The 72,089-nt window shown below is 46.3% G+C and overlaps 1 protein-coding gene across 1 annotated transcript; it reads left to right on the top strand.

The window, feature by feature from the left end:
• The first annotated feature begins 20,384 nt into the window (after positions 1–20,384).
• LOC125946843 (uncharacterized) lies at positions 20,385–63,018 on the top strand. Its single transcript, XM_049670949.1, has 4 exons — positions 20,385–20,400; positions 22,354–22,463; positions 57,956–58,179; positions 62,844–63,018. Exons 1-4 carry the CDS (start codon positions 20,385–20,387, stop codon positions 63,016–63,018), a joined length of 525 nt encoding a protein of 174 aa, XP_049526906.1.
• The last annotated feature ends 9,071 nt before the right edge of the window (positions 63,019–72,089 follow it).

The raw sequence follows: 72,089 nt of genomic DNA, 5'->3' as shown, positions 1-72,089 counted from the left end.
CGAAAGCACATCAGGTTTGCCATGCTGATACCAATTGCTCGATGGCTAAAATCGTTTACCCGCTTGACTGGGCTGAGCGCCTGCTAAACACATCAGTGTGCATGAGCTATGCGAGCAACGCAGTAAGATGTAAATTAAAATCTAGCATATTTACGCAGCAGCGCTTCTGCTAAGAAAATGCAAATTTGTATAGGACATGGTGCAGCACTGTAATGTATACACGCAAAGGGGGGGGGGGGGGGAGCAGGCGACAATTCTGGCTGGGCGGCCGCCCCCCATGCCCCCCCCCCCCCCGCCCCTGGTGCTGCCCCTGGTGTGCGTCATATATTTATTTCTGTCGTCCTTGTCAGTAACCCGATACGTAATTGGTACTTCTGGCACAACAACGTCGCAACGTACCCAAATAGCGAGCTTTGGCAAGTTTAGTCAACGACGCTTAAACATCTCACACGTTACGTCACAGAACACGTGTTCAGTGCAAGTGTTATCAAATAAACGTTAATTGTAAAAACATGGCGACAAATAAACAAGACCGTCAACCTTTATGGGGTGTAATCATAAGCCACGCGTAGAAGATTTACCTATTTCGTTCATTGACAGTGATAATGACGTATTAGTAATCTATATCAATGTGAGCGCTGTAAATAATAAGGCGGGTGTGAACAACGGAGAACTGACCCGCCTGTGTAAGTGGAGCTGTTTCCCGAAAAAAAAAACGGAGAAAAACGTTGTTGTACGGTTGCCCTTCGCGTATGTGTCCTGTTGTTCCTCTGTGTGTGTGTACTAGTTGCGCTGCACTGAACCTTTTGTAATCACATACCGACGTGCCCAAATCAAAACCTTGTTCCTAACACCATGGAAAGCGCATGTAATGACTATGAGAACTGAAAATACTTAAAGAAACTGCAGCACGAAACATAATTTCAGAGCCTGTTGCAATGCGCGTTTATTATTATAATTTTTTCTCGAAAGCAGGTGCTTCGTCTGGAGGATCAGATGGACTTGTACCCGGATCTTCAGAGCAGTGTGCATCACGGTCCAATGGTCACGTTACACCGTCGCGATCTCGTGCTTCGATTCGCCAAACCTCTCCAAAGGTGCCGCATGAACTTTTTTATTCTCTCTGGTATGATCCAAATGAGATTCTTATGGCACCAAATAGCCAAATGTGAGGTGTGTGTGATACTGCTTGCTTTAGCACTTTACTGGTAAAGTTGGCTGTTACCAACGAGAGTGGAACACCAACAAATCTAGAACCGTGCTATAAGATAAGAAAAAAAAGTCATGGTCATGATTTATTATGTCCGCTAAGGCGAGTACATGCTGCCAACTGCGGAAAACTGGTAAAACTGTGTAATCACGCGTCCTGCCGTCTTTGGTCATGCAATATGAAACTCATGAGCGAGACTCTGAGAAAGCCTTTCTTACACAAATATTTTGCGACACTAGATCCGCAAACAGTCGCTGATTGATCCGAAATTACCCTTACGCGCGCAAAAAAAAAAAGAGTGACAAGCGCTCCTCTCGTTAGTTTGCATCACAGTAACACAAATACTTGCGATCACTCGCAAAGATAGAAGTTACTGATATTTCCCAGTACTTCCAATTTCTGTGCTCAGTTTTACGAAGGTTGTGATTCCGGAGCAGCATTGTTTTGGCTTGGTGTGTCACCGTACGTACTTGTATTGACCGCAATCATTTGACCCCAATTGCTTGTATTATGAACGGCACTGCAAATCTCGACCCAGATAACAAAGGAAGGCTCTTGGCGAAACGGCTTCGCGTGCTGCTAGTGCTTGGGCACGGACCGCTCACTAAAGCCAACGACACCATTAGAGAGAGGGAGAGAGAATAAACATCTTTATTATGAGAACGTAGCTTTGGACAGGCGTCCTCATTCCAGAATGCCTTGAGCTCGGGTCGCGTCCTGGGCCCTCGCGATCAGCCATTGCTGATCCTCGAGGTCGCAGCTGGTCAAGGCTATCTCCCAAAGCTCGTTGGAGTGATAATGGTTCAGAGGATTTAGTGGTGCCTTAGGGACCCGGGTTCGCCGCAGAAGCGGCATTGCGGAGAGAATCGTGTAGTGGCTGAGGTGATTTCTGGTTGGGTGGGGGAATGTTTTGAGTTGTAGTGCTCGCCAGAATCTCTCCTGCTCGCTAGGTAGGGAATCTTGTAATGGAGGGTATGTCCGGTGGGTTAGCTTGTAATGTCGTATGATGTCTTGGTACGACACTATATACGGTGCACGCGCTCGGACTCAGATTCGTCGGTGTCGGCTCGGCGGGTCAAATCTCAAGCCACGAGTTTGGTGATCTCGTTACCAGGAATGCTGTGGTTAGCTGGAGCCCAGATGATCATGACTAATCTCGTTGGCAGCTATTTATTGGGGATTCTGATCGTGTTGGTATGAATTCTGCAGCTAGCGAAGCTGCGACACGCCTGTTGAGAGTCCATCACTATGACATCAACCTCTGTTTGGGATAGCGCGAGGGCTATGGCCGCTTCCTCAGCTTGGAGGGGATTGTTTCGGGGGAATGAAATGCTGCTCCGATGTTCTTTGCTCACTATTATGGTGGCTGTTATGGGGTATGCCTACAGGCATGGGGTATGCTTACAGTCTGAGACGGCGGGTCGCTGAGCGGGGCAGAGAGCCCCAGGCGTAAGAAGATGTACCTCGCCGTTTCCGTGACCGCCAACCTTGTTCACTTGCTGGGTATATGTGCCTCGATCAGCTCCTCGGCCGTATTGTGCACTCCTAGTCGTAGTAGGCGTGCTGTGGACGTACTTATCTGCAGACCCCCATCGACTACTTATATGCCTTTCTGATCACTGCGTCGATTTTCTTGAATTCTGTCGCGTTAACTATAGTGCGTATGGGATAGCGTAAGTTATTCGAGACACAAAGAAGGCTTGGACAGACCGAAGCGTGGCCGCCTCCCTCATGCCTCTTGTCTTGGCTGCTATTCGCCAGATCATGTGGGTAATTTGGGCTGTGGTATTCCAAGCTTGTTTAATAATATTGTGTTGGTGCGATCCGACTGGAAAACCCTTCTCAGTGCCTTCACGCTCTGAGACGGAACTATATGGTGTGTCCCTCCAGCTGTATGTAGATATTGGGCGAGTTGGGTGCATGCTTCTTTCGCGGTGAGATCAGTATAGCAGCTCCGACTTTTGGAGGGCACAGCTGAGGTCGAATGACTTAGCATAATCGCTCACCACGTCTGCCACTACTTGCAAGCGGCTCTCCATGGCCACGATTGACACTGTGGACGACCAGATGGTAATGTCGTCCACGTATAGGCCATCTCGGATCCCCAGAATGTTATTGAGGAGCGGCGGAAGACCTGTTAGGGCAATATTGAACAGAAGGGATACCACTGCGCACTGTGGTGTGCCACGCCTGCCTTGTAGGAAGGGGTTTGTAGCTTGGTCCCCGACCTTTAAGACGGCTTTTCTATCTGAGAGGAACTCTTTGATGTATTAATACGCCCTGACCCCACAGCCCAGTGTGTTTATCCTCTTTAAGATTCCTGTATGCTTGACGTGAGCGAACACCCCTTTAGGATTCAAGGCAAGGATAGCGGTGGGCGAGTTGCGTGTCCCTGGTACAATCGCCTCCTCTTTCAGCTGAAGTTGGATACCCTGTGTTGAGAGGTGGGGACGTAATCCTATCATCGTTGTTGGAAGTTTCCCCGAATCCTCTGGGAATGGTTATAACTGGTTGAGAACGATGTGCTCTAGGAGCTTCCCCACACACAGTGAAGGAGGCGGGCCGTAAGTTCTCATTGGCTGGTGGCTTGCCTGGCTTCGGTATGAGACTGACCTCCGCCGTTTTCCAGTCCTCGGGAAGGCTTCCTTCCCTCCATACTTTATTCAGATAAGCGGTAAGGTCTAATAGCGAGGGGTTGTCAAGATTGACAAGTGCCCTATTGGTGATTTGGTTCTTTCTCGGGGTTGTATGGCGTCTGAAGCCCAGTATTGCCGCTGTTACTTCATGTAAATGAATGTCCTTATCTAGGAGCTCGTTTGGGCTGCCGGTGTAGGGTGTCAGAGGCTCAGATGGCTGTGTGGGGAAGTACCAGCCTTTGGGTGTCAAAAGGAGGTCATCTTTGTTTCCTGGGAATTGGTGGATTACTCGGGACATGATGTGGTGGGATTCCGTTTTGCTGCTAACCTGGTTGATTAGGTACCTCAACAACTTCAACGTCTTGAAAGTACTCAGCATTCCTCTCAAGCTGCTGCAGAGGGATAGCCAATTTTCTCTGCATTGCGTGGCGGCGTATTCCACAGCCTCTTGTGTGAGTAGGGCGATTCTTCTTTTGAGCTTGCAATTTAGTCGGGGCCTTCTCCAACGCTTCAGCAGGATACGCCAGGCTTCCCACATAAGGAGCAAGCGAGCGTCGTTGCACGGAGTGGTGGTGGATGTTTCGAGTATTTTGGTCTATGCCTTCACATCCATTCTTGAGCAACGCACACACCGACGAAACACAAGGAAGAAGACAGGACAAGCGCTGGTCTAACAACTGAAAGTTTTTATTTGAAGAAAAAGATTATATAGCCAGTAATCATGAAAACCATGTCATAATACACTTAGGAGCGATCAATGAATGACCCAGTCCTGAATGGACTGATGCTGTTGGCTGTGTTCATTCCTAGGGCCTTCGTGCTCTTATCTCCCGCAGCTTGGTCCAATCCGTGAGGCGAGCAGTGCCTACCCTGGCTTTGTATTCGAGCCCATGGAGAGCGGGCGGTCGCTGCCTAGGTACTCCTTCAGAGTGGTCCAGATCGGTGACTAGTGTGAGGTCCATGTCCTCAATAAGTTTCTGAAACAGGTTTCCCCTTACGTTGGTATCCGTGTAACCCAAGAGGGGGTGGGCTGCGTTGAAGTCACCCTATTAGTAGCGGATTGTTGCCTGCTGAGTGCATGGCTTATTGCAAAACCGGTTTGAAGACCATTTGCAGGCTTTTAGGCCGGCAGTAGATGTTTAGCTAGAACATGGGGCACTTCTTTTTTCGAGCAGAATGGCAAGTGGTTCGGATTGTTTGAGATAGTGTCGGAGCACCACTAGCTTCTTACTGACCCAAGTGTGAAGGCTGTCGCCCGTATCGGTGCCTTACTTGACGTATCCGGGTAGGCGGTGGCTGAGTGTTCGTCTCTTGCAGTGCGATGAATTCAGGTGGTCTTGTAGATGTAGAGATGTATTGTGTCAGTGATGCGTACTTGTTCGTGTAGCCCTGGCAATTTCACTGCCACACCGTGGTATCGCCTGGGCGGCCCCCACGCTTACTACATAGATGTTGAGTCGGAGCCATCTTGATTGTTAAGAGGGGGTGATGCTTGCATCGGGTGGGGGTCTGGTGAGTCTGGTAAGTCTGGTGGGGTCTGGTAAGTTGTTTTCTTGGGGCGCCGGTATTGCCGAGTTTCTAGTGCTAGTATGCGTTCCTCTAGTCTCGTGATGCGTTCGGCCATCTGAAGTTTAGTTGCGAATTGTTGTTGTAGCACTGACTGTTGTATAGCTGCGCGTTGTTGCATAGTAGCTTGTAGGGATGTTTGAAGACTCCGAATGGCCCTTGCTACTATCTCCTCTACCTTCTGGATAGTGGCGTATTGGACGGGTATGACTCCTTGCGGTGTGGTGGGCTGCGTGGTTGCTTGTTGTGCTGTGAGATTTGGAGTGACTGTGTGCGGTGGCTGCTCTTCCCGTTTCCGCTTCTCCGTGTAGGGGCAGCTATATTTCATCCTAACAAATCATCTTTAAGTGCTAAGAACTTTGTGCGTACGGTAGTGATTACTGCTTTGAGTGTTGCGTCCTCTTCAGTGAGACACTGAATGTGTGCTTGTGCCAACTCTGTGTCAACAGGGGGGGGGGGGGGGGGCGAGCTTTGGGAAAGACAACCTGTGCCCAGCTCACCTGCTGCTGTTTCACCTGCACTGCTCCCTTGCATGCCCTTTTGGCACTTGTGGAACGACCTCGATTCGAGGTTCTGCCACGGAATGGCGTCCGTCGTCACGATGAGCTCCTGTGCCTGGAACCAGAACCGGGCCTGGAAATACTACTCGCTGGGACAGCTCCGCGCCGTTTCGGGGATTGCGACTGGCGGATGCTGAGAGCTCACCACATCTTCTCGGGGACGAGGAACTAGCTCTCCTCAGGGCCTGCTGCGCTTTCCGGCGGTTGACGGGTGGCAGGAATCCATTAGGGAAGGGTTTGGCTGCCGTCCGGTGATTCCCGCCGCACAAAGAGAGCACCGCGGGTGGCACTCGTGCTGCTTCGCTGTTAGCGAAGTGCCGCAGTTGGGTGTGGCAGGAGGCTGTGGGCAGGCGTCCTCTCTGAGGCCTGTCACGTTGCAGGTTTGTGAGTGGGGCACGGTCCTCTTGAAGAGGTAGCACCGCAGAAGAAGCCGGAAATTTGATGTTGTATGGTACTGTTTTCCTCAGGAATGGGATCACCGTGGTTGGTGTGTTTACCGGTATTCGACATGTTAGCGCCTCGTATCCGGGAGATTCGAGGCATTTAAGTGCCATTTCGGGCGCGGTGTCGTGGTCGATGAAGTATGTCCCCACTTTACACGAGTTATCGGGGAATATTCTATATGATGGAATATCATATGTTGTTGCACCACTTGTAATTTTCTGCACCTTGCTAAGTGCTGATGCCGCAGCTTCAGAGGCAGTGCTCAGAACTAGGATGTTTCGGTCTTCGTCTATACGTACTTTGAATCCGGTGGAGCCAACTTGTAACTTTGCCTCATTGGTGATGCCGTCATCTAACTTCCCTGGGCTCACCTTATTGAGTTGCAAGCCGTTCTGTGGATGAACCGCCAACTTGTAATCGTCGGCAGGTAGTGGGGGTTGTCGGGCTTGCGCATCGCCGGTCGGCTTTGCTGGAGAGCGGGCTTAAACTATTAAAATTAAATTATGGGGTTATACATGTGAAATCCCGATCTGATTTTCAGGCACGCCGTAGTGGGAAACTCTGGAATAATTCGGGCCACCTGAGGTTCTTAAACGTGCACCTAAATCTAAGTACACGGGTGTTTTCGCATTTCGCCCCCATCGAAATGCGGCTGCCATGACCAGGATTTGATCCGGCAACATCGTGCTTAGTAGCCCAACACCATAGTCACTAACCAAACACGGCGCGTAGCGGGCTTTGGTGGCGTTCGGGATAGATGCGGCGGGGTCGAGCGTGGCTGCAGCTGGTGACGGCGGCCACGGTTCGTTACAGTGATCCAAGGCTCATTGTCTTCTTCGTTCTCCTCAGCAGCCAGAGGGAATCCTGGCGATTCGGTAATTTCCATGTCCTCGTCCTCTGAGGCCCCGGTGGACGATAGGTGGGCTTCGTTCGCGGCGGCATTGAGCAGCGCGTTCGCCATCTGCAACGGCACAGCCGCCGGAGCCCTTGCTAGACGTCGCCGCTAGCGTGGTGGGTTTAACGGGGCGTCCCCACTGCGAAACTCGATTTGATTTGATTTGCTTTATTTGTCTTCCCAAGAAAGAAAGGATCAGTCACAAAAAGCTACTGCAATGAGTATCTTGACGGGGTGACAGCCCCCTTAGAATGACAGCAACGGACAGTGTGTAGGACAAAAAAATAGAAGAAATGAATAAGATAGGAGAAAATGAAAAACAATATATACACAGGAATAATTATACATGTTGGTAGAAGATTGTTAAACATTAAGATAACAGGAACCTGATGTAAACAGTTTAGCTACATTAAACAAATTATGAAATAAGGCCACATAGAGAAAAAACGGGAACATTGGAAGGATTGGTGCAAATACACAGTCGAATTAAATTATGTTATAGAAAATTTACAAGAACAAGTCACGAAGCTCTTGCCATGTTATGTTTGCAATTTCAACACCATTTTTTTTTTGTAACCAGTTCAACAGTGCAGGCAGCTGGTATCGAAGCATCTGTTTACCATAGTTAGTACAATTTCGTGCTACCTCCCACTGTTCCGGATTACGTGTGTTATATGCAACTGCATTGATTTTAAGATTGGCTATGTTTGGCAAAGCGTTGTCTTGTTTTCTTGTACATAATTTTTAATGGCGGAAAAGCCTGTATTCGTAAAGTGATGGAACCTTTACTATGCGTAATTTCGCAAACAATTCCGCTGTATGGGACAAGTAGGGCATCTTACAAGTTAATCTAACAATTCGCTTTTGCAGTAAAAACAATTTCATAATATTAGCATTTGTGGTTGTGCCCCACACAAGGGCAGCATAGTTCAGAGTGGAAGAGAATAACGCGTTATAAAGTAGATTTGTGTTAACCGGAAACACTGCACAATTTCGCTGCAGGAATCCAACAGTACGTGAAAGTTTTTAAACCAGGAAATCAACGTGTGCATCCCATGACATGGTGGCAGAAAAATAGACGCCTACAGTTTTGAAGGACTGAACGTATTCAAGCAATATATCATTAATAAATAGCGGATGCATGGGGCACACCTTATGACGCGGATGAAACATCAAAGCTTTCGTTTTTACAACATTTAAACCAAGGTGGTTTTGTAGGAACCATTCGTGAATTGATTCAAGAGCCATGTTTGCATTATTTACTAAACCAACAGCGGAGCGACCAGAGAAGAAAATGCTCGTGTCGTCAGCGTAGATAGCGTACTTTACCGTCTCATCAACGCTGACGATGTCGTTGCTGTATAAAAGAAATGAAAATGGGCCCAGGATGCTGCCTTGCGTTACGCCTAAATTAATCTGTCTTGAGGAAGATGCGTTCCCGTTAATTTCTACATATTGTGAGCGGTGTCGTGGATACGGTGATATTAAGGAGTGTGCCCTAATGTCTCCATAAAATGCAAACTATAGCACTTACACCCACAAGTTCGGTGTCGACGTGCTCTGGGCGACTTCAGACTAACGATGGTTACGTTGAATATGGTGGCTGAGGCGATTTCGCCGAAAATCTGGCTTCTGTGCGTAGCAGATGTGGAGCGCATCGGACCCGTCGCCGCACTTCCTCGTCTTTCGCCACCATTAGAGCCAATCAGAAAACTTACTCACGTAGGAGGTTCGAGCCTCACTACTGGCAGCTAAACATTTAAAAAGTGAACTATTGAAGCGTGTTCTGCAAGGGCCTCATAAGATACAGCGCTGGAAATGCTAAGCATGTCTACGCAGCGCCATTGCTACCACCGACCTGCGTAGAGTGCGCTCAGCTTGCTAATTGGCCGTACAGTTAGACTCAGGATCTGTTATCTTTTCTTTAGTAAAGCGAAGCTTTCTTTGCGCACCCTCCCGGACTTTCCTGACCGTGGCTACTAAGTGCTGCTGTTGTCTTGCCGAATAGGTCACACTCAGTGTACTGAAGGCACTAGCCGCAGTGGTGGTGAAGGTGGAAGAAGAAGAAGACAAGCAGCGCTTGCTCGCCCGCTTGGCTATAGCTCCCATTGACTTGTTTAGTTCTACCGCTGAAACGCTTGATCGAGTGCTGCTAGGCAAACACCCCATTGCATCTGGTGAAGGTGCTGGGTTTCTCTTCCACACCCTGGAACTTCGCAGTCGGACGCTACCACCTGCTCCTGAGATGAATGGTCCAGGACCGTACCAGGCTGCTGCTGCCTTACCCACGGCCATCGTCTGCCCTGGCGTCATCCGGCAGCGCGATCCTGCTATATATAGCGGAACTGACGACCTCGACGTCGAGGACTGGCTCACCGAATACGACGGTGTAAGCGCCTAAATAAGTGGGGTGTCCGTGCCAAGCTCACTAATGTAATCTTTTATATGACGGACGTGGCGAACCTATTGTTCCGAAATCATGAATCCAGTTTTACCAGTTGGTCGACTTTCACGAGTACTTTGACTGAGGTCTTCGGCCGCCCCGCCCTTCGCCACCTTCGTGCTGAGCAGCGCTTGCGTGGTCGAGCTCAACGCAAGGACGAGAGCTTTACCAGCTACATTGAAGACGTGCTCTCGCTTTGCAAGCGCGTCAACTCTTCCATGGACGAAGGTGACAAGATCAAGCACGTCATGAAAGTCATCGATGACCGCGCCTTCCAGATGCTCGTCGCCAAGAGTCCCCAGATGGTTGCCAAGGTAATTCAGCTTTGTCAGCAGTGCGCCCAGCTGTGCAAGCAGCGTGCCTCAACACGTTGTGCTGCTCAGCAGGATACCGCGGATCTCGCTCCCTTGGATTTCAGCCGCGACGTTCTTCCGACAGGAAGTCTCACGTTAACTCTCTCTGGCGACTAGCACACCTGAGTCGGTGACATCCTTGGCTCCTTCGCTTCGTCAAGTGCTTCAAACGCAAGTTGCCGAGGCGCTGCCATCTGCCCCTCCTCTGCAGCCCGTTGTTGGACCGCTGACTTATGCTAACGCTTTTGCCCGGCCATATGTTCCTCCGGCTCCTGACGCTTACCGGCCCACCGGAACTTTCCATGTGCCGCCACCACCTTCACGTGCGGTTCCCGTCTCTTACTCGGCCGCTGGAGCCCCTGTCGTCAACCCGTGGCGCACACCTGATAGCCGGGCAATATGCTATTCATGTGGTTTCCCGGGCCAAGTAGCACGATTCTGCCACCTTCACAACTTCCGTTTTCCTGACAAGCTACATGCCTGCTCGACTTCCGCGTCATGACTCGTCTAATCTTCCTCCGAACTCACCTTCTAGTCGCCGCCCCTTCGATTCACGCCGGTTGTCCTCCCCACGTCGCCGCTCCATTTCCCTCATGGTTCGTCCACTCAGCCCAGCTCGAGAGGAAGACTAACAGTTGCAGTTCGAGAGGCATGAACTGCGTTTTCGTCGAACATTTCGAGGCCTCATTTTTTTCCGGCGAACGAAATTGATCTGTCCGTAGACGGCCTCACTGTACATGCACTTATTGACACCGGAGCCGCCGTTTCTATTTTTAGTGAAAAGCTTTGCAGCAATTTGAACAAAGCTACCGCTCCACACACCTCTATTGCTGCGTACGTCAACCTCGCATCGCATTCAGCCTTCAGCATCATGCACAGCCCGGGTCGTCATTGAAAGCGTTATGTATGTTGTCGAATTTGTCGTCCTATCCCGTTCCTCGCACCACGTCATTCTTGGATGGCATTTCTTATCTGTAAATCCAGATCTTGTCGACTGTGGTAGTGCAGAACTTACGTTATCCGTGCCGTGCTTTGACCCTGACGACCACCAGACTACTAAAGTTGTTGCCACCTCTCAAGTCGACATCGCACCTTTCTCTGCCGCTCTGGTCCCTGTGTCGTGTGACTCTGCCCCGAACTCATCTGTTTTGTTTACGCCGTCGGCCCCTTGTGCGAATCGTCGGAACCTTCTGCTTCCTTTTGCTGTCGTCACTTTTTGCAGCGGTTCTGCTGCCCTTTACGTGTGCAATCCCTCCGCTTGCCCTTCATCTATACTGCGCGGCGAGTGCCTGTGAAGGTCTGAATATTTCGACTGCGTTCTCCCAGCTACCATGTTTGACGTTACGGCATCACTTCCGCTTTCTCCCGTCACTCCTCCCGACGTGACCGATACCCCTGTGGACGTCTTCGCTCGTGCCGTCGACTCAGCACTCACACCTGTCCAGCACACAGATCCAAACTCCTCCAGCGTTTTCGTGCCTGATTCGACATTGGCCAACCGTCCTTGGGTCGAGCGTCAGCAGTCGTTCACCGTATCGACAACGGTTAACAAACCCCTTTCCGCCAGCGTCCGTATCGTGTGTCGGTCACTGAACGCCGGATCATCGACCAGCAGGTTGAAGACATGCTGCAACGTGGCATCATCCAGCCCTCTAACAGTCCCTGGGCATCTCCGATTGTCATCGTTAAAAAAAAAAGACGGCTCCATAAAGTTCTGCGTCGACTATCGCTGCCTTAACCGCATAACGCGCAAAGATGTTTATCCTCTGCCGTGCATCGACAATGCCTTGGACAGCCTACAGGGAGCGAAATTCTTTTCCTCGCTGGATCTGCGCTCCAGGTACTGGCAAGTGCCGATGGCAGAAGCCGATCGCCAAAAGACAGCCTTTGTAACGCCTGATTGCCTATATGAATTCACCGTCATGCCCTTCAGCCTCTGCAACGCGCCTGCCACTTTCGAACGAATGAATGATGCCATTCCTCGAGGCCTGAAGTGGAACACGTGCTTTTGTTACTTAGATGACATTGCGGTTTTTTTTCTACCGACTTTGCGTCACACTTCAGCCGCCTCGTGCAAGTCCTTGCGTGCCTGACCGCTGCAGGACTGCAACTCAATTTGAAGAAGTGCCACTTCGGCGCTCGCAAGCTTCCTATTCTCGGTCGTGTGGTCTCCAAAGAGGGTATCCTCCCGGACCCTATGAAACTTAGTGCCGTATCCGCCTTCCCCAAACAAACTACCCAAAAGAGCTTCCCAGATTTCTTCATCGGCTTATGTTCGTATTTCCGTCGCTTCGTCCATAATTTTGCCTCCATAATAGCCTCCTTGACCGAGCTTCTTACCAGCCGTTCTGACCTATCGGACTGGTCTCCGGCGTGTGACGACGCATTTCAAGTACTGCGCCGCCTTCTCACTTCGCCTCCAGTACTGCGCCACTTCGATCACTCTGCTCCAACTGAGATACACACGGACGCTAGTGGTGTCGGGCTAGGCGCTGTTCTTGCACAACGCAAGCATGGATTCGACGAGTACGTCGTAGGGTATGCCAGCCGCATCCTTACCAAAGCTGAGGCAGACTACTCCGTTACTGAAATGGAATGTCTGGCCATTATTTGGGCTATCGGAAAATTTCGTCCTTAAGTGTATGGGCGCCCATTTGACATCATGACTGACTATCATGCCCTATGCTGGTTATCTTCACTAAAAGATCCAACTGATCGGCTCGCTCGTTGGGCATTACGCCTACAAGAATAGGACATTCGCGTTGTTAACCGCTCAGGCCGAAAGCATTCCGATGCAGACACTCTTTCCCGGTCTCCCCTGTCATCTGATCCCGTCTGTTCGTCCATTTCCGCCTGCGGTGCTTTCTCCCTGAACATTTCCGACCAACATTTCTGCCATCAGAGCAGCGCAAGGACTCATGGATCTGTTCGCTTCTAGACTTCCTGTCTAGCCGGTCACCAGCTCCGATCTCTTGGACGCTCCGTCGCCAAGCCACGCACTTCATAATTCGGGATTATCCGCTGTATCGCCGCAACAACTCCAGCAGCCAAAAGTATTTTTTTTGTTATTCGCCGACACCTCCGCTCCTACATCTGCACCACTTTCTACGATGACCTACAATGCCGACACGCTGGGGTATTAAAGACAAACTCGCGCCTCCAGGTTCGGTACTACTGGCGCGCTGTGTACCGTTTCGTTCGCTAGTATGTCTGGTCATGTCCCCTGTGCCAATGACGCAAGACGCCACCTAAACATGGCGCGACCCCCTTGCAACCTTTACCGTGCCCCACTCGAGCATTCGACCATGTCCGCATTGACCTATATGGTCCGCTTCCCAGCACTCCCAGCGGCAACCACTGGGTTATTGTTGCTATTGACCACCTTACGTGGTACGCGGAAACTTCAGCCCTGTCATCTGCCACAGCAAAAAACGTTGCCAGTTTTATCCTTAAGAACCTGATAATATGGCATGGAGCGCCGCGAGAATTACTGAGCGACCGCGGTCGCGTTTTCGTTGCTAAAGGAGTGACGCATCATTCACCGCGCTACCATGGCATATCATCCCCAAACTTATGGGATGACAGAGCGTTTCAATCACACCCTTGGCGACATGTTGGAAATGTATGTTTCATCTGACCACTCGAATTAGGATTGGATTGTGCCTTTCGTAACATACGCATACAATACTGCCACGCAAAGCACTACTACCTTTCTTTCTCACTTACGGACACGAACCTTCATGCCCTATGGACACGATTCTACCCTACCGACCGGATGCTTCGGAGTCGACTACTGTTTCCTGAGCGATTGCATACGCCGAAGAATGTCGCCAGCTCGCTCGTTTGTTCACATCCTAGGACCAGTTGCGCCAAAAGCATCGCCACGACGCATACACTACGGCTACATGCTTTGCTCCCGGCTCGCTGGTCTGGTTCTGGGTGCCGTCTACTCCTCCGGGCCTTTCCTCCAAGCTGAATTCCAAGTACCACGGTCCCTATTGGGTACTGCAACAAACATCCGCGGTCAACTACCTCATCGAGTCAATGGACGCGTCTTCCGACCAGCGTCGTCGCGGCCAGGAAATTGACCACGTCTCCCAGCTCAAGCAGTGCCACGACCCCCCTGTGTTCTCCTGCCCCTAGGTGGCCAGGATGGCTCCTGTTTCGGTGGGGAGTGATTGTACTGAAGGCACTGGCCACGGTGGTGGTGAAGGTGGAAGAAGAAGAAGACAAGCAGCGCTTGCTCGCCCGCTTCGCCATATCTCCTATTGACTTGTTTAGTTCTACCGCTGAAACGCTAGATCGAGTGCTGCTAGGCAAACACACCCATTGCAAGAGAATAAATTACGTGCCCACTGGCGGGATAGAACCTTGATCCCTAAGAGCAGCAGTTCAATTCTCTGACCAATTCGCCACAATCGCACATATACTTCTATTGTAACAACGCCCACGAGCTCTTTCAAATGATCGCCGCGTGTGTCCGCATTGCGTAGCACGGGTGCGTGAGATCACATGCGCTCTCGCCAGTTTCCTTTACGCTACGCGCACAGGAATGAAATGGGAATATTTATAGCATTTTATTCATCGGTTTACGAAAGCTTCGCTTCACATACATTCGAAGATGTGCATTGGACCAGCATAATTGCTTTTCTTTTTTGGTGCGAGTTGGAACCACAGGGTCATTGCCCTTCTGACCTGAGTACGACCCCTTGTGACTGAACGACAGTAACATAGGAGAAAACAGGTTCTTATTTCCGAAGTTTGAAAGTTACGCAGCATTGCTGGAGAGAAAAAGGATAGCGGTACAACGACAAGGCGGCAGATCCCACCCGAATTGAAAACCATTCGAAATACAAGTGAGAGACCTATAACCAAGCGTAAATGAACATTTCCGCCACTTGAGACGCCAACTTTATTTGTGGTCACTTTCTGTCCTAGTGTGTCATCGCATTTGAAATAGATGGCACCGACTGTAAACATCTTTCAGACTGCCGACCACGCTGACGTGGAATTGTGGAAATGGGAAAGTGCTTGGTGGCAGACGCTAATAAGATAGTAGAGTGACTGTCAGCAACTTACCTCCAAAGCGCTAACGCAGTTTGTAGCCAGCTACCGCCAGCACCTACATAGAAAAAAATAATTCAAGTTTTCTTATACGTTGAATCATCATAATCATCATCATCATCAGCCTTTATTTATGTCCACTGCGGGACGTAGCCTCTCCCTGTGATCTCCATTACCCTTGTCTTGCGCTTAACGGATTCTAATTTGGCGACCGCAAATTTCCTAACTTCATCACCCCACCTAGTTTTCTGCCGCCCTCGACTGCGCTTCCCATCTCCTGGTATCCATTCTGTAACTCTAATGGTCCACCGACGGTTCTCCTGGTATCCATCCTACGCATTACATGGTCTGCCCAGCTCCATTTTTGTCTCTTAATGTCAATTATACCTGTGTCACACGTACACACTTGGAAGGCCTTCCAGTCGACGGCCTTCAAAATGTCACAACTCTATCGACTCAAAGGAGTTGTGGTGCTGCTACACGGCCCTTTTGAAAGACCGTTGAGTGGTTCAAGCGTTTTCCGCAAAAGTTGTGTGGCGCTGCGGATCTTTATTTTCGTTTTCTTGTCACCGAAAGTTACATAATGTTAAGGCCTCTTAAAAGCACAAAAATTCTTTTATTTTTGCTTAATGATTTTAATAATTGTTCATACATTGTTATACATATATGTTTAGTTTTTAAGTTGTTAAGTAGCGAAACTGTGGCAACGTTTGCGCCGCTCGATGCGGCTGCCCTTGCTCAAAGGCCATCGGGGTTTCGACAGAGTTCTAGGGTGCCCCATTGACTCGATAGACTGTTAACTCGGTGGCCTTCGAAACCGCCCTTGTAGCAGCTCGAACTTGACCTTTGAGTCCACGGACTATCGGTTGGAAGGCCCTCCAAACGCCCGTGTGACACAGGTATTAGAATATCGGCTATCCCCGTTGGCTCTTCGATCCACACCGCTCTCTTCCTGTGTCTTAACTGTGGCCTACCATTTTCCGTTCCATCGCTCTTTGTGCGGTCCTTAACTTGTTCTTGAGCTTCTTTGTTACCTTCCAAGCTTCTGCCCGATATGTTAGCACCGGTAGGATGCAATGATTGTGCACTTTTTTTTTCAACGACAGTGGTAAGCTCCCAGTCAGGATTTGTCAATGCCTGCCGTATGCACTCTAACCCAATTTTATTCTTCTGTGAATTTTCTTTTCATGATCAGGGTCCCCTGTGAGTAATTGACCTAGACCCTTAATTCTTGTTTCCTTGCCAGGCTATTGAAGATTATCTTTGTCTTCTGCATATTAATCGTCAACACTACTCCTACACTTTCTCGGTTGAGGTCCTCAATCATTTGTTGTAATTCGTCGCCATTGTTGCTGAATATGACAATGTCATCTGCAAACCAAAGGTTGCTGAGATATTCGCCGTTGGTCCTCACTCCTAAGCCTTCCCAGTCAAAGAGCTTGAATACCTCTTCTAAGCATGCAGTGAATAGCGTTGAAGAGATTGTGTCTCCTTGCCTGACCCCTTCCTTGGTAGGTAACTTTCTACTTTTCTTGTGTAGAACCAAGGTAGCTGTGAAATTTGTAAATATTTGCCAAGATATTCCCGTATGCCTCATGTACTGCCTTGATTACGCAATGCCTCTATGACTGCTGGTATCTATACTGAATCAAATCCCTTTTCATAATCTATGAAAGGTATATAGAGAGGCTGATTGTACTCCACAGATTTTTCGACTACCTGATTGATGACATGAACTTGATCCATCGTGGAAAGCCCTTCCTGAAGCCAGTCTGTTCTCTTGGTTGACTGATGTCAAGCGTGGCCCTGATTCTGGTGGAAATTACCTTGGTGAATATTTTATATAATACTGAAAGCAAGCTAATGGGTCTATAATTCTTCAATTCTTTAACGTCTCCCTTCTTATGGATTAGTATAATTTTGGCGTTCTTCCAGCTCTCTGGTACACTTGAAGTCGTGAGGCATTGCGTCTAAAGGGCCTCAAGCTTTCAAGCATGATATCTGCTCCATCTTTGATTAAATCGACTGTTATTGCATTGTCGGTCTTTATACGTTGCATAAAGACAGACAAATACCTTTCTATTTTATTCAGCCACATTAGCCAAGTACATGTGCTCATTTTCGACAGGCTTCTTCACGGCTGCAGCGAAGGTGCAGCCCAAAAACAAATAGCCACGCAATTCAAGCGCTGTATATTAAGCGCCAAGCATACTACCTTGAACACTTTCCTTGACTCCAGTGCCGTGAAACCTAATCCTCTGCTCAGCACTCACCCGGTTTGCTCGGAAAACACACCCAGGGTTCGGAAAATACCTTGCTGATGTTAATTGCAGATGCACGGGTGTACGCACAAAAACAGACTGGGTATTTTTTAATGGTAACTTCTGCAACAAAGTCTAAAAATTCAGCTTTTGGAACGAGCAGTGGAAGATTGTCGCTTGAGTGTGGTGAGCTTGTAGGGCCGGATGGTAATTCCTTTCGCAACTATTTTGTGCGTGAACAGGTGGCAATTGTAGCAGCCAACCCATCGGAAACGTCACCGAGTCAACTGCGGAAGTCCTCGTCGCAGCGTTCAGTGCAGAGTCAGAAGAGCCGCAGCTCTCTGACAAACCACCTGATGTGCCGGTACTGCTTCAGGGACGACCACCCCGAAGAGATGGTGGCGCCATGTCGCTGCATAAAGAGGAGTGAGTACGTGTGCCTCGATGTGGTATGTTAGCGCTGCACTGCGAGGTGGACCCCGGTATAAATAGTTTACGCCTCACTTGTGGAACTGGTGTAGTAGCCTGTAACTCAAGAACGGCTTCTTGAAAGCGCAAGCGGATCGCCAATGGAACAGCTTGGCTTTCATTATAGCCGCTTTCCGAAGGCATTATCTCAGTGCACTGCACGGTACCCTTAGTAATCACGCCGCACTGTACCAACCTTTGCGTAGAGTTTAGAATTTCTGTTCTCATGTTTCACTTATCCCTGGCACTGGATTCGCAAGTGGAGCTGGAGGATAAGTGTTGAGGTACCAGCTGCTTCTGCTCCCTCAATTCTGCCCGGCTACCACCCATGCGCATTCAGGCCTGTATGACGTGGTGTCGCCCAAGTCAGCCTTGTCCCCCTCCGGCTGCCCTTACGATTATCACTTCCGAAGCTTTTGAAAAGATGATGCCAAGCGAGCTTTGCTTCTCCTGTTAAAATAAAATATTCTAAAGGCGTTACGCGCAGCCACGATAAAAGGCGTACTATACGGAGCGTTTGATGTGCGTCGTTTCAGCGTCAGAGACTCTCGGTACCAGAGTGTATGAGCAGGATATCAGAAAGAGGGGATAATGACGGACTGAATCTGCAGCTTCGCCTAAGAATCCCCAAAGACAATGCCACTGATAAGAACACGTGGAGGTTACACGACAACCAATTTACTGCCACTTTGAAAATTAGAGCATTCACATGCGGACATTTATGAACACAGATGAAAGCACGAAACAGGCAGCATATACCATACCACTGCACCGTCAGTAGAACTACTGGGGACAGAAAAAACAAAGATATAATTGAATGTGTGAATAGATCATTTTCGGCGAATCAACAGCAGTGAGAGCTTCTGTAGCTGAAGTCGTAAAGAAATCAAGGCTTTGTATAAAAATTATTTAGACTGCAAGAATGAAGAGGTGGCTGAGTACAAAGGCAAAAATAAAACAGGCCCATGGTTCATTAGAGCGCAGAAAATAGCGCTCTGAAAGGCGACATTTCAAATACCAGGCAGAAAAAGTGTTGAGTCATGCAGCACAGCAGGAAAGTCAATGACAACGCAAAGGATCAAAGAAGTGTGGATAATCGCTGCATGCTCTAAGATACAAAAGATGAATAAAAAAGGAGTGAAAGAAATAATACATGTCCTTGGCAAACATTTATGTCAGCCTTGTGCAAATAATGACAGAGACCATGGCCTATTTAAAATAAGGTTGCTTGACAAAGACCTAGCACGGCTTGAGTGCGAAGCTCGTGGTGTTGAGAAGCTGCATCATTTATATGGGAATGTTCGTTCTACCCCAAACGATACGTTGACGACAAAACAGGACAGCCACTGAATGTTAGATTAAATGAATAACTATTGACAAGCGGACAAAAAACTTCCTAAAGCACTCGCGCAGAATCGTAACCTGCAAGGTCAAAGTTTTGGAGTACTTAAACTTCACGTTCTACACACACCCTTTCTTTCGCCCAGAGACGAGAATATTGAGTCATATCTTGTCAAATCTCATCCACAAGCTCAATACACTCCAATCTACAGCTATAAACGCTTAAAAGGGAGGAGTTGAGTCCACTTGTTATGCCAATAGCACAAATATTACTTGTAGCTCTTAACTTTTGGCCATCTTACACCTGGTTTGACTAGAGCTGATCATATCCCCTGCCTCGATTTATTAAATTGATTATGTTATTTTTCTTCCCAGAATTTACTTTATTTCCTTTTGTTTGTTATTTCACACTTTGCTTTGCTAATTTATTATCATGCCCAGTTATATCTTATTGCTCGGCATTCATATATTTATTACTTAGTCAGCCTCTTTTCTCTCTACTCCAGCTTTCCAAATATGTATGTTTAGTCTTTAGTTTCATTTGCGTTTGAATTTATTCACAAAGAAACAAAAGTTACAAGATGTGTGTCTACAGACGAGGGTTCCAGAGTAGTAACGAAGAAAGCTGTGTTAGAAATTAAAACCTCGGTTAGAACTTACAACAATATGTAAAATTTGTAAAGGTCAGCAGCACAGCAGCAGAATGAACTAATAAAATAAAGAACACAAAAAAAGCAAATGGTGAAAAAATCAGGACACAAGCTTATACTTCAATCAACACTAAATATAACAAACACTGGGAGTGGCAGAAAACATACTACTTCTGGAAGCAGATAAAGAAGCAAAAAAGAACAAAGAAAAAACAAACAAAAGTACTGTTGGCACAGTGCATAAAATTGCGAAAGAAAAGAGGAAACGCAATGAAACAATAATCACATGTTTACGAAACACGTCTCGATACAACTCAGTTTCTTTTAATCCCTACTTCTTGGAAGAAACAACAGCAGTACCTGTAGTTATACCTGTTCCCCCTCTATCAGAACTAAACCGCCCGCCCCGGCAATTTTTCTTTTGCCGTTTTTTTATTTTAACTGTCCGACTTGCACCGACTGTATGCACCAGCTATTCTCCTCCTCCCACCCCATGCAGGGGGCAGAGAGTGAGCTATGCGTACGCGTACATAAAAACGCCGCTACGGAAAGCAGTTATTACTAGCCTCGCGAATATAAGTTTCACTGTCAAAAAGTTGGCGCCAACTGCATTCCCTGTTCGACGACTGTTAATTTCTTCTAGCCTCCATCTTCCTTTGAACTTTTGCCATTGTTTCATTCCGAAGTAGTCGTTTCATTGCGCCTCAGCAGCGGTTGTGGTACTTTTTATGTGTACATAGATAAGCCATTCTGTTATGTAGCAAAACTACTGCAAATAAAAAAAAAGATTTCCACACGTTGTGCCCTAGGTTTGCGATATTGAGCTGGTGTTATTTGTTGAGAAGCTGTGGAAATAGAGCTGCTGAATGTTGTAGCCAAGTACCTTCGTGAAATCAACAAATATAAAATTGGTAGGAGCCAGAGGAGGTGTGGCGCACTGTAGGCAGCAATCGCGTAATAATAACTAATAAATCGGGTTCGAATTCGCTGTAGTAGCATTGGTTTTACACGCCATAGAAAGGCAGAAAAAATAGCAGGTGAATTTCCGTTCCAACAGGGCACCCCGCAGCAGCCGCTCCTTACTGCAAAGTCCCCATATCCGTGTTGTTGTATAGCCGCATTCTACGCTGATTGGAATTCAAACTTGATTGCATCGGTGAGGATAAGGCTGTCTTTTTTATTTTAACGGAGAAATAAATCAACCTAAACTGCCCCTCATCAAGAGGTACGGCTATAGAGTGTGCGACTGACCAGTTTCTGCGCTATCCTGTTTCCAGATTGTGAAAAAAAAAACTGTGCAACAATATTACAGGCGCTCACCTTGAGCCTCCGATGACTGGGTTACAGATGTCACTGGCAAAGAATGATCTCGATGTATTTAGAGAGAAGTTTAATCTTCTCCTTCTCTACGAAGTTCAAGGACATTGAAGCCGACAATCGTCAAAAGTAGATCTCGCCGACATAGCAGAGTGCATGCAACGACATATCGCAGCAAAAAGAAAACAGGACGGCATGGAACATCTTATATGCTTTTAATACCACATGCCGAGATGATTAAACATCTTTCATACTTCTAGAAAGCATATTTTACGATGTGAATGAAAATAGTGAATGAATCAAAACTTCTTCAAAGGTCCTAAAAGTTCTTCTTGCCTCAAAACCTTTAAGGAGGTCTTCCGCTGCAGTTAAACAGTGGCATTCAGTAGATGAATATTCCCTTTGAAGCTGAATTTCGTGCCATCTCTTGTGTTCTTGGCTGTTTCCGCCGGCCTTTTATGTTTCGATGGTTTCTGTATCCGTCACCACGATATATGCCTCACCTCTAAAGAAAAAAAAGATGAGTCTTGCAAGAATTTGTGAATTATGTGCTAATTGGTAAAGAAGGACGCAGCGCAATTTTGCGCGAATAATATAAATATTTTTATATCGTTGATGGTCCTAAACAGGCAAGACAGCGTTCCTAGAACCGAGTATTTCCAGTAGTTCGGTGACAAATAGCATTTACTTGAGATCATTGCTTCTACTATGTGGAACAGACTTGAACCCTGTAGCTAATTTAGTAGCTTTTGATGGTATCCTTGTTTACTTTGATTTTAATATAATATTGATGTTGTTTCAACAATGTAACTTCAGAGGGAAGTAATGCTAGTAATGCGGCGTATCTATCACAGGCAAATCCGAAGTTTTCACTAGGCTCGTTATACAATACTCAAAATCTTTGAAGATTTTGGAAAAGAAAAATCTTTCAAGATTTTAGAAAAAGGGAAATATATCCTCGTATAGCTCGATTAATTATGTGGCTTGGCCTACTTATTCACTTAGAGTTCATTTAGAACATTAGAGTGCAAAAATACCGCACAAAGAAAGATGTTTTGAACATTGTTTCCCGTGAAACAGTGTAATACGTGCTTGCACGCTAAAAATTTAGTAGTGGGTGCACCCAGCGCGTGCTTCGGTTGCAGGCACGGTGCGTTGGACGCATGTTCGCTGCCTCGAGGAGTACATGAACCGCGTCCACAGCAACAGATGCAATATCTGCAAGAAGCGCATGGCTGCCATCATTCGACAGAAGGTGAGTGATTGAGACCGCAGGGGCTAAGTGTTCGTTCGACGAAAGATTTAAAACCGAGTTACATTGTTGAATGCAACAGTCTTATAAATATAAATTCGAGCTTACCGAATGTATTCCGACCAGAGCATGGCAAGAACCCTGTGCTGGCAAAGACGCATACGATAAAACCTAAGGAACATAATTGAACTGATCAGTCCTAATCACTTATATATGGTCCCCCCATTTACCAACACTCTAAGAACAGAACCTTAAACTGCAATACAGCAGCCATTTCAACATTTATTACGTATATGCTGTCGCAAAAAAGTAAGGTTCACTTGGCCATTGTGAATGATAGGCCCTTACTTCTTTTGCAATAGGGCTTGCATGACATGCAAATAGGTGAAAAAAAAAACTTAAATGTCAGTGTAAGATGAAGCAGTAATGCAGCACCATTGATGTTCTGCATTATTAGTCAAGCATCTCCAGTCATGCAGGCATTCAATATATGTAAATTATGGCGTGCCCATTGGAAGTAGGCCAACTCAGCTTCACTATACGTACACCGAATATTTGCGAAAAGACGAAACTTCCGGCATTTAGCATCTCGCTACGCTCGCCGCTGAAACCGAGGTGGCGACGAGAATTCTGAGCGCGCGGCTTATCGGAGTATCGAGGGCCCTGACAACGGGTGCCCATCTACGCTTTGGGCAAGTGCTGCAAATCGCAGAAACAGCCAAACAGTACGCCCAACCAGCACTTCCCTTTGTAACCCGCTCCCCAAAACCGTTGACGGCGGTGGCGCGACGCCAATTTTTCACTGCTGATGCAATGCACCCCAATGGCCTACATAAGAGAGCATTTTACGGTCATTTCGCAGAATTTATGGTAAGGCGCGTTCAAAAATACGAAATGCTAATACTGTAATACGGCGTCCTCGCCATTCTATTTCGAAGGGCCTGAAGCGGTGACGCTGGGGTTGCGACTGCTGCCGAGCCACTCCGCGGCGCCCCCTTCAAGCTGTTCGCGTGAGCGTAAAAAATAAATAAGATAAAGAGGGAGGGGGTAGGCAATACTTCAGCACGCGGTCTGCTGGCTGCGGCCGGCATTCCAAGCGAGTGCCTTTAGCGGTGGCAGATACAGCCACGTGCACACTCCACGCCAGACACTTACGTACAGATAGATGCTGTTCTGAGAAAGTCTGCAACGCAGTCTCATACATGGTTGCGCATGCGTTCGCCGAGATACGCGGAATTGTTGACATTTTCCTAGTTGCGGAGGGGGAGAGGTTGGCTTATGTGAGAAAATTGCAAAACTTCTACGCAACATCTCGACTCGCACTTTAGAAGACTATTATACGGCGACAAAAGGGTTTCCCCTTTCAAACTTAGAAGTGAGGAAGTAAAGTAACGCAGCAGAATATTCGCGTGAATGATGTCACTTCCAGAGCAGTGGGATGTTCAAAGGATGTTTAGCATGCGACACTTGGGCTTTGTGGTTTCTTTTGAAAAAGTTGAACCTGTATTTATATAAGTAGAAATGAAGGATACAGGAACAAGCAATGTTCTTCTTGATTTCAACGTACGCGTATTTGCATGGTTTGATATGCCTTGATGACTTGCTAAAGAGAAAAAGTCCATATTTCTGAAAGAAAAAAAAAGAATAACGAATTCGAAATGCACTTCGGGCTCACAATTTCGAAGATAAAGTAAAATTTAAGGTTCACGAACAAATGTATAAATCAATTCTGGGGTTTTACGTGCCAAACCCACGATCTGATTATGAGGCACGCTGTAGTAGGAGATTCCAGATTAATTTTCACCACCAGGGAAACTTTAATGTTTCCCCAATGCACAGGATACGGGCCTTCTGCATTTCGCCCCCATCGAAATGCGGCCGCCGCGGCCGCGATTTGATCCCGCGACCTCGTGCTTAGCAGCGCAACACCATAGCCGCTACTATAAACAGGAGCATACTTCACGTCACACTCTGTTCTGCAACGAAGATATGAAAACGAATTCAGCTGGACAATTGGCTCACATCTGAGCGTGTTGTGAGACTAATTGTCCGAGCTCGTTGCATAAGCCTCAGAGCTTCAGGCACGAAGGTGAGAGTGATGCAGTAGGCACGAAGGTGAGAGTGTTGCCGAGAATGGGAGTGTTGCAGTAGGAAAAAAAAATGTGAAAGTGGATTCTTGCGATTCACCAAAATCAACATCAATTAACTAGAGAACGTATTTTTAAACTTGTGAGAAGGATTCGGCACACACATCACTCAGTACGCCATTTACGTTTTGAGTGCACTGCAAATGAAAATTGGCGAAGTAACTTTTTTTGACTGAGTGAGAGCTTCTTGGGCGAGTTAGCGCCAGCCATTTGAGGTGCTGTGGCGCAAGGTAAAAAAAAAAAACGTATGGAAGAAAGAAGCAGGCAGAAAGAGCACCAACTTACACAAACTCGCAGCAAAATTTATTTCAGGAGATAACACCCGTCAGTATACGTACGAGCTCAGAGATGCACATAACATCACCGCAAGCGCGGCGCGCGCAGGCAAACTATCAAAGCGCAGTATTTAAAAAAAACCATATTCACTTTTGTGAAAAGTGGTATGAGCAACACTTACGCAAAAACCACGTTTTTTTTTTCTTTATGTAACAGGCTTCCAGCAACTCTCGGGCCAATACATCCCGGCTTCTTCCTAGAAAGCGCGTAACCCCAAACTGCGGTTCGCAGCCACACAAGGCACAGTGGATGGGCAGGTGTGATCCCGCTCCATTCCTCATTGATAAAATACGTATGTTCCATTATGCGGTCGTTAACACAGCGCCCGGTTGGGCCAATGTGCACTGCTCAGGAATGGAACAGCGATACTCGAAGAGCGTGGCTGCTGCAACTTCTTGCGCCACCTCTGGGCGCTGCGGACGCCGAGCTGACGCATTTTTTGTGTCACATAAAATCGAGAATCTTTGAGATGCATTGTGACTGCATTAGGCCTCTCAGTGATCAGCCAGCGCTGACCGGTAGCACCTCTAAACTGAGCGCTCTATACACTTCACCGCAGCTCACATGAGCCTCGTAGATAACGCCCACGATGCAATGCCGAAGTGGCCTCACGATTCTTTTCGCACGGAAGCTTATCATTTCGAGAATAAATGCGGTCACAAAGCCTCGGCAGCTTATTCGGTTTAAAAAAAGAAAAAAAAAACCCACACAGATATATCGTGCTTGTTTGCAACCTTTTTCAGGTTGTGGGCAGTCTTCTGCCATGTACAGGCAGGGACAAAATAATACGGTATCAGCCAGTGCGGGGCAAACCTCATTCTTGCACTCTTTAACGAAGCAAGTGCCTTCTGTTGAGACATGGCATTACGCATGCCTGACCTTTAATGCCCGTGTACCTGCCCCTATGCCCATTTCTTCCCAGCGTGCTGTCGAATCGCAATGCTTGCAGAAGATTACGCTAGGAGGAGCACTGTCCATTTCGGCCGGTGGGGTGTGCAGTGCATTGTCACAGGTCATAACGGCCAAAAATAGACACCACTCTCCTAGCGTAATCTTCTGCAATAATCGGGATTCCCATATCACGCTGGCAGGAAGAGTGGGTGTTGTGGCAGGCACACAAGCATTGAAGGGTGCTCACGCACAATGCCATTCTCGACAGAAGACGCTAGCTTCGTTAAAGAATCAATATTATTCTGTCCCCGCCTGTACAGCACTACCTCTGGTTTCCCTTTCAATGCGGAGCATTTCTTTGCCTAGTTGGAGCCGAGGTCAAATTCGAGGCCGCCCAAGTTCACAGAATTGGTTGCTAATGCGTGCGCAGGCCCCAAGCGCTAACTCGCTGGCCTCTGTTGGCTCGGCGCCTACCTGCTCCACGCGCATCTACATTCTCCCGCCATAGTACGCCGCTACTGGCTTGACGCCACAAATAGACGTGGCTTAGTAGCGCTAGATGGTGCGCTAGGTGGTGTTGGCCAGATACAGCAATTGGCCTTCGAAAGTCAAGCGTAAGAGGAGCGTGAGAATGCAAAATGCTTTGCAGAGACTATAGCGATATGCGATAAGTACCGAAGCGTTGAGGCAGGAGGCGAAGCGGCGCGGCGCACGAGATATGCGCGGCCGTGGAGCATGAACAAGATGTGGCGCGCGGCCGAAGAACAGCGGCACGCTAAGCGAACGGCCGCTGAACAGGCCCCGCCGAGACCAAGCGGGGCCGATTGGAGGCCCTGCACTTGCGGGGCGCAGACACGTAGTTTCAAAAGTTCCCATCGATTCCGATGGTACGTCGTCAGGCTGTCGCGGCCCGCGCATGTGGCGGTCCTCGAACGAGCGGGTCCCCAACAGGGCGTGAGTTAGTCCGGGCTTCGCGCCACGTGCAGGGAATATGTTTCTCATTGACTTAATCACAAAGCATGGTTTCCGCCGTAATTTTCAGCCTTCTTAGCAAGCATTCAGACACACTAATTAAAACCGAAGGAGGGAAACCGGCTGCAATCAGTCGTGAGATGTGTAAATGAAAACTATCATCCTCTTTCTGTTCCCACGGCCTCAGTAGACTAGACTGAAGACACAGCGTCACTATGGTTCTTTGCATTGAGCATCGTCGAAAGGAAGCAAATCCTTACGGGCACAGGAGCTATATACCCAGCACGTAAGTGGAACATTTAGTGTCAAGTTTATATCTAAAAACTGCAAATTATTAGCTCATAGGTGAATGTTAGACCTTTTTCATGCTGTCCGAACAAGTATAAAACCAAATCCACATCGTCAAAGTAAGTCTCGGGATTAGAACGGTTTAAAAGCCGAGGAAAAATGTCAACGTATCCGAAGACTCTCAGGAGCTTCGTCCAAGTCAAGTGCAATAGCAAGAATTTCTTCAATACATGAACGAAACATGTTGGATAAAAACAGGAGTGACTAATGACCTGGTGCCGATCCCCTTTCGCTGGACAAATACCTAGTTCCTAAAAGAAAAGCTTATTACTGCTTAGGTAAAATTTAAGCAAGGACATAAAATTGTCAATGAACAGGCCACCCGAGGAACTTATAAAATCGGTGTCACCATTATTTTCAATAGAATCTCTGACGCAGGGCAAAAGATCATCTTCTAACTCGCTGTTGTATATGTCTGGTGGCAAAATTTAGCGTAGAAGAATGTCTGTAAATATCTCCGTCAAGAACCGGTGGGCGAATGGTTTCGACGACAGCTGACCAGCAGAATAAGACATTTTGTTAGAGCTCAATTTCGGCATCTTTTCATAACAATTGAATCGTTTTGTCACTCGTTAGTCCATCGAGAGGCTACGCACAGTGATTTATGCTACTCATTCCTGCCATTCCTACAATATTGAAATATAAGTGGCATCGCACGCTACTAATGGTGAAGCAGAAAGTTTGCTGGATATGCTGGCTACAGCGTTCTCTGCGTTTTGTGTAATTTTTGCATTTCCTGCCGTTAAAATCAAGATACCTTTAGCGAAGCCGCCATTGTATGGTACTGGAAAAATGTTTTGCACAATAGTTTCGGAATTCGCTGTTTTATTTTGGCCCGCCGTGGTGGCGTAGTCGCTTTGGCGTTTCGCTGCTACGCACGAAGGCGCGGGAACAAATCGCTGCCGCCGCGGCCGTATTTTGATGGGGACGAAATTCAAGAACGCCCGTGCATTGGGTGGACGTTATATAACCCCAGGTGACCAAATTAATCCGGCGTCCCCCTCTACGGTGTGCCTCATAACCATATCGTTGTTTAGGCGCGTAAAGCCCGAATATTTAGCTGAATTTCGTTTTGTACTGTGCTTCGGGATGTTCAGAAATGTCAGCCATGTGAATACGACCCGTAATATTGACACGCGTAGATTGTTAATCTTTTTCGCGTAACTGCTTTCTATCGGCTACCACAGTTGTAATGTTATCACTCAGCGCAAGGCCCACCTACATATATCAGAACTTCCTCGGATGTGGTTGCCGATTCTGTATAGCGAGATGATTTTGTGCGAGCGCGAAACGAATAGTGGTGTACTTTATCGAACGAGCACCAGTGATGGCACTGGAATGCGCGATGAGTCATGTACAGCGACGCACTTGACCCGTGAATTAAAAAAAAACAGTTTTTGTTGCAGTTAATAATTGGTGCGCCAAAGTTCACGGAGATTCAGAAGCAGCCATAGTTGCCTAATCTGCGAGACTGCATATTCAGCACTTTATTTTCACGTTCATTCTTGTGACTGTACACTCCTTTGTTTTACGAGATCCATGTCTAATAAATTGAATAGGAAATTATTATGATCATTAGAAATTTTTTATTTGGGGGGGGGGGGGGTTGGGGCAGTTAACTCTCGCTTATAGCAGGCTCTTCGGCGAAGCACTTTGTTTTTCTCCAACGTTTCCGGAGAAGTGCTGACAGTGTATCACTGTAGGGAAATTCATCCCCTCGGCACGTGCTGCGCAAATCCAGGTCAAGCTTGAAAGATGGCAATACAGGGAACCCAGGAAGGCTTTTTCTAAATAATAAAGAGAACGACGAGACAGAACATTATCTTTACTAGGGGAGGCAAGCGTTCTTCGCGGCTTAGAATCCAGGACAGGTCATGATCGTATGACGAGCCTGTGCCGCAAGATTTCAATATATAAAAACATGGTAGATATTAGTGGGCTTTAGTCATGCGGCGTTTCGGGTAATACGGTAATCCTCTACCTTTGTACCTGCAGCGTTTATTCGGGCGGAAAGATATACCGTTCGGTCTGGCGCTTTTCCGTGTGGTAATTATGGCATCGAATGATGAAACTCGATTAAATTCACGTGACGATCAAAGTTCGTCTGTGCGCGTGTGTGCGTGTTTGTGCGTGTGCGCGTGCTTGCGTCTCTGAAGTTTGATACTGTAGCGAAAGTTTACAGCTACAGTAACCGGGACAGCACAGCCTCTGTCCCGTTGCATGTGCGACGTCCACGTTTGCCAGCGCCAGAAAACTGCTTTGCCAGCACTCGTGCGTGAGGTTCTTGGTAAGAATAGCTTCCAATACAGACACATTCGCGGTTCTTGGAACAAATAAATTTATATCGGCACTTTGTATAAGTATATTGCACTGCTGAGCAGGCTCTGTGAATATATCACCCCAGTCGTTAGGGCTGCGTAGGAAATGAAACGTCACTCCAAAGGACAATATAGGCCAACCATGCTTCACCTCTCGTCCGAAGTGATGCACCAAGCTCAAGCTTGTGAATGGTTGCGCTACTGTCCCCGAGCGCGTCCCCACCCAGTATCTGCAAACCATGCGCACTTTGTCATTTTCAGATGTCGGGCACTATTGCCTCATGATGACCGATCGGAGGAGTCAGCGCGAATATGCGTCGCGTCCCTACCATTTTCTTTCACCCGCATGCTAGACTTTGTCTTCTGGCTTTGCTATCATGGTGGAAAGCTTTAGCACGTGTAGGTGCCTATAGATGATGTAAGTGTGTTTGTCATGTTAGTATACAATAATGTTACCTTTGATTTAAAGAAAAAGATATGAAGTGCCATTGGCAACCAGGGACATTAACGACGTAGGAAGAGGGAGAAATATCCAGATTCATCAAAAGCGCGCACACAGATGGTCATATACATAACATAAACACATGCTCGTGCCCGTATGCAGTGAAACTGTCTTCACACTCTCCGTGGTTCGAAGCTTTGGACAATTTAACAGCAGCTGCATTGCTTCACCGTTGCAATTTGCAATGAAATAAACTAAGATGCCTTCCTAGTCTATATTTTTTATTTTTTATTCTATTTATTACGTACTGCAGTCCGAAGACCAAGCAGGAGCGGCAAAAAAGGGAACACAGTGAAAGAAATGAACAAGTTGTACAACAGTTTATAATAAACATTGCTATACTTGAAGACAAGCATAAACTAACAAAGATGATTAAATATACATGTGTAGAAAATTTTGCATAAATATGTATTAACAGTTTTATGTACACAAGGGTAGAGCAAACACATCAAAATTTATACACAATCAGTTTAAACACAATCAACAGTTTTATGCACAAAAGGGTAAAGCAAATACAACTTAGATAATGCGTTGACATAATGTAGTATGGCAATAGCAACAATGTAGTTTAGACGAAAAGATGCATGTGTTTTTCGAGGTCAGGAGCGCCGCGTTCTGGAAAAACATTTGAAGGCAGTGCCTTCCATTCGTAATGGTTCGCGGAAAAAACGAGTGTTTGAAAAGGTTAGTATGTGCAAAGTTACGGTGTCAGATCGTGATTGTGACAATGTCTGGTTTGCCGGGAAGAAGAGGGGGAAATGAATTGACCGGGATCGATACTAAACTGCCGATTTCGAAGCAGAACAAGAAAATTGAGCTTCGCAATAGCTATGCGTTGTTTCAAGAGTGGAATGTTGTTAGTAGCCATCAGTGATGAAGGTGAATCAAGATTGTGGTAGGCGTTATAGACGAATCTTACTGCTCTCTTTTGGACCATTTCTAGTTTATTAACATCCTTTTTAAAATATGGTTCCCAAGCCACGCATGCGTACTCTAGACGGGGTCGAATGAAAGTATTATATGCGAGAAGTTTGATCTGGGATCGCGCGTTTTTAGTTTATGTCTAAGAAATTTTAGTTTTCTTGAAGCGGAGGAACAAACGTCGTCAATATGGCTACCCCATGATAGGCGATTTGTAATCTTGACCACCAAGTATTTAAAATTACTGACTTCGATCAGGGGGTCATTATTTAAGGTGTACCTAGAAGAAAAAAGGCTAATTTTATTCGAGATTCGCATAAAGACTGATTTGTTAATGTTTAACTCTATCGACCATGTGTTGCACCAATCGGAAAGAGAATTCAGGTTGTTCTGCGTGCACTTTTGGGCCTTTTCACTTTTAATTGACTTATAAAGAATGCCGTCGTGTGCAAAAGGTTTTAAGTTTATGGAGGAAGTGTCAACTGATGAAACGATGTCATTGATGAAGATAAGAAACAAGGCAGGGCCAAGGACACTACCCTGGGGAACTCCCGAGGTTAGAGGCAGAACCTCAGAGCTGCAGCTCTCGACCTGGACAAACTGTTTCCGGTTGGAGAGGTAAGAACGAATCCATATAATTAATTTAATCGGTAGGCCAATGTTAGAAAGTTTCTTCTTGTTCTTTCTCGGGTTTTACATGCCAAGACCATGTCTGATTATGAGGCACGCCGTAGCGGAGGGCTCCGGATTCATTTGGCCACCTGGGGTTCTTTAACGTGCACTACAATGCAAGCACACGGGCGTTTTTGCATTTCGCCTCCATCGAATGCGGCCGCCGCAGCCGGGATTCGATCCCGCGACCTCGTGCTCAGCAGCGCAACGCCTTAGCTAACTGAGCCACCACGGCGGGTGTTCCATGAGTAGTTTACCGTGACAGACACAGTCGAAGGCTTTTCTAAAATCTAATAAGATAGCGTCTATTTGGTCGCCCTTATGAAGTGCTATTGAGAAGTCATGAATAGTGGTGACAGGTTGGGTGGTAGTCGAGTATATCGGTATAGTCGGTATATCTGCTATAACATTAAGTTACGTGTTCACCTCCACAGCTAAAGCTGGATAAAATATGTCAATTTATAAATATTGAAAAAAGACGACATATCTCATTATTTCAAACAGATTAGGGTATTTGATTGATCAAATGGAAGGAGGATGAGATGAATATGCAAGTACAGAGCAATCTGCATCATTTTGAAGCATGGACATGGCTAGGAGGCGCATCGATTAGTTGCTAATATGGAGAAGAAAAAATATTGGGGGTTTAACGTCCCGAATCGGCAAAGGGGGTCGTATGCTGAACGGCTTTGAATGAATTTTTACCACATGGTTAACATGCGCCTAAATTATACGTATGTGAGTGCTTTTATATTTTCCACCATCGAAATTCCGCCGCGGCTGCCGGGAATCACGCCCGTGACTGCTTGTTCAGCAGCAGAACGCCATAGTAATTGAGTAACCGCGATGAGTCTACCTTAACAAAATGACAGTGCAGGAGCAGAACTTGACATTGTGCACTATTAAAACAATATTATTCGTGCGCGTACAGCATGAATAAATAAGAATTGTTTCAGTAGTGTTAGGAATACGAGGCAGCGCTTGTCATTTCTGTGTAGGGACACTACAAAAAAAATTAGTTCAGTTGTATTAGTAACTTATCTTACTACAACACTAGAAAAGCCCCTCTTACCATAAGAGTAGGCCTAACAAGTAAAAAATAGACGCAAATTAAAGACAGGTGGCGACGCCATCTTGAAGTTTGCGCACTAACGCGCCATGACGTCATGGATTTCGACGTTGTCTGACAGGGCCTTGTTAACTTTTTATCGTAAAGATGGACTACATTGCATCTTAAGAAGCCAAAGACTGAACTCAGCAAGTTTCGAGAAATTTTGCTGGGCCACACAGGAGGCTCAGGTGGAGGAAGCACTTCGAAATCCTTCACGTCACAATGACGTAGTGGCAGTGGAGTTTCGGTGCGAAATTCAAGAAATAGAAGTTTGGCCTTTATTTTCTCTTCTATACGTATTCAGCCTCTTACCCCGAAATTAAGGAAAGTACAGTTTTGTAAATAATATTTCATTAGTCAAAACTCATTTAGTTCCCTTTACTCATTAATGTCCCTTTAAGCTGTATTAACCTGACGGGATGGATAGCTAATAAGTCCGCGGAAGACCATGACGTGGCCGAGCTGGAACGAATCACGTCACTAGCATCTCGTCCGCGGCATCCTTGTGGGCAGCGTGATTCAGTTGCACTGAGTCCCGTCATGCTCATCCGCACGGATTGAATCCAGCTTATAGGGACATATTCCACGCGGCAAACGCCAGACTCAGATTGATCAGCCCATGCTGAATGTCGTTTAGCAAATAGAAACAAAAGAAAACCATTGACGCATTTCTACAAAAAATTTATTTCATTTCGCTGCTGCTCACCAGAGGAATTAAAAGTTTGGTGACAAAATATCATTTATAGAAACTTCAGTGGTGACAATAAGCGATAAATAAATACACTTGCAACCAATGATATGGTACAGTCTCACAAACTTACAATTTGAAAGTTGCTTAGCAATCTGTTTGAAATATATCGAGCTTCTGTTCTAACAGAAACTATACTGAAGTACACAACTAACCCCACTGTGCTGCGATCTGTACGAAGGAACTGGATACACGGCGTGCAATTGTTAGACCAGAATGGTTACTATACATAGGCCAGAACTGCTTTTTCAGCGTGATAGCATCGCACGATTGCTGCAAAAGTGTCGAGGTGGTGCCGCATGCGGTTTCTGAATGGTGCGAGCAAGCGCATCGAATTTGTTACCGAAGGATTTGTTACGTGTTTGACGTGTCTTAACCATGGCAAGAGGTGCGTCCCGTATATACAGGACCTTCAAAGTTAAACTATCAGTAATTTTAATAAAATGCGACGCTAGCTACGCAAATGCTGCTTGCACAGGTGGTTTGTGCGCTTTGGCAGACGCGATTTTCGCGAACGACTCACTAAATACACAAAGAACGACTAGTTTACTTCACTTTCTCAATTTCGGAATTACTGCATGTTTATATTACATAAGACAATCGCACTTGAAGGAAACTACATTTTGTGTGATACTTCTAGAGAGCTCTGTTCCGAGATATTCAACATTACGTTTTGTAAGATATTTACTTATGTTCGCCGCCACGAATAATGTGTTTAGCAAATTCAATTATCTCCACTGCACCCCCCCCCCCCCCCCAAAAAAAAAAAAATTGCATCGTCGTTGTTAGAACCCGCGGTATAACATCATAACACAGTGCACCATTTATGATCTGTTTCAAAAGGCATACGCGAAATTCTGCCTTTTTTGACGTTGAAAAAATTACGAGCGGTTCCTTATGCTACAACTAAGACAACTTGGACGCGAAAGCCCGAGCGCCGCTAACTCAATGACACAACCACCACTTTTTTTTTGCTGAGTCATCATTACTCTGAAACCACAATTTACAGACATTTTAGCAAGTCATCATGTTTTTTTGGGGGGGAGTCACCTTCCTATGATTCACCAAACTCGAACCGTGACTCGGCATTTTTGCTGAGTCATTCTCACTTGGACCCTCAAATCTCACATATATGTTTTTGCAAGTCACTCCCCCACTCCATAACCACTCGTTCACTCTTAATTCACACGTGACTCACTCTTTATTCACCCTGCTTGGTTCACCTTCATTCACTCTATCCCCCCCCCCCATCTCGGTTTTACTTCCATTACATTGGTTTGCTCAATTGCTCCAAATTTCAAATTTTCATCGCTCTTGATTCACCATAACACCACTTGATTCACCTTTATTCATTTTTAATTCACTGTTATTTACTCTTCATTATCTTAGCTCACTCTATCTCATCATTACCTTTCGTTTGACTCCTATCCCCCTACTAAACCCCTTTAATTTACCATCAATTCACTCTTAATTCACCATCAGTTCAGTCTAAATTCACCTCATTTACCTTTCTATATACCCATTATCACTTCAGTTCACTTGCTTAATCATTCTTCTACACTTAATCGCGGTTTTGTGCGCATTATCGCCTCTTATTGTAAGAGGACCACTTCGTGTCGACGACGCGGTTTTGAAACGACCTTGAAACGAAGACCTCATCATGAGACATATGAGGCTTTCACCTTAATAATATGGTGCACTGTCCCATGAATACACCTGCCATGAAAACTGCGCCTAAAGAAGCAGTAACGAGTTATAGGTTGCCATGTCCTCAGCAGAAGCTTTCTCCAAAGCAAAACGACAATATGGTTAGGAATTTCTTAGTCGTTGATATGCGCAGTATCTGCCGTGGTGCTTCATTGGTTATGGCGCTCTGCTCCTGAACGCGAGGTCTGGCATTCAATTGCCAGCCGCGGCGGCAGTATTTCCACGGAGGCGCAATGCAAAAACTCTTGTTTACCTAAATTTAGGTGCACGTCAAAGAACACCACGTTGACAAAATTAACCGGAAGCCCGCCACTATGTCTTCTCTCATGGCTACAGTGTCGCCAAGGGTAGCGATGTGAGCTTGTTGGTGTATTTTGACGGAAGGAAGTTAAACGCAAAGATACACGAAGACAAAAGAAGGCAGAGTGTACATGCATGGGCTACGATCAACAATGACCTTTAGTTTGTTCACCGGGCCGAGCTAAAGTCCCTTCCGCACACCACTACGCAGATTGCGTGACCCACCTTACATAAAAGAAGCATAGAATGAAACCAGACAGAGCAACCAAAGGAACTCAGAAGAGACGAGAACCGTCACGACATGCGAAGAAAATGCAATTTTTTTGCAAAAGTTGTGGGGAAGCTTTACTGATGCAAGCGTCAGCGAAATCATCAATTTGCTTCACTTCAGTAATTAGGCGAGTGATTTCACACTTTCTGGCAGCCTAGCACAAGCTCAACCTCCCCATTTTGTTCCCTTAGTCGTTAATTTATATTACGACCTAGCTGTTTGACGATTGTAATATCGGCCGCAAGACAAAAACAGAATGGGCTAGATTACACACGTTCTTCACTGAACGAATATTTTCCTGTGCTTTCTCTGCTTTCTATTGTAGAATCTGTTTTTTGTTTTGCAGAAGTTACCCAGTTTACTGAGTGCTGAGAGAGAGAAGTGACTTTATTTGCACCCGTCAAATAGATGACGGGGTAGAGGCTTCGGCCTAAACCCACACTCATCCTCCCTAACCGTCGGCCGGGATTCGATCCTTGGGACGCGGGGGCGGTCAGGGTGAGACCGATGACTTGTCGTTGAGCATTTTCTTCTTCGTTGAGTAGCAAGGACTCCCAGGATTCTCTACATCTATTTCAAAAGCTAGGACAGGTCCATACCATGTGGACTAAGTCCGCTGTACCATCATAATGCCTGCACCGAGGGCTATACACCGAGGGATGCCATTTGCTCAACCGTTGTGGGTTCGGAAATACCCCCGTTTGCAGCTTCCTCCACATAACTTCCTCGCTTTTAGTAAGGTTCTTATCCGCTCTTGGGTAAGTCTTACGCCCCAGCTTATAATGGTTGAGAATTTCCTAAAAAGTGTTCAGTTCGTCACCGGTCTGTAGGGGTTCTTCGCTTGGGGAGTTGTCGAGACAGCGCTGGGATCCTGGAAAGTGAGACCTCTGGCCAGCGCGTGTGCCTTCTCGTTCCCTCGCAAACCCTGATGAGCCGGTGTCCAGATTAGCGAGACCTAGAGCACTGCACGGGCTCGGGCTTACCCGAAAGCCCGGGCCGGGCCGGGTAGAGCAGTTTTTTCACGGGCTCGGGCCAGGCTCGGGCACGGCATGTGCTTTTTTAACCCGGGCCCGGGCCGGGCTCGGGCTTTCTGGTGGTGTGCATGTAACGTGCCGCTAGTTATCCTCGCCCGTCTCAACTCTGAAAAATATGTATTTTTCGGTCTCGGGCCGAGTTCGGGCCGATTTCGAGTCGGGCTCGGGCCGGGCTCGGGCCTAAGGTAAAGGGGTGGTGGGCCGGGCGGGGCGGGTAACGTAGATTATTTCCGGGCCCGGACCGAACCGGGGTCTCACCATAAAAGTTTTGATCGGGCTCGGGAGGGCAGCCCAACGTAAAAACGGGCCCGGGCCGGGCCCGGGCTGAAAAAATCGGCCCGTGCAGGGCTCTAGCGAGACTTGCTCCGCCGGGGGCTGGCCGACGGCTAATATGTGTACAGCTACGGCTGAGATCCTGCTGGCATCAAAATTTCTGGTTGCAGATTTCTAATCACTAACAATAACTCTCACATTCTTTTGAGTCAGAACCAGCGCAATGGCGACGTCTTCCGCCTCCGTTGCTCCTAAATGTCTCACACTGCAGCACGAGGCAGGGCCTCCGTTATTGCGTGTAATTACGGCTGCGTATACCTTGCCTTGCTTGTATTCGGCCGCGTCCGTGTATATCACATCCTGCCTGCCTTCCAGCCTTTTCTGCAGCGCCTCAGATCTGTCCCTTCGCCTGCCCTCGTGATGCACCGGGTGCATATTCTTGGGCAACGGGAGTATTCTCAGCCTGTCCCTGACTCGCGGTGGGACTTTGCCTGTCTTCTTGGAACATGCCTGGGGCTCGAACCCCAGCCGCTCCAGGATCTTTCTACCAGCCTGACTGCGCAGCAGTCTCTGATATTGCGATACTGTCGCCGCTTCAATGAGCTCGTCTAAGGTGTTGGACACCCCTAAATTCCTCGTACGTTCCTATATCCCGCGACTGTGACACCTGGTGGATGTGGGGAATCACCGCTACATTCTTCTTTTCAAAAGTGGGGCGCTGTTAAACACACCATGTATAACATGTATCGCCGGAGTAACCCATTGGAATCAGAACTCATCACGTGAGTTCCATAGTTCCAAGCCCAATAAATGTGGACAGGGCTTCATGAGCGCGTTGTCAAAGCTCAGCTTTTGTTTATGCGCCCCTCTCAACTAGCTTTGAATAGCCGGAATTAAAGTAGAGAAGTGCTTTCTTCGCCCTGGGTTCATAAAAGCAACACGTAATGTGTTCCCTGAACAAAAATTTCACATTAAGAAATCTAATGATAATACATACTGGCATCCCAACTGTAACTAAAAGCGAACAAAGACAATTCCGTATAATCGATACAGCATACAACATCATCACACCTCACATTGGGAACATGGTACAGTTCATGAATTAAAACAATAAGGTTGTCTACATAGCTGACAATTTTTATACAGTTATCTTGTTTCTCTAAGCAGTGGTACTATCGTCGGTCAATCTTAGCCAAAAAGCAGTCGCTTAAAATCGGGACCAGGCAGCAGCCGTTGTACACACCTTTGTTTGCAAAAGAAGGAATGTTCTTTCTTTAAATAAACGCCGAGAATAAGTAAAAATTAAGCCATTCTAGAAGAACATTCAGCAGAGACACCCGCTTCACTGAAAAACTTAAACCAGGCCCAAATACATCTATACAGCGGCTTGCTTTTTAAATGCGCAAGCATTTCTGTGCCGACCGATCGAGGAAACCTTCCGTGAGTCCATCCGTCACGTAAGACGATCGCTTTCAAAATAGGGCCCGCAGCAGCGAGCGAATTGGCCTTCGTGCTGCCTCTCGCTTCAACGCAAACTAAGTGGCATCCCCATCGCAGATCGCTTTCCAGATAGGGCCCACGCGTCTCGCTTCAACGGGAACTAAGCGGCGAGAACACAGCGCACACAAAGCTATCAGCACTCGCCGCACTTTGTCCCCATCTCAGGTCGCTTTCAAGACAGGGCCTGCGCAGCCGCGCCATACGCAGCCGCCGCCGGAGTATGGTTGATCACGGTTGGCAATGGTTCAACGCGGATGGATACGGCTTATAATGATCGGAACGTCATCAGCGCACCTGGCGCCGTCACTTGCCGTAGTTTGCTTGCGTCATCAATTCTCCTTGCGCCGCTCTACGCAGCAGCTCCTGTCGCCACAGCGCGGTCGTTTATACTCGTCGGATCAACTTTCATAACATCGATAATGACACCGAGCTGCGTGGAGATGAGCAAGTGGCACAATGCTTACATATACTTAGACAACTCCCAGAAGAGTTCTGTGTGAATTTTTTATTGCTGCCTTGAGTCGGTGGGCAATGATGTGGGCAAGTCAGTAATTGAGTACGTAGTGTTGATTCTTTTAAACGCCAAACCTTCACGCGGATGCGCCTTCGCTTCGTATTCTTTTTCTCGTTTTGCGCGACAACATTGAAACGCCGAAGAAATAACTGGGTAAAATGTAGCTAATTGGAAATTGTTGAATATGGTGATTTTGAATGTGTTGCATAATTTAACGGTTAAGGAAACATAGTGGAAAGGTTAAGAAAACGCCACCCAAGGGGTTTCTTGCTAAATGCTGCTAGAGATGTGGGCTTTTCCGATTAAACAGTTATAGAGGGCAGAAACAAGCGAAAATTCCTTTGTATAATGATAGTAGCTGAGCAAACTAACCATTTATAGGTTACGCTTGCATCAGTAAACCTTCCATAACTTGGACCGACAAAGACTCGCATATACTGCGTATGGCATGACGGTATTGAGTTCCTTTGGGTGTTCTGTGTAGTTTCTTTAATGTTTCTTTTTTCTTTTTTTGTATGGAAAGGTAGCTCACGCAACCTGTGGCCTGGTGTGCTGAGGCCACTTTAGTTCGGCTCGTTTGAGAAAATTAAGATCAGTATTGATAGGGGCGGCTGTGTATACACTGTGCCTTCTTTTGTCTTCGTCTTTTTTTGCGCTTAACTCCCTGTACTCAGTGCTGCTTTGGGACGCTAAACTCCATGAACTAATTAAAGAGTTACTTTAAAAACTTCCCTTTGTTTCTGAACACCGAGCGTGAGTACAAGTTCTTTCTAAGCGTGGTAAACAGGTGTTTTTTATGCACACTATATCGACCTGAAGATGCAAGCAGCAGCCAGTCCTCTCCCAATGTATTGATTTGAAGTGGGTCTGGGAGCTTTTCAGTTAAAAATAAATTCACGACGAAGAAAGCAGAGATTGGAAAAAGGGTTATCGCGGCGATAAGACGAAGGCACTTCTGCGTCATAGGCACATAAAGAGAAGAAGGTATTCGTTGTCCAGACGTCAAAACCACTGTCGCATCAAAGCGCATGACGACCATCAACACTTGGCCTCGAGTACGTCATTGCCCTGACCACATTCCTAAGATGGCGGCTTCTGTCAATGACCAATGGCCGATGCGCGTCCAGAATGCTTCCATCAACAACCGTACTGGGTCGTATGAGGACAAGCACGCAGCCCGCATTCTATATTGTTCTAGTATGTTTGTTTCTGGCAAAGCAGTCCTGTCGCAATCCATACTCTTCGGTGATGCAGTTTCCTTCCTTTAATATTTATTATACATGTTTTCAAAATTATCTGCATGCGTTTTTGTCTTGCAGGTGAGTTCCAACAGCTGTATTCATTAAATGTAGTTTTCATTGTACACTGCAACTGTTAGTGTACAGTTCTAAGATATCAGCATAATTGATGATATCTTCGAACAAATGAAGCCGAAATGTTATAACTCTATTTATTGCATAGGTCAATGCCTCCCTGAGAGGTGCTCACTGTGTGTTTTATTCATAGATCACTGATACATCTCTAACCGTTGTGTCGAAAGCGTTATTCAGGTCAAGTGATTTGTCTTCCGTCAATCTTACGAGCTTTTCTTTGTCTTTTGAAATGCGAGATATCTCCTAAACAAGGCAATCGTGTTTCTCTTCTATGAAATATCCGCATGGTGTCATGGAAAAACAACACAAAAAACGTAGTATCGTTGACCGGAATAAGGGCGGTAAGAAATTATGCGGACAGGACAGAAGCTCACTTATAGCTGAAGTTTAATAAATAGTTTCCAAGGAAGCAGAGGGGGCGCGCATGCGCATCAGAATGTAGATACAAGGATGATACATATTCACCTGCAGAAGTCCCCCACTCCCCTACCCCCCCCCCCCCAAAAAAAAAAAAACACCGCCTACAGCGATAATTTCTTTATCCATTAGCGCTACTGACGGGACACTAACACACGTGGCTGATTGTGCGCATATCTGGCCAGCCTCAATAATTTCCGTCACCAGTCTGTCATTAGACTTGCTCACAATCGTGCATTGTTAAAGAGCAGGGTGCATCCGCAATATTTGATGTGCGCAGTTAGGTGCATACCACCCGCTACAGCCTCCAAAGAGGATGATCGCTCCCTGAGTCGGTCTTTTATACATCGGTCCGTTTGGACAATGTAAATTTTACGGCAACTTAGCGGAATCAACGCAAGGAGGAGGAGGAGAGAAAGAGAGAAGGCAGGGATGTTAACACAACACACAAAACAGAAAAAATATTGTTTGCTGATGTGGAGACATGTAGTGGGATTATAGGCACCAGCAATAAAGCAAAGGGCCTGTATATGAGATATTACTACATTTCGCCTTTCTGACTTTGAGACTTATAAGCAAATGCCACGAAACACTTAGAATCTTCAGCAGAGTAAAGGAGTCTATACATTTTTCTGGAAGCAACGTTATCAAACATAATATCCTTATAAAACTGTCAGGATATACATAATACAGCAGTTTCGTATGGTTGCAATACCAGTTGTTGCATAAAATTCAGATAATCGTTGCCTCTATGACCATGTGCTCAGTGCCACGCTTCACTCTTTCGACGTTTTTTTTCTCAGATTGCATTCGAGCAGGTGTTTCTGATGATAGATTTTGTTAGAGATGGTTGCAAAAAAAAAAAGAAATGTGAGGACACCTAAGCACTTCTTGTGAGTTGTGAATGCGAAAACATTAAGGTCCAATTGAACGCCTCTGAGCGGTCCTTCGAGTTATGAACTCCTCGTGGGAAAGCGAGTGTGTTGAGACGCTTGGCAAACGCCTCCTAGATAGCACAAGGCTAGTGCTTTTCGGTACGTGACGGCATGCTACCTTGCCCCACTACCATAGAATCTAATGGGGACGGTCCTTAGTAAGCCGCGGTTATTTTGACGTCACCGCTTTCGTCACGCCGGGCTTGGCAATAGAAATTTCTGTCCAAGTAGCATTATAGTCAAAAAGCAGAGTGCACAGGCCTGACATCTAGGAGGTACTGGTTCAGCCCAGTGGGTAAGGCACTTGGCTTCTGAGCATGTGGTCGAAGGTTCGAAATTCGCGGCCGACAACGTTTAGCTTTCGAATTTATTGTATTTTTTATACATTAATTTCTTTGTAGCGATTACCGAGGCGAAGTTAGAACGCAGGTGAGAGCTTGCGTTCTAACTTCCGAGAGCGAGGGTGACGTGTGTCACGGCGATGCCCTCACGCAACACCTGGCGCGGCAGCAGGTGTTTCCTTTACCACGCTCTGTGCCGTCGAGGCGCGCACGTGACGTGGCGTCGCAGTCATTGGGAATTTAGGTACCGTTTCGCTGCTCCAGACGACAGACGCCGGCTTTTTCGCTCAATAGACCACTTGATGCTTTCGCATAAAGAATGAAGAAAAAAAGCCGCTGGTACTGACTGTTGATAACTGAAGAAGTACAGTTCTTTTGTCTGGGAGATGTAAGACTATAATAAGAAGAGAGATAAGACAAGAAGAAGAGAGAAAAACATATAAAGAAAGCTGACTTTCACGGTGACCCTTCATAACGCATGTCGACGCACGTAGTAGTTCATTAAGTGTGCCTAAGGGTAGTGTCCTGGCCCCAATTTTATTTCTTATTTTTATGAATGATCTACCCGCATCTAATAAGACTAACATTACGCTTTTTGCTGACGACTGCATAGTATACAAAGAAATTAACTGTCCCAATGACCACCTAAACCTCGAAAACGACCTAAAATCATTATCGCAATGGTGCATGGAATGGCAAATGACATTTAATATAGATACATCAGGTTTGCTTAGAATTAGCAGGAAAAACATTATATCAGACTTTTTTTACACACTCGGCAACACCCAACAAACCCCAGTTAAAGAACACAAGTATCTCGGACTAATCATATCAGTTGACCTAAGGTACACGTAAATCATGTAACGTCATCTGCATTACGATGGCTATTCTTCCTGAAAAGGCGCCTCCATTGAGCACCGCACCCAACAAAGCTTCTTGCCTATAACACATTTGTTAGACCAGTACTTGAGTACGCTAACGTCATCTGGTTCCCATCTACAAATAACTTAATAAACTAGAGAGCATGAACAAAAAAGCGTTAAGGTTTATTTTAACAAATACCGCATATCTGATTCCCCCACCAAACTAATAGAAAAAGCCGGAATAGTAACCCTTGTTACGATTCCCTTAAAGCTGCGATGCCCGGACCACGTGTAGTCAATTCCGGCGGCCATGCTCGGACCCCGTGCAAACGCATGGTAATCGGCGTGCTTAACGATCTCGCTCGTCAACATGCATAACGTGTCAGTCGCGAGGGTCACAGACGAAACCTGTCGCTCCGCCCTGTAACCCTTCCTCCCCCGCTGAGGACGTTCACTCCGCTATGGTCACCACCATCTCTACTTCGCCTGGTTTGCCCTGTCCTGCAGTGGAGGAGAAGAGAAGGGGAAGTGCCCTGATGGTAGAAGGTATAAGAAAGGCCGCCAGCAGCCACGTGGAGAACACTTTTGATTGGCCCTAGTGTATAGGTGCTTACACGCAAATTTGAATGAGGTCCTGAACTTGGAATTCCTCCATCGCGATCTCGTTCCTCGTGTTATTTCCGCACTAAATTTACCCTCAATTTAAACTAAAATCCACTGTTTAACGGAGGTAAATTAAGTCATAGTCTACCAAAAGCAAAACACTCTCCTAACATCTGCCTGTGCTAGCGAGGTCTGGCGACATGAAAAGCAAACATCGGGCACTAACCCAGCCAAAGTGGTTGACGCCGGTCGGTCTGGTAGCTGTCATCGAGCGGTGTAGCAGGCGTCTTCGGGCCTTGTATCTGGCAACTTGCCATCCGCTGTTTAGATACTGGCTCGCCAATCCCACAGCTGTCATCCACTATGGCGACTCGGGGTCGGGGACGAGAGACGGAGTCTTAGAGCAGACGAAGAGGAGACGAAAACTTTATACAATATGTACAAATATATACAGATATAGCAGGTAATAACTGGTAATAGCTGCCATTAGCTGATGATAGCTGGTAAAAGCAGTAAGAGCGCACCAGACCCACGGGGCGGCCGGTGGCGGCTCTCTGGCTTAACAATGGGCCGGTTCTTCCTTAAGGGCCTGTACACGCTCGAGCCGCACATCGCCGCAAGCCGCACCGCCCTCGCGCGGTCCGCTTAAAATGGCCGCTCTGACGTCACGAGAGGCGGTCAGTGAACTTTTTTCCACCATGCAGCATGTATGCGGCGACCGCACAAACATGGCGCTGGTTCGAAGCGAAGCGTGAGGCCTAGGCGCCTAGGCTGCTGTGACAGTTTGTTTTTCGTGGTTTTTTTTTTTTTGGGGATCATTGCAAGAGTTATCGAGCACTCGCAGAGATAGTCGTCGAACGCAGCAATCCGCTGTACCCTGCCCGACCTCTTCAGTGCGTGCGATCGTCAACAGACGGAAATGTGTTGTGTTTACGCGAAGTTCGGAAGCAATGAAACCGGCGATTTCGTGTGTGTTGGGCCGTATTTCGCTTGTGCAGTACCAGCAGTACAAACGCGAAGGCCATCACATGCACGCGCATTCTAAGCATGACACATGCATTCAGTGTACCCTGCCTGACCTCTTCAGTGCGTGCGATCGTCAACGGCAACAGACGGAAATGTGTTGTGTTTACGCGAAGTTCGGAAGCAATGAAACCGGCGATTTCGTGTGTGTTGGGCCGTATTTCGCTTGTGCAGTACCAGCAGTACAAACGCGAAGGCCATCACATGCACGCGCATTCTAAGCATGACACATGCATTCAGTACGCTCCAGAACGAAAATAGTGCGGTCGCCCATCTCAGCGTATGGTGTGCCTAGGTGTTGTGTGTGCGCGCTTCATCGCTGCGAAGTTCATACGTGCATGTGCATTGTGCAGTGCTGGTTTGTGTTTAAGAAGTGACCATATAACCTGTAGCGATTAGCTTTATTGTCGCGTCATCGCAGCCATTCGTAATGTGCTGTTTGTGCTTTGGTTCATGTGAGCTGTTTTGGGGGCTGCGATGCGCCTTGGTGACCGCGAACACGTACAGAGCGTTTGAGTGCTGGGGTTCTTACTGTACGAGGTGAAGGGTACTGTTATGTATACGTGCAATGTGTCGCAGTGGTGCTAGGCGTATAAGTATTCGTTTTATGCGATATGCATATGCTCTGAAGTGAACCGTGCATACAGAACGGTTTGTACAGAACATTAGACCCAAAATTCAAGGATGCCAAAACCAAAATTCAAGGAGGCGGAAACAAACCGTACTTGTACACATACATTGAAAAATAATGAAACCTCCTTCTCCTTGGCCGAACTTTCTTGTAGCTAAGCAGCTGCTGAGTTGGGCACACACTACAAGCTCTTTAGGGTGCTTTTTATGCATGTGCTCTGAATTAAACAGTGCAGAAGCACTGCTGGTCGTTTGTGCTCTTTGCATCTCAGTATGGGTTTTGTATCAAACCAGCTTTCCTTGCTTTGTACACGTGTTGTTTGTTTCCAGTGTTGTCACTGCACATTTTACTCTTCACGAAGAGGGGAGGCTAGGGAACAGCTTAAAAGTTATATCACTGCTCCACATATTGCAATTATTAATTTTGTGCTAGGTGTCATGTGCTGTAATGTAAACAATGCAAATGTGCCGCATGCTATTTTTTGCGGATGTGACGACACTGCAACGCAGCTTCTCTGCCACTGCCCAACCTTTCATGCTGAACGATGTGCTTTGCCAGTTATACTCCATCTCAGTAGTTCCTTGCAGCACTGGGGCAGCGGCAGGGCTCTTAGCCAATAGGAAGGCTGAATTCCCCTAAGATGTGTTCATCCATGCTGCGTCAGCTGCTCAGCGTCTGCTTGCCATCCTTTTGATACATCAGCCACTGTTGGAGCAGTGACGCAACAAATGTTCCTACGTTGTAACTAAAGGCTGCATACGCATTCCATGAATGCTACTGTTGGGCTTCGCTTCATCGACACGCTATCTGAGCAGTTCAATACAGCCTCCTGAGCCAGTTTTAGTAAAAGTGAACACCCTGATAAATGTTCACATGCAACGCGCCATCTGCTCAGCGTGTATTTCACGTTTGCTCACCGCTGTCATCACATACCGTACTAGAGCAGAGTAGGAATTAATTATGCAGTGAACAATGACGCCTTCGTAGCGTTCTGCATCGTCAATGCATCACCATTGCTACTGCTGTGGTGTCACCTGCTAAATAGAAACCGAACCACTTTTACTGCCTGTGTAGTCCTAGCAGTGTCAAAACAAACAGCTGATCTCAATAAGAACAACAAGAAATACCTAATACTTTGTCCTCAGCATGAGATGAGACTACACAGTGATGGATTTTACCATTTATTTATTGCTGTCAGGGCGTACAGCTAGTAAAAGGGCAAATTGAGATTGAAGCGGGTGGTCTGGGCTGCATAGGTGGTGCCATGTTGCTGCGTAATCATGGTTAGGGTGGCTACTGATGTTACCAGTGCTAACCGCCACAGTAATTCATCGTACAAGACGGGCATGCGAGAAGGGCCTAACATCTGTAAATCTTTTGTGAACGTCACCATGTAGCCTGCACCAAAGGACAACAAAGCTAGGCAACATGAGAGACGTAAGGCGTGGAATTGACGAGGGAACAATGTTTAGCTTCATGCACCTTCGCAACGATCCATCTCCTTACATTAATTATCTGCCATCATGTCAACAAACTCATTGAAGTTTGACTTGTAAATGTAACATGGATGTATTATGCTGTTGTCGTGATCTAAATAAAAAAAATGAAGAAAGGTGCATTAGGGGTTTTGCAAAAAAAAAAAAAGAGAGAAGGAGGTGAACCCTCATTTCCTATATGGGAGTAGGCAAGAGAGAAAGGTCCTTTGCGTTGCTTGTTGGGCAAAGAAATAATGCCTCTGTGCACGAAGAGCAGGTCACGTTCTTGTACTACAGATTCTTCGTTTCTATTTCGGCTGCTACTAGGCCGTTTTAAAGAATTCTTGTGGTAGAATATTCCTTGGAAGACACTTTACAACTTTTATAGTATAACTAAAATTTTCCACTGGGCCCTGGCGAATGGTCCTCTTAAATTTCTGAGGGGCCCATCAAGGGGTTGTACAAATTAGATGAGTTGTTTCTATGTAAACCTCACATTGACAAGCTTTGCAAAAATCTCGGCAAGGCTTGTTATATTCTGCTCAAGAGCCGAAATTGTTTTGATACAGAAACCCTTCGAGAAATTTATTTCAGCTTGTTCCACAGCCATCTGTGGTACTGTGTTGCATCTCTGGGCCATTCATACATTGAGCCATTTATAAAACTTCAAAAGAGGGCTGTCCATTTTATGACTTCCTCACAATACAATGCTAACACGACACCGCTCTTTCAACACGTACACATTTTACCATTTACTTCATTACTAAATTTTTAAACTCTTGTAATGGTTAATAGTAGCATCGTTGCTGACTACCCACTCTCTGCTACCAACTTTACCGAATCAGGACGCTGTACACGCAGTGCACTAAAACAAAATTTTCTGGTTCCAAAGGCTTGTAATGTGTGTGGTAAACGGAGAATTTGAAGTGTTGGAGTAGTCGAGAGGAACGTTCAGCCCACGTAAGCTAGAAATGCAGCTAATTTTCAGAGATAATTAAAACTGCATTTTCGTGATCTTTCGTATGTTTATTAATACATTCACCGCTTCCTTTCTCTTTTTTCTGGTGCATTTTCCTTTACTTGTAGATGTTCAATGATACCATTTGCATTTTAAAGATTCTTTGTATTGTATTCTCTACTTCTTCTAATGTAAAGTGCATATTGTTGCTGAGTTTAAGTACATGTGTCTGTGCTAAATTAATTGCTTTGCTTCCTCTACATTTTTTATGGATTGCAACTGGCCTTGAGCTAGGGATCCCAATGTATTTGTTCACATTATGTTTTACTCTGTACTGTACGTAAGAAATAAAGTTTAATTCAAGGAAACATTTTTCTCACAGGGCCCCCTAGCCTGGAGCTGCAGCCCCCTTAGCCCATAGGTTAATCTGGCCCCAGTAGTAACTAGTATCACGAATGCAAGTTTTGGCTTGCCATCCCTTTTATCAGGTTAACATTGATTTGCACAGCAGAAATGCTAACATTCATTGCATGCAGAAAACAGCCTTAGATCAAAGGATGCAAGTTGCTTGTGTCCTGAAGAATCTAAACCTTGTTTGGGGTTTTCTGGAATGAAAGCAGTTTAGGTACCTTAGTCTGAAACTCTATTTTGCTTGACTGCAGCATTTATCATGGATGCGAAGTGGGTGTTGTGACAGAAAGCCAGTGTGCACATACAAGAAAAAGTACTGCAATGCCGCTCAAAATTTTTCTAGGTGTTTTGTGCAAAACCACAATTAATGTACGGGAATAACATGACAGTGGTAATAACTTAAAGCAACGGTTCATTACAGATGGGGTACACATGTATGGTCACATAAACATAATGGTGCAAGCTTGACATATAAGTGATAGTCCTTTTTAAGATACAAGTGGCATGGTGACATACCAGGAATCAATGCTTGTTATTCCTTTATTCCCAAAATTATCAGTTGTACAATACTTGTGCCCCGATACAATGACGTATCTCTGAATCACAGATGTCACATCCTATCTGCCCTGTGAAATACTTTGCCACATGAAATGGAAATCTCATTGACATAATCAGTTATAGATTTTGCATTAGTTTTATGCTGTTTCTTGCAGTCTTGTCTTTCATGAGTACTTGCATAGTATGGAAAAGGGTACCTTGACATTCTAAATGTTATCTATATATGACCACACAACTATTATTTTTTCCTAATCAGAGGAGGCTCTCGTGTCATTATATTAATTGAACTTCTTTAACAATGAATATGCGACAAGTACTTGCATGTGAACAAGTGTATGCAGCCTCCCAAAAGCAAGCACGTTTACGAAAGTATCTTTCAGTCATATTGGCAAGAAAACTTTCCCATAGGCTTTTTTTCACGCGAAAGGTGACCACACATTTCTTGATCTAGCAGACTGATCTTTTATGCTACAAGTCTGTGCTGCTTTCCTTGCAACGAGTAGTTTTACATATGTCTACAACACGTAGGTCCTTCATCGGCTATTCTTTTTTTTTCTACAACTTTGATGTTTTCTTAGGAACAATATATTGCACGTTTTTGAAAGCTAGCCATTCAGAGGCCATTCTTTCTTGAAAAGCTTCTTTGCAGCCAGGCTCTAAAGTTGTTGATAGACTGTTTATGTCGATTTTTTTACGTAACAATTAGTAGTCTTGCATTTAAAACTTACCCTTTGTGCCCAATATTTAGCTCTCTTTTTGCACTAGTTAAGGTGTGGTACCTAATTTTTTTATATGAAAATAAATATTGTTACTACAGGTACGTGTGTCGTCGTATGACTATTGAATATTTGATAAATAATATTTTATTCAATTCGTATTTGAAAATGTTTACATTCGCCCACCTTTACTTCTTGTACAATGCACAAAGAGGCACGCAAGCCATAGTGGTGCTTAATGAAGTCTCTTTTTGCTGCATGTAATAGTCGCAAAAAGCAGCTTCTCACAGGGAACTTGATTGTGTTGTCTTGTGTATTGTTCTTCTGCCATATGTATTCTGAATTGATAATTATATCACAGACAGATATATAACCTCTCAATGGAACAGACATTTATTTGATACACATGAACTCGCACCCTGTTCAGCTGGCTTTCAGTTACGCTGATTGTGGCCAGCCTCTATAGAGTATGTCTGCAATGTGGTATGAGGGTATGTGTGCAGTGCTACTGTTAAGCCAACTATTGTTCTCACAGCAATGTATTGAGTAAGGTTATTGCATAATTATTATTAAAAAAAGACGGCATTAGCCCAGGTTTTAAGGGTGAGAAAATGCTTGGTGCACTTCACCAAGCATACAGACAGCATGTAATGTGACTACATACCATGTGCTAGTTTGCATTTACAAAGTGTTTACAAAATGGGGAAGGTGGCAGTGAGACTCCTTGGGGAAGCAACACTTCAGTTGTACTGATGGTACGGCGTGACCATATAATTTCCTTATTGCTTGGTTAAAAATATGGTGGGTTACAACCTATGAAATGCCACACCAGCAAGGCTGAACATCCATCCTTACTTTTCAGTGGCTTAAATACGCCAATGTGTTGTTGAGCCTGTGTTGTTGAGATTCCGAAATATCGCCTCGTGTGCCACGTTGTCAGATGCCCCCTTCAGGTCTAGCGCAAGAATGGCCCGTGGTGTGTGGCAGGGATGACAATCTCCTTCTTCAATTGCATTAGCACGTCCTGGGTCTCAAGATGTCGTATAAAGCCAAACATGGGGTCTGGCATTTGCTGGGTTTCGTCCAGGTATTGTTGGAGGCATTTGAGTACTATCCTTTTCATGATAATGCTTATGCATGATGTGAGGGATATCAGCCACAGGTTGTCAATGTGCGGGGACTTGCCCGGTTTGGGGATAAAGCGTACTTCAGCTGTTTTTCATTCTTGTGATAGCTTGCGTGATGTCCAAAAGTCATTGAAGGGGTCTAGAAGCGTCTCTAGGGCCTGATCTTCGAGGTTAGCCTCGAAGATTCTGGTCAGGCCCGGGGGCACTGCTTCGCCGGCTTTTTTCATCAATGGAACAACAACATAACACAGAATGAACAAACACGAGTGCTGTGTGACACGGTCATATTCCATCATGTAATCAATTGTACGCTCACTTTTAACTTGGCAGCTACTAAAAAAAACGTAAGTAAATCAACAAGCCGTAGTTGAATATTCACTCGCGTGCTCGGTGATGAAGAGAAGTGACTTGTCGATCTACACAGCTGTATTCCGCGATAATAGAACCATCTGTATAAGAGTATGTTAATATACAGGGCGTTCATTTTAAAGTGTTACGGAATTTTTAAAAATCGCCTGTGGCAGGTAGCATAATTCTTATCGTTGAGCTGGGTTATTCGATGAGGTGGACATTAGTAGCACAAAAAATCGAAACACATATTCAAGTAACAAAAATTGACTAATGAACTTCTTAGTTAATTACTTTACGACACATATTGCAATTTCCGAATTATAGCCGGTGAGCTTGCAAGACGCATCCACTTGAAATGAATTTCCAGGATGACGCCAGCTTTGACATATTATTTTCCAAAGTGTGGGACGAAATACGTGGGCGTTTCAGTTACTTTAGTGCTTCAATGTATAAAACAGCATTTTGGTAAAAAAGTAAGTAGAACAACAGTGCATTTTTAGGGCGAGTTTGATGGCACATATCTCCAAACTGGCGTCATTCTGGAAATTCATCCCAAGTGGATACGCCTGCCAAGCTCACCGGCTCCAATTCGTAAATCACAATATGTGCTGTACAATAATTAACTAAGAAGTTGATTAGTCATTTTTTAATTAGTTCAATATGGGATTTCTCGTGTTACTAATGTCCGCCTTATCGAATAACCCAGCTCAACGATAAGAATTATGCTACCTGCCACAGAGGATTTCTAAAAAAATTTTAAAACTTATAAATGAACACCCTGTATACATGGGTTGCACGGACGTCACGTCCGGGAACGAGAGGACCGGAAACCGCCATGTTTGAGAACAGTCGTAGTGGGGAAGTTCGCATCGGCGAGATCTGTTCTGCGGACGCGTTTCTGACTTCAACATGACGATTTGCGCTATTTTCGGCTGCAGAACAAGAAGTGAAGCTTGTTCTTCTAAAGACAAGGCACAGCCAAGCCTTAGAATGTTTAGTTTGCCAGCAATTATCACGAATCAGTACGCACGAACACGGCTGTTGTCCGAAAAGCGCCGGAACGCTTGGCTGGCGCGCATTCACAAATCAATGGATAGTGCTCGTAATTGTTTCTGTCCACTGAAAACCTGAACTCCTGCCTTTGCGATTCTCCTATGCTTTCCTTAGTGGCTCGCAATCTGCACAAAACCAGAGTTTCTGCTTCGGCGCTCGCTTTAGTCCAATGCAGGTGTAGTGGAACCATTTGTATCGGCAGAGTTCTCCATCACATGCCACCATTCTCCCTGTCTCTGGGCCTTGACAGTAACAGTAGACAGATTTTTGGGAGCTAGTGCCAGCCTCCGGTGCATCTTTTCGGGTGAAATACCCTTCAAACATCTCCGGTAGGACAACATGTGTGAAATACTGCGTTGCAGATCCCACAATTCCATGAAAGAATGCATTGTCTTCCATTATCCTTTCAATATGCATTGAAAGAGGTGTCCAAATAACAAAGTCACAATACTTTGCACTACACATTGCCAGTTGTGTCTGCACCTGATAAAAGTAGCCATGAGTTCTCTTCAGGCGAAGTCCGTCTGTACTAGTCTCCAGGCAGAAACCTTTGCTTCCTAACGCAGCTTCTGTCCCAGACTTCTATCCCAGAGTAGGGGCATTTGACCTCAACAATGCCTTCACCCCAGCACAAACAGCTGACAAAAGCATCTGGGGATGCAGCAAGGTGGGGATACTTTGTACTTAAACAAACACCAACTCTTCTCAGTGTCATATTGGTGTGGTGTTGCGCTGCTTGTTTCTGGTAGGCAGAGATGGCAGTGCCTTCATGCTTACGTCCCCATTCTGTCGCTGCAGAAGAAAACTTGTTGTTCTCTGGGTAACATATTCTTTTCAATAAACTAATTGCCGGCTGGCTCAGACTTGTGCTGCTCACACACTTCATAACAGAAGCAGTTACCCGGCCTGCTCTATATGCAAACCACTTGGCACATTTGGACTGCTCTCTTGTTGCGGCTTCCACATGCTGCACCATCTCTTCTGTTATCACCATTTCTTTTAAAAACACTTCAGCCCGGCGCACCAGGGCAGACAAATCCTCGGAGGTGGCCTCTTCACACGTAAGGTTACGGAGGATCATGGGTTCTTTCTCTTGTGGTGGCTCATAAAGTGCGCTATATTCTTCATGTAGCATGAACAACGCTGGCATGGTTCCTGCTTTTGCTATCGCTGCAAAACACTGCTCAATCTCTGCCTTCGTTGGAGCTGGGATTGGTTGTGGAGATGGGGCTTCTTCAGCATAACTGCTGTTTGTATTGCTGTCCATTTTCTTCTTCTTCATTTTTGCTGATGAGAAGTCAATCTCCCTTAGCCTCTTGAATTCGGCATTTCGGATATGGGGTGGTAGCCATTGATTTTTCTTTTCTGTGCAAGTCACAGAGTCCCTCAGCCTCACAGCAGTTTCAATGGCGAAAAGTGTCGCGGCAACGTGCGAACACGCTTCACCCACACCTGCCATGCAAGTGCAATGAGCTGTAGCAACAGTGCCATCTGTTCTGGCCAAAATCCACACTTTCAGCGGTGACTCTCGTATAGGCGCTGGGAGTAGTTGACCTGAAAGGTTGATTGAAATCTCAGTAAGTACTGTTTTGCAAATGACAGCTTAGATTTGCTGAATACAACAGAGCTGGCTGTGTGGTTTCATGCTGCCTTATCAACACACTAACTTAAAATGTTACAGGAGCTAGATGATTTTGATTTGACTTGTGCATTACTAGTTTCAGGCAAGCTCAGAAGTAGCCTCCAGAAATGAGCGTTCAGCTCTAGCTTTCAATTAAGGTTGCCGATATTTCGCTGGTCATATCCTCACAATTTATGCTTTTTTTTCTGACCACTGGATCATTTCTATCGTTGCCGCGTGCGGCCATCGTAAGCAACAAAACCATCGCGCACAAAAGGAAAACAAACGAGCACAACTGCAGCCCGACGTTGGAAAAATGCACATTTACTTCGGCCGTAACATGAAAAAGCGTCAACTAACCTCGCTTAGAACAATGACACGCTGTGATGCAAGCTGCTTTGCTGCGAGCATCCTCTGGTGAAGTAGTTGTGGCCGTCGAGTGATTTGTAGGCCTTCATCTGCTGCAGAGTGACGTGGCTTGTTGAAAGCACCAAATAATTTACGATGTCGCCGTGTGTCACGGTAGGCAGCAGATCGATGTTTGGTGCAGCGTCCTCACCGATGCGCAGATCGTAGGGGTCGATGCCATCGCACATTTTAATTTTCGCTCGGTAACGCACCCGGGTCGGTCCCACGAGCTCTTCAAAGTACGAAGGGCAAAGCGCGTGCACGTTTTCTTTCGCCATGTCGACAAGAAGCTCCCGCGCGGCGGTAAGCAGCACGCGCAGCACGCGGCAGCCCGACTGTAGCCCGACGTCGTGTTCTTAAATATGGCGCTCGTTCGCTCTGTAAGCCGGAACTGACGTCACGTGCAACCCATGTATAACGATGCGGCGCTTCAGCGTGCTACGCTGTTGCTGCGACAAATCCCTTGTTCATTGGCTTAAAAACGCACGCGCGATCTTGCAAGCTTTCGCTAGCACATCTACAAAAAATGCGCCGTCACGCCGCACACAACCGAGTACATAGCGATGTATGTTGTTACAACAGTATGCGGTAGCAATGATTAAAAAAAAGAAAGGAAGGAAAACGAAAAAAAAAAGGCGCAGGTAAGATCACTGCATAGTGTTCGAGAGGTGGCTCAGCGCGCCAACGCAACACATGCAGTCAACAGAGTATGACAGTGCAAGAGTTTTGCGTTTTCGCCGTGACGCGGAAGCTTGAACCCACGCCGACAAAAATATGCCAGTGTCGTCTGCTGTTGACGATAGTTGCCGACTTAGAACATCTTTGCCCCGCCTCTCGGTTGCCGGCTCTTAACATACGTCGCGTCCCCAAATCGGCGTGCGGATGCCGGCACATGCGAACCGCTCGAGCACATTAATCAGAAAATTACCTAATAAGAAAACAAACGTAATAACAAAATCCTGGCTCGGGCCAAAATTTTGCTGGTCGCCAGCACACAAACGCTGCGACCGCGCTGTTGCATGCTGCCAGTCGCTGGTTATCTGTTTTGCCAGCCAGAGGGCGCATGCGTACGGCACCGCTCGCGCCGGTCCCAGCGTGAATCGAATTTTGTGCCCGGTTGCTTCAACCGTCCGCCGCCACTGAACCGCCAGCATGCGGTGCGGCTTGCGGCGATGAGCGGCTCGAGCGTGTACAGGCCTTAAATTCCCTTGGCGGCGACTCCTCGTCGACAGGACCGAGACGGGCGGTTGCTGACGTCACCCGCGTCGTATTCTTCTTTCCACGGGGGGAAGACCTGGTGCCGCTTGAAATATGACGCACGTCTAATTGCTTCGTCGCGGCAAAGATGGGTGCTTCTTAAAGTCGCCCCGCGCGTCGAATGCTTGATTTTGTCGCGCAGAGGTGGGAGCTCCCGTCGCCTCGATGATAGGCACGTAGGCACGGCACAACAACGTTTCGTGCATGTTTTCTTTGGAGCACACCGCTCACCCGTAACCATGTATTAAACTTCTGTTACTTGTTTTACATCTCCTCGTCTTCCCTGCCAGACCCTCTCCGATGGTCAACCTGGTTCGAGCTCCAAGCAGACGCTGTTTAAGGTTCCCCAAACCCCGGCCTGTAACACCCTCCGTAACCGCGCCAAACTCGCACGCCAGAAAATGATGTTTTAACTTTTTCACAATGCGCTTTGTTTTAATAGCACCAAATACCTACCTAACCCAGTAACTATATCGTTAAGTCATAAACACCCCCATTTTCTTCAGGAATACCAGTTCAAAACAAACTGCTTCAAGTTTTCCTTTTTTTCCGCAGGCGATAAGGGAATGGAATAGTCTGCCTACTTAATAACTACTTGTCATAACCAAGAAAAATTTCTATCACGACTCGAAAACTACCTACGTTTCCCCAAATATAAACAATTTGTAGGGTTCTAACCTTACCGTTTGCTTTGTATAAAGACGTTGATTAAATCCTGTACGACCTACTCATTCACTAGGTGCGTTTTCATCTTGGCGCGCACTTTGTAACTCCCGTATTATTTCTTCATTAATTATACATGTTATACCCTATGTGCTTGTTAAATGATTGTACGCGCAACTACACCCTTTTGTAATTACTCCCAATTCTAATTTGTGACATGTTCAACCTTTTTACACCTATGCAATATGCTTACTATATATATGCCCTTCCAGCTAAAATCCCCGTTGGGATTGGCAGTATGCCTGAAATAAAAAAAATGAAAAAGAAATAACTCCGCAGCTATCAATGATTACACTTGCAATCATGCCCATTTCAGACATTTTTACTAAACCCAGATGTGTATCTTTCTAACATACTTCCATTTTCGTTTGTCTTCATCAGACTGAATAAAGATAAATACCTCCAAAAGAAACAATCTAAAATGAGCTTTTTTTTAGCTGGAACTTGTGAAGAGCGTGATGTGGCGCGTGCACGTGTGGAAGACCGTCAAACTTCAGTTTTTGCGGTGTCATACAGATGTCTGTACTTGACTGACGTGCACAGCAGTTTCAGAATATGCAAATAGAAAGGAAGCCATTCTAACTAAAGCAGTTTTGGTTTGTAGAATTTATTCGATACATTCTTGTAAGCAGCTGAATCCCGTGACTTCAAATGGAAGCACATGTATACTGAAAGGGTTTAGAGGAGGCTTTAGGTCATGACCAACGCTAATTTCCCTATTCGAATGCATGCGAAACGCATAAATGCTTTTACGTTACAAGCACTCAGGCTGTCAATATCCACAGCTCTGCACCACAGACAGATGTCACAGTTCCGCAAACTGCACCTTTGAGAGCATCTCATGCGGTAAACCTTGATTCACGAGTTTACAACTTACTTCGTAATGCCACAATGTTTTGTGGAATTATTATATTTAGGAGTGATGTATACTAAATCAATTTTGACCACTAGCTTGGGCCACTAGCTTGATGCTGCTTTTCTTTAGGTTATACGATTTTCAACAATTTTTCTGAAAGTATTGGTGACCCAATTAAAAAATGCATTTCCTGCAGTCTGTAGATTTTGCAACTTTCTACTTGAACTGCAACAAACCACATGAAATTCCGCTGCAAATGTCTTCTGACAGAAACGACTTCTCAGATCTTATGTGTTTAGGTAGAGGCTCCAGCGGTAAAACTGTCTCTTAACGGCGAAAGCCGGACAGTGGTACGCTCACGGCTCTGTCGAGGAGCAGGCACACGGCGTAAATCACCATTAGGTTTCGATATACGCACCATAGGAAATAAACCAATATAAGGTGATGAATGAATTAGAGAAGAGGCTTCGTCCTGTTCTTCTTTTAATGGGAGTGAGTCGACTACGACAGTGACCAAAAGAAAGAGGGCACACGCTAACAAGACCTACAGCCGTAATTACATGAATCTCATTTCCGACGATCTTTCGCGCGTACATATTAAATCTCGCCATAAGGGCTCTACTCACAATCACGGCACTTCCACTTGAATTGGTAAGCACATGGAATAAATTTCGTCGCAGAATGACTTAAAGTTGAATAAGTTGGTAAGCATTCATGGTACTGTGAAGCAGGCTTGAAAACATGGACACCACTACAAAGAAAAGGTCAACAGATCCTCGTTGTTCTACTTGTGTCCATGTTTGCACGCCCACTTTTAGTAGCGTGAAAGTTCGTCCCATATTAAAGCGTGGTGATCATGCCGCGTAAAAGTGAAGCACCAACTACTGGAATCTACCTCACTGAAAATGCATTTGAAGTACGTTCCAGGCTAGTGCCGCTGAACGCTTCTCGACAAAGTCGGAAGTGTGGGTGAGAGAGCGAAGCGGTAGTGAGTATAGTATCACTGGCGCCAAATTGCTGTATAGTGAGAGTTGATCGAAAGCTAGGGAACGTCATCTAATAGCGACGTTCGACGGTTACGTCCTCGCAGTTATGGAGAAACGTCGCCCGTTTTATGTAAGTTACCGACTCTCATAAACGGTTTGTGCGTTGTGGTAATACAAGAGCCAGTGATTTGCGTTTATGGGCAATAGAGGAGCTTCGCAAAGCAGACTGATGGGTGTTGTGCAGTCCATCTGGGCGTGGTTTCGGCACCCGAGCACCCGGCGGCACCAAGTGGAACTCGCGCTGGCCATGATGCTGTCGGTCACCATGATGCCCGTGCTCTACATGGCTTGGGCGTACGCCTTCTTTCATGTGGCTCCGCAAGTGAACTGGGCCGTCGCCTTGGTTCTCACCCCTTACCTCATCTTCCAGACCTCCACCTGGTTGGGATTCGCAGCCTACAGCTTCTGGTAGGCGGTTTAACGCTTTCGGCGCCTCACAGGCTGCGCTAACTATAAATGTCCCCTAAGGGACTCTATCTTTTCTATCCAGTCATGTATCCACAGGAAGGTCTCCTTCATAGAGCCGTTACTAGTACTGCAGTGAAATTGCCGAGAAAAGACGGTGTCCGTCAAGAGTGTGTTTTCGTTAACATGCCCCAAGTGTTAAAGCATGTGTGCTCTACGAGAACACAACTACGCGATATTGTTCACGCTTCTGTTGTCCAACTTATACCCCTGACACACGGACGAACTAAAGTCCTTTGTAGTTCCGTTACCCTGAAGGCCCCTACCGAAAGGAGTTTCGCCACTGATACACAGTACGGCGCGGTCTCCTTTATATGTTTTACAAAGCGAAGCAGCAAAACACATGGCACTGCTTCTTTCAACTGAAACTGACAAAGCGTTAAATATAGTGCATCTCGTCAATGCAAACTGAAAATATAAAAGGGTGAACTAATTTTATTCTTGTCGTTGCACTAGACAGCCTTGAAATTAGCGTCGCTAATGGTCCGCTCTGCTCACATATCAGTTGTTCAGGCTTTGCGGCGTATTTCGTATTACGTATGTAAGCGCCTCCATCAGACGTCAACGGCATGCAATTAGCTTGGCTGCAAAGACTCACTGAGCTCGGCTGAGCAGCAAGGACAGCGTTCTAACCAGTTGTCTCAGCCTTGCGGTACCGGAATGAGTACTGCGCGAACGTGCACTAGCGTTTCCGTTGTGCAGCGGTATGCGGGCTTTAGGATAAGCTGGTCTAAACGATCTATGAACGTCGAGTATAAAAAAAATAAAACATTACCGTGACGTTTCACCTCGCAAACGTGGGTTACGCGCAAGCGTGTGGACACCGCGAACATGCACCGCGAGCACCACGGCGTCGAAGCACAAACGGAGAGGGCACGAACGCGGTCACGGACGCCAAAATGATCTCGACGGTGCGACGCCCTGCGTGCCACAGGGAAGGCGCATATTCCTACACATGCAAAGAAGAGACGCCGCAAACATGCACAGCGAGCACCGCGGCGTCGAAGCACGAACGGCAAGGGCCTGAACACGGCGATTCTCTTCTGCACCTCCATGTGCCTTCTTTCTCAGGCGCTAGCTTCCCTCGGGGTAAGAAACATAATTTCGCCGATTTGACAGACGGGGCGGGGCATCTACGCTTGCGGGTAAAAATTAAAACAGAAAAAAAAAACATTCGCAGGCGTTTGCCTATCTGAGCAACTCGTACATTAAGGTCAGCAAAGTTTTATATGGAAGTTCTCACACCCTTCTAATGTAAAACAGGCGTGCTCGGGGGGGCGGGGGGGGGGGGGGGGGGGGGCAAAAGTCTCGACGCCATCCTCGCTGGTACCGGGGAAGCGCTGGCGGAGCCGGCGATGATGGGCCGAGGCGCCCTCGATCAGCAGCAGGCGGGTTCTCCTGCAGGTCCGTGAACGCCAACGCCGACGAGACACCACTCAGACTCTGACGTGACGCTGATCGCACGGGACGCCAACGCGAACGTCGAGGTGCTCTAGTATGCTGCCCTCCCCCCCCTTCCCCAAATTAATCTTAGCCAAAACGAAATGCAAAAACGCCCCTGTGTTTGCGTTGTAGTGCACGGTAAAGAACCGCAGGTGGTCACAATTAATCCGGAGCCCTCCACTACGGCATGCCTCATAATCAGAACTGGTTTTGGCACGTAAAACCCCAGAAAGAAGAACAAGAATCTTAGCCAAAAGACACAGACACGTTATACACAAAATGTTTGTCGATTAGGGCCCATCCTGGCTGACAATAAAATTGGAGCCGGTGGAATGCGACGTGAGAAACAAAAATTATGAATTTCTGGCTAACATACACACACAATGAAGTTGTCTATTCCAGTGAGGCATACGCAAAGTTACTTTTATAGCATATAACTCTTGATAATTACATTTGAAAGCAAATTCGGTGCCCCGATGCAGGCTGTGGTGCTGTCTCTTGTTTTATGAATACGGAGCGAGCAACCGCTCGCCCCTCTCGCATGAAAACGTTTGTGGAAGGGAATAGCGTCGCTGTTCAAGCCGGGTACGAAGGGACCCAAAGAGTGACGAAGCGGCCAATGGTCAACATGATGCGACGGAGGTGTTATATAGAGGGTGTTCTTTACAGCGAAGCTGTTTATTCGGACCCTGTGCCGTCGTTGTCGAATTTCGCTAAAAAGGGCCCACGTGACCTATCAGGAGAGGAGAGGAAAAGAAGAGTTTAACAGGGCGAAAGGGGTTGGAGTGACCGCTTTCCCCCTGTGAGAATGCTGTGAGAGGGTGCAGATGAAAAGGAGAACGGGGAGGGAGGGTTGACGTAAGTCGCGCAGTTCAATACTCGCGTTAGAGGTAGAGCACTGCACGGGCTCGGGCTTATCCGAAAGCCCGGGCCCGGCCCGGCCCATGGGCCAGGCCGGGTAGGGCAGTTTTTTCACGGGCTGGGGCTGTGGCCGGGCTCGGGCACGGCATGTGCTTTTTGATCCGGGCCCGGGCCGGGCTCGGGTATTTTGACGCGGGCCCGGGCCGGGCTCGGACTTTCTGGTGGTGTGAATGTAACGAGCAGCGAGTTATCCTCGCGCGTCTCGACTCTGAAAAAAATCACAGCATATCCACGGGGTGAATGATGATGAGTGGGCGAAGCTCCGGAGAGAATCATCGGATCTCCCGCTTAAGGGGACGCTAGCACAAACGCGTTAGAAACGTGCAGTACTCTCTAGTAAGGGGGAGCGGCCACAGTGTCTTACGCAGCCATTTACACATGCCGGAACGTGCACCGCGTTTGCCGACGCCATCACATGACTGCTGAGAGAGTATACCCCCCGTATTCATAAACGCTCCTCGACTTGAACTTGACTTGCCACCGCCTTGGGCAGCGCGTTCGAAACGCGTTGAAGGTAAGGCGGAGAGGCCACAGCGTCTTACACCAGCTTCTTACACGGGCCGTAACGCGCTAGCACAAACGCGTTAGAAACGCGCTAGAAACGCGGCCTTTCGTTAATGATGGGTATTTATTGATTGTTGGTATCGTGGTGCGTGTGTCTATGTGCGCTTCGTGGCGTAGAGGTTAGCGCCGCGGTTCGGATGCGACGGGTCCCTGGTTCGATTCCGCGCTACGGACACAACTTTCGGAATTTTTTTTTTCATAAAACGTTGGAAGCGTTCTCCGGAAGCCGGAAGCTGGCTTCCGGAACCGGAAGCGGAACCGGAAGTGGAACCGGAAGCGGAAGTCGGCTTCCGGTTATACTATACGTATACATATATATGTATATATGGGTATACATACATATACGGACACACAACGCCATCTATTGAGCAATTCATAAAACTAGACGTGGCTACCTACTACGACGGGGACGAACGGGTGCCGCTATAAGGAGCTTCGCCCCTAAAACCTGTTTCCCCGGCGCAGCTGGAAGCTAGCTGTGCTAGTCCTGTGTACTTCCCTTTTCTGCTTCCGTCGTATTTTGTACTGTTTGAACAGAATGTAAAAGTCCAGAAAGACCAACGTCGCCTCAAACCAAAGGATGTCATTGTATTCCTTACCTAAATCAGTGTCATTAATGCTTTCAGCGTGGTGCAAGCGCGTTCGCGACTTGCTGATTCTTCAAAGGTGAATTGGTAAAACGATGACTGGTAAGATAAGATGATTCGTCACGCGGCTGAAATATGGCACTGCGTTCATACATGATTGCACGCATGTTCTCAACCGGCAGCCTAGCAGCAGCGCATTACGCTGCACCATGGAGGAACGAGAAGCTTTCTTTCTCCATTTACTCCATCCATGCGCTGCGCTCACGACCTGTCATGGCTTCGCTTCGGCTATAGATTGTAGTGTACTAGAATACGGTTGAGTGGGACGAGCGGCTGGAGCGGTGCATGCATGGTTTGCACTGAGGCGGCAGACGTGGAAAAATACTGTGGCAGCGCTGCGATAGAAGTGGATTGGGCCGAATCAAGGTCACGTGGTTGGAAACTGCTGGCGATACTGCTCGTCAGGCTCATTCGACTACTTCGCGCGCTTGTATTTGCGTTCAGACCACTCAAATAGTGTTCGTAATTGCATATGACATGCATGTATTTATGTCTTAAGAATAAATTCCTTTCATTCTCTTCTTTATTTCATTTTTAATATTTCATTTTTTTAATGCCGCTTGGTGACCTTATTCGGTCTCGGGCCGGGCTCGGGCCTAAGGTAAAGGGGGGTGGGCCGGGCCGGGCCGGGCGGGTAACGTAGATTATTTCCGGGCCCGGGCCGGGCCCGGGTCTCGCCATAGAACTTTTGGTCGAGCTCGGGCGGGCAGCCCAACCTAAAAGCGGGCCCGGGCCGGGACCAGGCTGAAGAAATCGGCCCGTGCAGTGCTCTATAGCTTAGAGGGGGAGAGCGTGAGGCGTGCCAACCAATGGCGGTGTAGGAAAAACAGTAGGTCAACGGACGAGTGGGGTGTGAGAGGAGTTCGCGTTATAACGTTGGTTGTATATACGGAGCTTTGGATTAGTGGTTCCGCACATTCTATCCCAGCTAAAACTATGGGAAGACCACGAGTAGTGCGTACTCCTGAGGAAGAAGCTGCCTACCGCGAGCGTCAGCGAGAGTGGCCTCATGAACGGGCTCGATCGTCGTAGGGCCGACCCCAAACTGCGCGCCAGAGATGCCGAGTTTAAACGGCACTGGCGGGAGGTCGATCCAGAAGTGGGCGCCCGAGACGCGGAAATATGTGGGCAGCCCCGGGAGGCTGACCCGGAGCTGCGCGCCCGAGAAGCCGAAGCTCAACGGCCACGCCGAGAGGCCTGCCTGTGAATTTAGACTCGCATGGTGTAACACTCTGTGTAACTAACACAGCTTCGCTGTTGGACCATCTTCACGGAGTGAAAGGGGTGGTGATTTTTTTTTTTAGACGATACAGATTATTTAGAAAAAGGTTATGAACGCAGCGAACGTGGAGTTATTGCAGAAGAGTTCGTAGGCGAGGCGGCCATACTTTGCCGCGAATAACGTGAGCTTCTAAAGACTAATTAACAAAAAAATGCATTACCATTTTTTATTAGTGCTTTGTTGACAGTTGTCTAAATGGCAAATTTGGTGGCAGCGACACTTTCGTGCACACTACCATTTAAAATATCTTGAAAATTGCCCCTAAATCGAGATATTCATCATCAAATTCCAAAGCTCAGTCGAGGCAACATGGAGAATGAGCGCGTCGCGCTGCGCGTCTGACGGCAACGCCCCGTAAAAAAGTGTGGGGCGAAGTTTTAACGATAGCATGCCGCGGCAAATTCTCACCCGACATACAGCCGTACATGCTTGCTACGCAAAGCGTGCCGTATCAGTAGCTGCCGCGATTGGTCGAGGCGTTCGGTTTCCAAATTCCGCGTGCTTGTTGTCATGGGACGTTACAGTCTGATATGATAGCGGGGACGTCTTTTCTGAACTCCCGCGGCGCTCGGTTTAGATATTGCCTGAATTTATTGTTGAAAATCGAGGATAAATGTCTCAAATTTGGTGCCACTTAGAAGATAAAAAAATGAGGTTGCATTAATATGTGACTAGGTTCAATTCGCCATTTAAACAACTGCCCCTTAGGCAGTAATAAAAAAAGTTAATTTATATTTTGTATAATAGTCTTCTGAAGCTCACATTATTAGCGGCAAAATATGTCCGCCTCGGCTAGGAACTCGTCTGTTTGCTTCGCTTATACACATTTTATAAAAAAATCGGTATTGTCTAGAAAAGAAAGCGCCCTGTATATTGTAGGAAACGCTATGACGGTTTGAGAGCATCACTGCAGTAAAAGTTATTTGTCCGACAAATTGCATTACTGCAAAGTATAAAATCATTCTTAGAAGCACTAAATATATTACTTAGGTATTATTGTGTTTCGTCAAGTTTTGCGTTAAAGAGCTACGCACTAGGTTACTCCCGTAGGCTCATTAAGGAGCTCGGATATTTATATTTTGGCTAGGGTATACCTTACCAAACACAAGACACACCTTAGTCGAGTGTCGCCCCGCGTGAATGCCTTTCCAGTATATGTCCCCTTGTCCAAAGGCCCTTGGAGTGTCCGTGTGTCAAGTGTATTAGAATGCCAAAGCGATGAACCACATTCACAAATACAAGAAGCTGATACGAGAAAAATTTTCACACCTCGTTGGCGCACTCGCACCACACAGCTCCCTATTTCGATCCTGTTTGCACTCTGCTCGGCTCTGTCTCTGCTCGCTGCAGGTTTCACCTGCTCGATGTAGAAAATTGCTATACGTGGTACATCCAACTCATCTGCATGGTTCTCCAACAGCACGGTGGTACGAGAATCAATTTACATCCTCAGTTGGAGCACCGTCTTATACCAGACGAAAAATCGCACCGTGGTCAGTTCCACAGATGGGGTTTAGTACTCCTACGCCCCACTACGCGACCAGCCTCGTGCCAACCGGAGGCCACATATATACGGGCCTCCCGCGAACAGACGAGGCGCTGCCCGACCTCAAATGGCACCCGAGATTTGCGGCTCCAACGTGGCCCTGTGCTAATTCCTCCCTGCGGTTTTATAAAGGACGACATGGCTGGGATCATTGACCAGACCCGCTGCAGGCGGAACGCGTAGGACGCCTCACTAATCAGCCTTGATCAATGCGCACTGCGTGACGCCATCTCAGATACGCGCTTTGGCGATGAACTCCTGCTCTTCTTCTCGGTCCTCTTTCCTTTTCCCTCTGGCCTGCCTCCCGGCTGCGAGAAAGTATTGGAATGCATGACTCCCTCGCAGGCATCGCTCCCCAGTTTGTCTTGCACGGGAATCGACGCCGTTGTCTTATTCGTGGTTCCAGGGGAAGCGCCACGAGGCAGCGCCTGTCGGTTCAAGCCCACCTGATTGGATTTCGATTGAAATTTCTTCATCCATAACAGATAAAAACAAACTGTTCTTGGCACATCTTTTTTTTTTCGTTTCCTTACAAGCATATGGATCCATCATTTATGCGTCGGGCTGTGACGCAAAAGCCTGCGTTTACTTTTTTTTCTGTTTACTTTTCCTGATCATATATTATGCTATAGAGGGAGAAGCACATATACACCCACCTAGGTTTCTCTGTTGCAGCCAGCACAGCTTCTCGTTCTCCCTCTTGGAATAACAAAAACGTTTTTTTCTTCTTTTTTTCTTTTTTTTTCTTTTTTGTATTCTTTGTTTACTATCTGCACTCGGCTACCCATATGTATTTCGACTTGCATCCCCTCTTTCATCCCTACTACCCCTCAATTCGGCGGGGTTTTTACCAATTTTGATGATAAGAAACGCAATTATCTAGTTGATCTGCCTGCACGAAACAATGTTTTGCTTTATTGAATGGCTCCAAGCTCTGCTTATTTGTGTTGAGAAAATTGAAAAACGTCCAATACTTCAGTGTGCATTTTGCTGAACATTTTCCATTAAGGAAGAGGCCGTCAATGTTTTTTTTTTTTTTTTGCATTTCCTACCATGTTACAGTAAAATTGGTTTAGAGTGAGGCTCTTTTATTTTTTACGGTGGTTCAAGTGCCGCCGTTGGATATGAATAATAAACTTCCCATCTAATCTGCCGTGTTCATCTAGTTTCGAGATTTTGCGCACATAGCTAAACAGAAGGACGTGTCATTATAGACACTAGGCAAACTTGGAATGAGGTTTATTCGATGAATAGATGTTATTTTACGCCTTGCAGTGACGTACATACATATTGAGCCCTTATACGGAGCAAGGCTCTCCGTGGTAAAGATTATATAGGGGCGACGAGCTTTGAAATTTCACTCAATGTTGGTGTGGCGTTATTTCCTTCCCGACAGTGACACGGGACAGTGAAGCGAACAACCAGAAAACAGCAGCCGAGAGGATATATGGGAATAATAGATCTGTTGGTTCACATAATTCAGGAAGAAAACCAACACTAAAGGTTTAATATGGTTGTGGCTAACACTTATATGCGAACGACAGCAGCGATTGGGCGAATAGAGTCACCGCGCACGACTAATATTTCATAGAAACATGTGTCTCCGAGTATTCCATTGCATTTGGTGATGTTCGCATTGGGTTCAGAATGTTTCACAGTAAGGATACCTTAGTATAACCATATTCCTTTAGCCTGCCGTAGACAATGTTATTAGTAATATTCACAATAAGTTTATTACACTTGCACTATTTGTAGATTTTAAAAAGCGTTTGATTCTATCAAACATGAATTATTGCGTAAATTTCTGTTTTAGGGAATAAGAAGTATTGTGTTCGCCTTTCGCATGATCTTGCAAGCTTTCAGACCACAGACAAGCAAGCTGGTAACATCCGCGTAGAGAACAGTTGTAGTTGCCTCGCTTTGCATATTTAATCAATTATCTCTCTCTCTCTCTCTCTCGCTTTGCATATCGATGATGTGGCTCACGTAGGTGTCGAGTAAAAGGGGGTTCAAAATGATACCCTGTGGGATACCTGACGGAATCGTCCTGTCGGAAGAGATACTACTTCCGATGACAACGAGCTGTTTGCGATCAAGCAGATTCGAACACATCAGTCATTGTGCCACTTCACCTACACCAAAGTGGTCAGGCAAGGAGACACAATATCTTCTATACTATTCACGGCATGCTTAGAAGAAGTATTCAAGCTATTAGCCTGGGAAGGCTGAAGAGTGAGGATCGACGGTGAATATTTCAACAACCTTCGGTTTGCAGATGACATTGTCCTGTTGAGCAATAATGGGGACAAATTACAACAAATGATTGAGGTCCTTCACCGAGAAAGGGTAAGAGTATAGGGTTGAAGATTATTATCCAGAAGACAAAGGTGATGTTCAATAGCCTGGCAAGGGAACAAGAATTCATGATCACCAGTCAGCCTCCAGAGTCTGTGCATTAGTACGTATATCTTGGTCACTTACTGACAGGGGACCCTGATCATGAGAAGGAAATTTACAGAAGAATAAAAATAGGTTAAAGTGCACAGCCGATATTCTAGTTAAGAGAAAAAAATGGAGCTAGGCAGGCCATGTTATTTGTAGGGTAGGTAACTGCTGAACCATAAGAAATTCAAAATGGTTGCCAAGGGAAGGAAAAAACCATGGAGGACAGCAGGAAATTAGACGGGATGATGAAATTAGTAAATTTGTAGGCGCAAGTTGGAATCAGCTAGCGCAAGATATAGCAATTGGAGATCTTTGGGAGAGGCCTTCATCCTGCAGTCAACATAGAAATAGGCTAATCATAATGACCATGGTGATGATGATGATCATGGTTATTGAAGGTTCCTCCTAGAGGGCTTTAAGAAAGTTGCTGAGTGTGTGACAGTGGTTCAGACGTGAAGCGGTTTTACAGGGCATTGCCATCGCCAAGTCCTATTGAATCTCTTTGGGGATAGTGCTGTTGATATTTAGAGCTGCTGCTGCGTTGTCTGGAACAGATTGCGCAGCTCTTCGATGAATATCTGGGTGTGGCTCGATTATTCTCCTTCGATCGGAGTACTGGAACATTCTTTGAAGCTTTCTGACGCATTTAAATAGGTAAATATTTTTATTTTGTACTATAAGCTTCATTATTTACGGCCAAAAGTTCGCTTTATTACGTTTTATCACTTAGTTTGTGCTACCAGTCTTCCAGGCATCTTCTAGTCTCCCCAGTTTGTTTCATTAATGTCTTCCCTACTGTCAATAAAACCTAACGTCTCGGTCAAGCCATTGCTACCACGTTTCTCGCTGGATAAATACAAGAATACATTCGATTGTTCTTGCACCAATTTTCACACGCACGCTAAGCCAGTCATTTTCAGTTGAAAGTGTTCTCCTATAATTGCACGTTCCCAGACATCCTAATCTGGCTTCGAACAATAGAGCACTGCCCTTTAAATTATCATAAAACTTTTCCCTTGTAATTTTCTCTTTTTTTGTGTTCGGTATTGTTCCATGGCTGGCTTTCACTCCAGCACTTTCATCCAGTAGCGCTTGTGCATTTATAACTTTACGTTTAACATCCTCTTTCATGCCGGTGTCCAATTTCCATTAACGTAATAATTACTGGTTAGATTCCTGGTTCTTTTTCTCCGTTGTGAGTGAACACTTTTCATATACCTTAATAGCCCAGCCACCCACAGATTTTTGATCATATTCTGCAGTCGCCTTACGAAACAAATTACGCTCGGAGCCTCCCGCAATTCAAAGGACACCTAGCCCATGTCTCCCGGAACTGCTTCATTTGCCTTTCTTACGTGCGGCCCCAGTGCTAGCCTGTCGACCGACCTGAGATTAATCTGCACTCCTACTTGCGCAGATTTTAAGAACAGCACCGAGTTGGCAAACGTAAGCCCAGTAACCATTACGCCTTTCCATATACCTCGTGCTGCACTTCATGTTTGTTGAACCCCCGTAGCGCTATATGTTTCATTATTATCGCGAACGAGAAAAAGGGAAACCGAGGGGCCCGATTTTTGTTAGTCACAACCATATGAACCTAACAGAGTAAATGGAAAGTATAAGGGAAAATGCTTGTTTTCATTAAAGTTCAGAAATGGTAAGGTAAATGAAAATGCACGAAAAGAAAAAGAAAAAAAAACTTGGTGCTCATGGTAGCCGAACCCCCACCCTCCTCCGCGTTTATTTTGCCTTTCTCTTTGATTACTTCACATGTTTTGCCGGGCACTTAGTTGCTTCTGTGATTCATACTTAGATGTATTTGTACTCAGCTATACTCTTGGTATTTCATTCCCGTCTATTGTGACCAGCTAATCAGTCGTGTCATCAAACACCATGAAGCCCTATTTCTTTAGAAATAAAGTAAAATACCAAAGGTTCACTCTTGTTTGCAGATATATCTGCTAGAAGCCCTATATATCTACGACTATAAGCTAACAAAACATTGTCACCAGCTTACATTAAGCCCTAAAGGTGTTGCTTCACCACCATACCACCTCGTGAAAAAATATTATAGCCTAACTTACTTGCCCCTAGCTTCCATTCCAGTCTTCTCATGTATATCATAAAGATGAGTGTTTACAATTTGAAGTCCTGTCACTGACCTTTCTGGATATATACTGCCGCGTCTATAGCTAGCGCTTCTCTCGTTGTCTTAAACGTATAATCTGTAATATTCTGCTTAAGAACTGTATACAGTATCTAGTTCCTTCCACAAAGCCTTCCTCTTAAGGCTGCTCGACAAAATTCATCTCTCTTTATGTTGTCGTATGCACCGCTGATATCTAGAAATGCTGCATGTAATGACCTATAGGGTTATTCTGTAGGTGTCTACCTAGTAGACTTTCCATTTCGGCTGCTGCTGAAATGCAGATGGGCTGGGCTGGAGTACAAACGAAAAGGAGGCAGGTGGCCCCAGCCTGTCTCTTTTTTGCTCGTACAGCTCCAGTCAATCAGCGGTGGCCGAAATGGACAGTCCACTAGCTGGACACTTACACAATACCTTTCACCAACAAAAGGAATTACAATACGGCCCACTCACTCAACAGAGGGCCTTACTAATCATTTGGAGAGCTGTTCCGAAGCTGAAAGCATTCAGGTATTTTTACTTTAGGCTGATTCGATCCGCAGATGATCGTGACTCAGCTGCAAGGAATAGCGCCACTAGCAGCTGGTGTGCGGCATCCTTGTGTGACAGCGTAATTCGGCGACGCGAATCCACGTCATGTTCGCCCGCGCAATTCTGTTCTCACGAGTGAATGTAAATTGAGTATCGGTAACATCTGAGAAAAGCTTGTGGGGAGTTTTATCTTTATTTTTTACCTTATATGTCAAGAAGTGTTCTTAAGTATGACATATTGTTCAAATAAGACGCATTAAGGTCGGAAGCAGAAATGGTGGCTACTTGGTGTCTAGACAAGGTGGGTTATAAACTTATATTCCAGCCTAGGCTGCATTATGCGGGCGGCCTGCCTGAGTATTCCGGCAAAATAATAATCAATCAATCATTTATTTATCGTGCGCAGGAACAACCATGAGGTTTAATGTCTGGCAGGCATATTTATAGAGAAACAAGAAAAAATACAGCTGGGGAAAATCAGTAAAAAATAACCTTGCACTCGGCCGCACAACGCTTGAAACAGCGAAGCTGGGCGATCGTAGCCCAGCATTTTCCGGAAGTGCGCGTGAATTTTCATCTTATTACTCATGATGATGATAATTTCTTTTCGCACGTCTCGGTCTTAGGCCATCACTGCGCGTTGCATAGCGGAGCTTGCAACACCGATACCGCGTTCCAATGCCGATACCGCGTTCCAGGAGACCCCCTCCGTGAATGCGTCTCTCTCTCGCTCTCATAGCGCGCAAAACCTCTTCACCTCGCAGAACACGAGCGTACGAACACGCCAGCTGTGGACGAAGACGACGGCGCTCGAACGCATTTATATGGTTCGCACAAATGCACGTTCTGCAAGCGCGCCTTTATAGCCTAGTGCCATTTCACAAACACAAACAAAAATTATCAGATACACATGTACATATTCTAAATACACCAGCTATAACTCGGCCGGTGTATGTGGCTTAAAAATGTTTCACAGAAGCCAATTGATTCAATATAGGTAGCCATTCTGGGGGTTCACATTGGGCTCTAAATAAGTCTCGGGTGTAGATCACACTCTCAACAAAGTAGTGTCTTGCTGAGTGAGTTTGTATATGAGCATGCCTAATATCCATCCTCGTCTTCCATACGCTATGCATGCAAAGCAACATGAGCATATCACTCGGCACTTCCCCTGTATCCGCACATGGAAGAAACGGGATTCCAAAAGGGCTTAATGGCAATTCTTTTTTAAGAGTTCTTTGCAAGACATCCCACAGGAATACGGCTTCGTGGCAGTCTAGAAAAATATGTTTATTGTTTCCGGTTTCCTGCAGATTAAACAGTTTACTGACCAAGGCACAAAAAGATCCTTAAAAAAGCCTCTATAGCCTAGTGGTTACGACGCTCGCTTTGGGACCGAGCGTACGTGGGTTCGAATCCCGCCTCGGCAAGAAATGTTCTTTCTTGGTAGTGTCTTGGTATGCACCACAAAGCTACCTTAAACAGCTTCGCTGTTAAAGAATGAATAAAAACAGTGAATAAAATAACATTCTTGAAAAGAAGAGTGTACAAACAACAAGGCGCAAGATGCATACAAAAGAAAAAGGGGGAGAAGGGAAGTTGAACAATATGTGAAACTAAGACACAACAATGGAAAGCTCAGAACAAAGACAGGGAGTTGTAAAAAATATCAAGGTCATAAAAGTTGGCGTTATAAAGATTCTGTATTTTGTGGGCGATTGAGTGTTTGTGGGGACAGGCAGCAACATGGAAAGGTCTGTGTTCTCTGGTGATCTTGCGCGGAATACGAAACATGATATAACTAAGCAGTTCGGGGCACATGAAGATACTGTGAATGAGTTTGAAAAGGAACAGAGGAACAGAAGGTCAGCGCGATTACGTCGGCAGCGAAGTAGGAGCAATGGCGATAATCCAACAGTGCTAGAGCAAGGCCCAGCGTCCGTGTTAGCAAAGCTGTGATGATATATGCTTAGAAACCTTTTCTGGACCCGATCTCTAATGTCACTGTTGGATCTAGAAATGTTGTTCCGGACGACCGACGCGTACCCGAGTTGAGGTTGGAAGATTGTTGTGTACAAGTTACGGAACGATGCAGGAGAATTTAATTATCTCGATAGTCTGCAGAGCCAAGAGCCCGCATGCCCCGCATTGCAACGCGTTTAGTGTGAGCTGAAAAGTGTAAGGTTGTATCAAAAAGTACACCGAGATCATTAATCTCACGGACCTTAAACAATGGTACAGAATCTACTGAATAACAAAATAAAATGCTTGCTGTTTTGCGGGTGAAAGTCATGACTTTGGTCTTAGCAGCATTCAAGGTGAGGTGAT

Source organism: Dermacentor silvarum, chromosome 1, assembly GCF_013339745.2.
Source record: "Dermacentor silvarum isolate Dsil-2018 chromosome 1, BIME_Dsil_1.4, whole genome shotgun sequence".
NCBI lineage: Eukaryota > Metazoa > Arthropoda > Arachnida > Ixodida > Ixodidae > Dermacentor > Dermacentor silvarum.
This window is presented reverse-complemented; position numbering and strand designations above follow the sequence as displayed.

Bases quoted from the DNA above. Each gene is read 5' to 3' on its own strand.
- LOC125946843 (XM_049670949.1), top strand. The intron at 22,464-57,955 runs GTGAGTGATTGA...GGTGTTGTGCAG, and splicing joins CTGCCATCATTCGACAGAAG to TCCATCTGGGCGTGGTTTCG. The intron at 58,180-62,843 runs GTAGGCGGTTTA...CGATCGTCGTAG, and splicing joins TTCGCAGCCTACAGCTTCTG to GGCCGACCCCAAACTGCGCG.